Source organism: Staurois parvus, unplaced genomic scaffold (assembly GCF_062004578.1).
Source record: "Staurois parvus isolate SC_StPar_1 unplaced genomic scaffold, SC_StPar_1.0 ptg000179l, whole genome shotgun sequence".
Classification (NCBI taxonomy): domain Eukaryota; kingdom Metazoa; phylum Chordata; class Amphibia; order Anura; family Ranidae; genus Staurois; species Staurois parvus.
Genome location: NW_028317975.1, coordinates 54,108 through 126,196, shown reverse-complemented (window position 1 = coordinate 126,196; position 72,089 = coordinate 54,108). Strand labels below are relative to the sequence as shown.

General features: G+C 44.6%; 1 long non-coding RNA gene across 1 annotated transcript; it reads right to left on the bottom strand.

Annotated features, from left to right (window-relative positions):
- Positions 1-35,377: 35,377 nt before the first annotated feature.
- LOC149462244 (uncharacterized) lies at positions 35,378-68,961 on the bottom strand. Its single transcript, XR_016312686.1, has 2 exons — positions 68,621-68,961; positions 35,378-37,736 (listed from the first exon to the last, which is right to left on the bottom strand). It is a non-coding gene; the product is annotated as an uncharacterized LOC149462244 (long non-coding RNA).
- Positions 68,962-72,089: the final 3,128 nt, after the last annotated feature.

Genomic DNA, 72,089 nt, shown 5'->3' with positions numbered 1-72,089 from the left:
ATCCTTTATGTTCAAAATCCTCGAGTGGTTACATTTTCATATATATACAAAAGCCAACTTTGTTTGTTTTGGATAGGGTAAGGAAGGGTAAGACCGGCCTCTCCCAACCTTTTTACCCCAGAAGAACCTTTGAAATAATTTTCGTATCTTTGAGAACCACTGCTGAAACCAATTAATTGGTGGTCAGAATGCCCCTCACAGTGGTAGTCAGAATATTCCCCTTACAGACACTTTAGAACATGGGTGTCAAACCCTCCAGCTGTTGCCAAACTACAAGTCCCACAAGGCATTGCAAGATTGACAGTTAGCAGCATGACTCCCAAAGGATTTCAAATCTAGTAGGTGGTGGGGTAGGAGGCACTTATGAAGACCTCATTGCTACATCCCTCAAAAAAAGATTTCAAATCTAGTAGGTGGTGGGGTAGGAGGCACTTATGAAGACCTCATTGCTACATCCCTCCAAAAAAGATTTCAAATCTAGTAGGTGGGGGGGTAGGAGGCGCTTCCTGACGACTTTTTTTAAGCCTTTTATTATGTTTTCTTTATGTTCAAAATCCTCGAGTGGTTACATTTTCAAAATATATGGAAAAGCCAACTTTGTTTGTTTTGGATAGAGTAAGGAAGGGTAAGACAGGCATCTCCCAACCGTTTTACCCCAGAGGAACCCTTGAAATAATTTTCGTATCTTTGTGAACCACTGCTGAAACCAATAAATTGGTGGTCAGAATGCCCCTCACAGTGGTGGTCAGAATATTCCCCTTACAGACACTCCAAAAACAGATTTCAAATCTAGTAGGTGGTGGGGTAGGAGGCACTTATGAAGACCTCATTGCTACATCCCTCCGAAAAAGATTTCAAATCTAGTAGGTGGTGGGGTAGGAGGCACTTCCTAAAGACCTTTTTTAAGCCTTTTATGATGTATCCTTTATGTTCAAAATCCTCGAGTGGTTACATTTTCATATATATGCAAAAGCCAACTTTGTTTGTTTTGGATAGAGTAAGGAAGGGTAAGACCGGCCTCTCCCAACCTTTTTACCCCAGAGGAACCCTTGAAATAATTTTCGTATCTTTGTGAACCACTGCTGAAACCAATTAATTGGTGGTCAGAATGCCCCTCACAGTGGCGGTCAGCATGTCCCCCTTACAGACACTCCAACAACAGATTTCAAATCTAGTAGGTGGTGGGGTAGGAGACACTTCCTAAAGACTTTTGTTAAGCTTTTTATGACGTATCCTTTATGTTCAAAATCCTCGAGTGGTTACATTTTCATATATATGCAAAAGCAAACTGTTTGTTTTGGATAGAGTAAGGAAGGGTAAGATCGGCCTCTTCCAACCTTTTTACCCCAGAGGAACCCTTGAAATAATTTTCGTATCTTTGAGATCCACTGCTGAAACCAATTAATTGGTGGTCAGAATGCCCCTCACAGTGGTGGTCAGAATGTCCCCCTTACAGACACTTTAGAACATGGGTGTCAAACTGACGGCCCTCCAGCTGTTGCCAAACTACAAGTCCCACAAGGCATTGCAAGATTGACAGTTAGCAGCATGACTCCCAAAGGAAGAGGGACTTGTAGTTTTGACAGCTGGAGGGCCACCAGTTTGACACCCCTGCTTTAGAAGATCATTGTGTCAGGACCTGGGTTTGGACCTGCGACCTCTACGGTGACTGGTTGCGGATCTTCCCACTGTGCCACCAGTGATGCTGGGCAGCTCCCTGGCTGAATCCTCGGACAACTTTACCCTGTCTCTTATTTGTCTTGAAACTTGAACCCTTTGCTCCTCCCATTAACTCCCTGATTTAAGCCACATCTCTGCATTTCCTGTTTGCCAGATTATTGTGCTCTCTGCAGCCAATATATTGCTACATGCATACTGTGACGGACAGCTTTGCACCCTGACTGGGTGCTTTCATCAGAGATCTGCTTGCTTGCCGCTGGGCCAAAGGACTAAGGTATTATAGCTGGGTATTGCACCCAAGAACTAGACGAAACTAGCTTAGGTGCAAACTGGGACTTTTTATTGAACAGAAATACAGGTTTTTATACACCAAAAATAGGGGCAGTCCCCACATGAACAATAAAAAGAAACATTACACATTGTGATAAACATCCCACACTGATTAGGTAATGAGGTCAAGTTGACACAAGACTAAACCCATCATGTGGGAACCTCCAGGAGGACTAGCTAACAGACAGAAACATTAGGTGACTCAGTTAACTCAAATAACAATGGGACAAAGACACAATGGTAAACATATTACACCTTAATAAACAGATTACAGCAAGAGACCTCAGCATCGGGTTGTTTTGAGCTGATTATCTGCTTAGAGTCTCTGAATCTAGGAGGATGGTTGAAGCAGTCAATGCTGGTTTGGGCACAGGCACCCCAAATCTATATCTTGGTCCTCCAGTTCCCAGAGTCTGTGTGTGTTTTGGGGAGACATGGACTTGAATCTGAGGTAAAACTACTCCAAAAGGTCCCCCCAGGCACACACCTGCCATAGAATAGAGCCCCGTCAAACGCCAGGGCCCAAAGTAGGCAAGAGGGAAGCCTGCAGTCTCCTCCAAAAGACCTTGTCCCAGTTGGGTCTGTCGTACATATTTGCTGCTGTCCTTATCTTCGCTACCTTGTTACCGACCCTTGGCTTGTTCATCGACTGCGCTTTCATCTGATCCCATCCAGGGTCACAATCAGGGCTCAGGCTCGAACACCAGTTCATGATAAATTAGAGGCTCATCATTAATATGGATGCTCAATCCACCTCATCACCAAGATGCTAAGCCGCTGTGGAATATAGGAGAGTAGGACAGTGAGGAGCGGTTAGGGTGGAGGAGACCACCAGGATGTACTCCGCTGTGGTGGCCCGCTGTAGGATTCCGAGCGGTGGTGTCGGCCTCTGACATCATCCAAATGCAACGCGTTTCTGAGCATTCGCAAGGTCTGATGTAGACCAGTGCGCTCCTTTCTCAAGCATGTAATACAGTATGCATAAGAGCTAAAAAACTGACCACCCGTGAAATTTATAAGATATATGTTGATATGTAGACCACCCACAAGAGAAAACCTGAGAAAGAGGCCATACTCCAGAGTGTGGACACTGTCATCTGACAAACCCCACTAGCCCATTTTCCCTAGCCTGGAATGAGCATGGCAGACAGGGCTGGAACATGAAAATTCATCCAAAGCACAATATGCCCAGCTACGCTTGCAAGACTCCTGGTTCTTCTCTGGATGCAGAGAATTCAGGTGCAGAATAAAGGACTCTAGAAGTCTTTATCTGTTCAGCTTTTGTTATCACAGCATATTACTGCCATGCCAGAAGAGCACTTGGCCAGCATCAACCAACAATGTACTCAAACTGTTCCATCCCCTTCTCCATCATTGGATTCCTACTACTGGATTCATTAAGACTCTCTGTGGACTTTTGGTCTGCAGGTTCCATGCGCCTATGATTTCCTTGCAGTGGACAGGGGTCAGCAGGTCAGTGGAGAGGGGTCAGCAGGGCAGTGGACAGGGGTGAGCAGGGCAGTGGATCGTGGTCAGCAGGACAGAGGAGAGGGGCCAACAGGGCAGTGGAGAGGGGTCAGCAGGTCAGTGGAGAGGGGTCAGCAGGGCAGTGGAGAGGGGTCAGCAGGGCAGTGGACAGGGGTCAGCAAGACAGTGGAGAGGGGTCAGCAGGGCAGTGGAGAGGGGTCAGCAGGGCAGTGGATAGGAGTCAGCAGGACAGTGGAGAGGGGTCAGCAGGGCAGTGGAGAGGGGTCAGCAGGTCAGTGGACAGGGGTCAGCAGGACAGTGGAGAGGGGTCAGCAGGGCAGTGGACAGGGGTCAGCATGGAAGTGTACAAGGGGTCAACAGGGCAGCAGACAAAGGTTAATAGGGCAGTGTAGGGTAGAGTGGTCAAAAGAGAAGTGGATAGGGTCAGTGCTGGCAGGGACCTTCCCAGCACAAATCCCCCCTCCACCCCCCTCCTAATACAAATATCCTCCTCATCCCCCCTCCCAGCATAAATCCCCTCCCCCCAATCCTGCCTCCTAACACATACCCTTTCCCTATTTCCTCCTTCCAGGAAAACCCCTCCACTTACTTCTCAATCAAAGCACAAATTATAATTCACCTCTCATTCCCCCTCCCCCCCAATACAATTCCCAACCCCCCTCCCCCTGAATCTTACAGGTTTCCTGCCTGTACAGGAGAAGTGGCAGTGGTTCAGGCAGAGCTGTGTTCTCTCTCTCCTGTCATAACAGCGATTCTTCATCATACAGTAGATTATACTGGATCACCCTAACATCGGACTCAGCACTGTAGAATTACCCATCTGCATTTCCTTCTGCAGGGAGAACAGCAGTCATTGAGATGGGGGGGGGGGGGTTATTGTGTAATTAACTTCACTGTGCTGGCCATTCTCCCTCTTGTGCGTGGGCGCAATGTCCTTAGGAGGGCCAGCCTGGGGGGGGGGCACGACTGAAATATACTCTAGGGGGGTGCAGCCCAGCCTGCCCCAGCACCCCCCTAGATCCAGCAATACTTTCTTCCTAGTCTGCCACAGTGCTCTGTCCTGCTGCTGCAGAGTGACAGCAGGAGCAGGCCAGAGCAGCCACCCTTTGGCAGGTGTCACCCGGGTGCGGTTTACACCCCCTCACCCCTATAGCGACGCTATGACTAAGGCCGTATTTACCACAAGGCAAGCAAGGCACTTGCCTACGGCGGCATTTTTAATGGGGGCAGCACCTCCTCCAGAAGAGGGGATGAAAGAAGGGACATGCGCACCGTGGGAACCAGGCAGGATCTGAGAGAGGCTGCGGGCTGCTTGATGGTGTATGTAGAGCCTTCCTCTCGTTCCTGGGGATGTCCGGAGCTGTGAAGATGAGTGTCGCTCTATCGCCAGGAGGGGGGGTAGTGGAAGGCTCTCTTGGGTGGGGGGCAGGGGTGTTGTTGGTCAATGTCAGGCTCTTCCTGTGGAAGAGGGAAGGGGGGTTGTGCTGGTTGGTGTCTGTGGGGGCAGACGATTTTTGTGTTGCCTAGGGCAGCACAAAACCTAAATACACCACTGGCCACGACTACAAATGGCAAGACATCATGCCAAAACAAGACTTGCAAATTCATTTCACCCTCTAGGTGCCCCATACTCAGGGGGGGCTGACCATTCATACACTCGGGCACTGCCCGAGGGCCCGGGGTCAGTAGGGGGCCCCATGAAATGCCCCTGTTACCTTTTTATAGGCTTTTTTGGGTGTGCTTTGAGTGTGGGAAAGGACACAGGGGCCCAATGATCCCCTACTGCCCGGTGATCCCATGAGTTGTCAGTCCGCCCCTGCCCACACTAGTAAAATTCACCATTCAGGGCTCATTCAGACTTGTCCGCTCCGGGGTGTCATGCCAAGTGTTAATGTTCATTGCATTAAGGCCGCCATTTTAAGTAAATTAGACTGCCAAGTCAAAGAAGGGGCAAAAATTTAGACCCGCGCCAATTTCCCCGGTGAAGCACACCACAACGCCCAGTAGTGTGTTGTGATGTGGAAGGACGAGGTCACCTGACACTTCCAGTGGAATGGGATGGAATAAAAAAAAGTTAAAAAAAATGTCCATGAATTGCTGGTGTGACTGGAATGAAAAAAATGTCCCTGTGCTAGTGGTGCCACTGAAAGGAAGAATGTCCCTGAGCCAGATCTGGCTTTTTGTTTCTCCACTTTTTTTGCGTCCTACCAACACAAATCAAAGAAATGAACACGAGAATGCCGAAACATTTGTAATTGCGACAATTTTCTGGGTGAAGTGGTGCGTTATCTGCAGGGGGGGCCAATTTTTTGGGCCATGACTGTAATAGTAATGGTGTCACAAATCCCAGAGTTTATTATTACTATTATACAGGATTTATATATTATTATTATACAGGATTTATATATTATTATTATACAGGATTTATGGCGCCAACGGTTTGCTCAGCGCTTTACATTGTAGTGGGAGACAATACAGCAACAATACAGTTCAATACAAGAGGGAGTTGAGGGCCTGATCCTTGGAGCTTACAATCTAGCAGGGAGGGGTGAGTGGTACAATAGGTAAAACTGTGGGGGACGGAGTGGTTGGAAGCGTAGAGGATTCCAGTATTAGCTGAGGGCGGGATAGGCTTCCCTAAAGAGATAGGTTTTCAATGATCGCCTAAAGGTAAGTAGAGTGGGTGACAGTCTGATAGATTGGGGTAGGGAGTTCCAGAGGATGGGTGACGCCCTGGAGAAGTCTTGGAGATGAGCATGGAAGGAGGAGATAAGGGAGCCAAAGAGTAGGAGGTCTTGCGAGGAGCGGAGAGTATGGTTTTGGCGATATTTAGAGACAAGATCGGATATGTAAATTGGGGCAGTGTTGTGGATGGCTTTATATGTCATTGTTAGTGTTTTGAATTTTATCCGTTGGGCAACCGGGAGCCAGTGGAGGGATTGGCAGAGAGGGATGGGGGACACTGAGTGGAGGCCAGTGGAGGGATTGGCAGAGAGGGATGGAGGACACTGAGTGGAGGCCAGTGGAGGGATTGGCAGGGAGGGATGGAGGACACTGAGTGAAGGCCAGCTGGAGGGATTGGCAGAGAGGGATGGAGGACACTGAGTGGAGGCCAGTGGAGGGATTGGCAGAGAGGGATGGAGGACACTGAGTGGAGGCCAGTGGAGGGATTGGCAGAGAGGGATGGAGGACACTGAGTGAAGGCCAGCTGGAGGGATTGGCAGAGAGGGATGGAGGACACTGAGTGGAGGCCAGTGGAGGGATTGGCAGAGAGGGATGGAGGACACTGAGTGGAGGCCAGTGGAGGGATTGGCAGAGAGGGATGGAGGACACTGAGTGGAGGTCAGTGGAGGGATTGGCAGAGAGGGGTGGCAGATACAGTTAGGAAGGTGGATGAGTCTGGCAGCAGCATTCATGATAGACTGAAGAGGGGATAGCCTGCGATGCGGTCGGCCAATGAGGAGGGAGTTACAATAGTCAAGGCGAGATATAACAAGGGAGGGAATACGTTGCTTAGTGGTTTCCAAGGTTAGGAACGGGCGTATCTTGGAGATGTTGCGGAGGTGAAGTCTACAGGATTTTGTCACCGATTGGATCTGGGGCTGGAATGACAGATGGGAGTCTAGGATTACACCTAGTACCCTGGCATGAGGGGATGGACTGATGATTGTGTTACTGATATTTATGGTGAGGTCAGGGGAGGGGGCACGGGCTGGGGGGAATACTAGGAGCTCAGTTTTGGAAAGATTGAGTTTGAGGAAGTGGAGTGACATCCATGCCGATATGTCACTTAGTAGGCTAGTGATGCAAGTGGAGACTGAAGGGGTGAGGTGAGGAGGAGACTGAAGGGGTGAGGTGAGGAGGAGACTGAAGGGGTGAGGTGAGGAGGAGACTGAAGGGGTGAGGTGAGGGGTAGACAGATAGATTTGTGTGTCATCAGCATAGAGATGGTACTTCAAGCCGTGGGAGTTTATCAAGTGACCAAGGGAGGAGGTGTAGATGGAGAAGAGAAGGGGTCCAAGTTTATGGAGGAGAAAACCAAACTTTCTAAGAAGAAAAAAGTTCTCTGCACTGCGAATGCATTATCCAATGTCACGTCTACTTTTGAAACCAATTCCTTTCTATCAACTAAAATGAACAGAACAGTTCTCTATAAAAGTCTGACGGAGGAAGAGGCATCTGAAGGGTTCAGCGCAAGTGGTGGCGGAGCCCTTTGGCGGCGATTTGCATAGCTTTTCCGGAGACTTCCCGGAGAAGGAGATGAAGTTTCATCCTCTAATGCAGAGAGCGACTTTAAAAAGGATGCAAATGAGCCGGCGGAGCTCGGGCCGCTTTCTCTGTGTAGTCTTCTCCGGTGAGAAGCCCAGCCTGCTCGTCGTAATTAGCCGGACCCCGCTACAAACCGCCTGTTCTGTTTTTTGAAGGGAAAAAAAATGGCAGATTCAGGTCACAGAGAAGAATTCCTGCTGGAGCTCGCTTCTTCCGAAGACATTTTCACATTACTTGTAACCAGCAGGGGTTTGGTCTGCCTACAGCGAAAGAAATCCATTAGCATCCCTTAGAATGATAACCAAATCTGGAGGCGTCGGGGGTCATGGGTAAAAAAAAAAAAAAAGACGCGGAGGCAAAGTGTGATTAGAAAATGGAGTTTATTCAACTTCTATTGATAAAGAGCAAAGAAAGGAGAGCGGGGGAGGGGAGAAGGAGCTCCTGATGAACAAAGCTGCTAAATTACACATTCTTCCAAGGGCAGCCCAACTTTGTCAACGCCGGTCAGCCCGACTCGATGAAACTTTTTTTTTTAGAGATGTAGCAACAATCAAGACCATTTTTACTTCCTTTATAGTCGATTGATAGATCTCCCCTTTCTACCCTCAAATGTAAAAATATGTTAACAGTCAAGAAGGCTACAGTCTCCAGATTTGGGATTTAAAGGGTCACCAACCTGTTGATGTATCCAATCCATTTGAACCATTCAGATCTTCGTGTACCAGTGACGTGTTTTCTCAGACGTTGATACAAGATACGTTTACACATGAACCGCTCTGCCATGCATCTTGCATCTTGGAAAATGAACCGCCCTGCCATTCATTTTGAATGGCCCCTAATGCATTTTTACAGTAGAGCTGGGGTTTCCAAACTACACCCTGAGGGCCACATCTGGCCCTCAGCTAAAGTTAGTGGCATATCCTCAATGTCTGCAGATTGAAGATTCAGGTCCATGGAGGCTGTCTATGGTCAACCCCCCCCCCCCCCACCACCACCACCACCACCACCGCCACCACACACACACAGTCTTCAGCGCATGTTCCTCCCCTCTGGGCTGTCATTGTTGTTGGTTACTAGGACTACACGAGGCCTTGGCACCACTCGCTTGTCATGCCTCATGGGCTAGACCAGGGGTAGGCAACCTGTGGCTCTCTAGCTGTTGAGGAACTACATTTCCCATGAGGCATTGCAAAGATTACAAAACTGACACTTATAGCTGTGACTTGCAGAGGCATGATGGAACTTGTAGTCCTGCGGCTCTCAGGTTGCCTACCCCTGAGTAGACCTTTTGGCTGAGACCCAGGCAATTTTGGTTACCAATCCTCACAGTGGTCTCCAAACTGCTGCCCATGGGCCAAAAGCTGTCCTTTGCTCACCTGCATGCAGCTCTTAGGGCAATGTTCTTCACACTGATAAGAGGCAACTATTCCTCCCACAGACACCATTGATGGGGCTCATTCCTTCCACTGACACCAATGATGGGGCATCATTCCTTCCACTGACACCAACAATGGGGGATTATTCCTCCCACAGACACCATTGATGGGGCTCATTCCTTCCACTGACACCAATGATGGGGCACCATTCCTCCCACTGACACCAACAATGGGGGATTATTCCTTCCACTGACACCAATGATGGGGCACCATTCCTCCCACTGACACCAACAATGGGAGATTATTCCTCCCACAGACGCCAATGATGGGGCACCATTCCTCCCACTGACACCAACATGGGGGATTATTCCTCCCACAGACACCATTGATGGGGCTCATTCCTTCCACTGACACCAATGATGGGGCACCTTTCCTCCCACTGACACCAACAATGGGGGATTATTCCTCCCACAGACACCATTGATGGGGCTCATTCCTTCCACTGACCCCAATGATGGGGCACCATTCCTCCCACTGACACCAACAAAGGGGGATTATTCCTCCCACAGACACCATTGATGGGGCTCATTCCTTCCACTGACACCAATGATGGGGCACCATTCCTCCCACTGACACCAACAATGGGGGATTATTCCTTCCACTGACACCAATGATGGGGCACCATTCCTCCCACTGACACCAACAATAGGGGATTATTCCTCCTCCCGCTGACCACAGGCGCTATGTAATTTTTATACTACCACTTATCACCAAGCCTGAGACATTGTTACTCCCACTGATACTGGGGCATTTTCTACTCCAACCAGGGGTGGACTTACAACTCATGGGGCCCCCGGGCAATAGCAAATCATGGGGCCCCTGTGTCCTCACCCACACTCAAACCACACCCAAAAAAATTCCTATGAAAGGTACCAGGGGCATCTCATGGGGCCCTCTACTGACCCCGGTCCCGAGTGCCTAAATGGTCAGTCCCCCCCTGACTCCAACTGGTCACAGTCCGACCCTGCTAAAATCTGAAGGACTGAAAACTGGCCCTTTGTTTAGAAAGTTTGGAGACCCCTGGTCTAGCACATTGGCACCTTATTTATTTTCTTCACTTGTGAGTCACTGCACTTTTTTTCTGTGTCTTTTTGGATGGAATGGTAGGCTGTGGGCCTTCAGGCCTACCCTGAAGTCTAGGGGGGAGATGTGTAGCCCTTAGGTTCCTTCCTTCCCTGCCTGTCTGAGGAAGCTGGTGCTGGTTCTGGTGCTGGTGCTGGTGTATGTAAGTTTCTCTCTAATTTGGAAGAGCCCCTAACCTAGTACTTGGTGGTTGGCTTCAGCCCAACCATGAGGAGAGGGATCTGCAAGGCCTTTTGGCTAGGAGGACCAGAATGCCTTGACTCCATCATGAGTCTTGAACCCTATGGTTCCTCTTCAGGAGGGGACCAATGACCCTGTGCATTCTTTTGGTCTTTAGTATTTTGCGGCTCCAAAAAAAAATAAACATGCCTAAAACCTAAAGGCCGGCAGCAAACTCAATCTCCGAATATAAACACATGAAAATGGTTAAACACATAAAAGGGTTAGTTGAGCATTTAAGCCCTCGTAAAACCCTAATTTCCATAATATCTCCCAGAATGCTCGGCTCTTCAGCTCCTTTCCTGTTTAATACAAATTTTAAAAGTCTAATAATTGCTGCAAAAAGAGAGAGGATTTTTTTTTTTAGCTTTTTTTATTTTTTTTTTATTATTATTCTGAAGCCGTCTGCCGGGCAAAGCTACTCCTGTATTAAATTAATGTACCATTTGAACACACATTTTATGGACCTTGTCAGGACCCATCTGCCGCTGCGCGGTTGCGAAAAATCGCTACGAAAATGTCAAGCAGGAAATAAGAAAGGTCTAATGGCTGAAAAGGCACTTCCTTCGTAATTCATTGACACTTTTCTTCTTCATTTCTTTTTTTCTTGCAGCATGATGTCTTCTTTTTCAGCGCAGAGGCCGTATTGAAATTTTTACACTTCATATATAAATGGTGACCTCCCAGAGCAAAAGCCCCTCGCACTGGGGGGTCCAAAGAAGAATTCCAATTAGGAACCTGTAGGCACAGTGTATATGGCATTACTAGCATAAACAGAAGACAAAGACAAGAAAAACCTTTTCTTCAACAATCAGTAAAGGTGCTGATTGCACTACCTGGTGTATAGGTAGGTGATAAAGCAAAAAAACTGAAAAATAAATAGGAAAAATAGTCTTTTATAACCTGCTTTAATGAAAACTTTTGAATGATAATAATTATTTATTGTACGCCCCCTGAGGGTTAGGGACTGATGTGAATGTACAATATATATGCATGTAAATTGATGGCGCTATATAAGTATCTGTAATAATAATCATTTTAGAATAGATAGATATGATTTATCTTTCCTCCGTGTTTTTGTGAGTGTCTCTATAACTTTTTGGTTTTGTATGGATATCTCTTAGATTGTAAGCTCCCAGGATCAGGGCCCTCCTAACCCTCTTATATTGATCTGTATTGTTGCTGTATTGTCTCCCTTTATATTGTAAAGCACTGAGCAAACTGTTGGCGCCATAAATCCTGTATAATAATAATAATATATAAATCCTGTATAATAATAATAACATATAAATCCTGTATAATAATAATATATAAATCCTATATAATAATAATATATAAATCCTGTATAATAATAATAATATATAAATCCTGTATAATAATAATATATAAATCTTGTATAATAATAATAATATATAAATCCTGTATAATAATAATATATAAATCTTGTATAATAATAATAATAATATAAATCCTGTATAATAATAATATTATATAAATCCTGTATAATAATAATAATATATAAATCCTGTATAATAATAATAATAATATAAATCCTGTATAATGATAATATATAAATCCTGTATAATAATAATAATATATAAATCCTGTATAATAATAATATATAAATCCTGTATAATAATAATAATATATAAATCCTGTATAATAATAATATATAAATATTGTATAATAATAATAATATATAAATCCTGTATAATAATAATATATAAATCTTGTATAATAATAATAATAATATAAATCCTGTATAATAATAATATTATATAAATCCTGTATAATAATAATATTATATAAATCCTGTATAATAATAATAATAATATAAATCCTGTATAATGATAATAATAATAATAATAATTTATAGTATAGTAATATTAATAATAGAAATTATACTCTTTAACCACTTCCAGTCCGGACACTTTAACCCCCTTCCTGTCCAGGCCAATTATCAGCTTTCAGTGCTATCACAGTTTGAATGTCAATTGCGCGGTCATGCAACACTGTACCCATATGAATTTTTTAGCATTTTTTTGAGACAGATAAAACTTTATTTTGGTGGTATTTATTCACCACTGGGATTTTTTTTTTGCTATATAAATGAAAAAGTCCAAAAATTTTGAAAAAAGGTGTTTTTCTTCTAAAATTTGCAAATAAATAATCTTTCTTCATAAATCTTGGCCAAAATGTATTCCGTTATGTTTTTAGTAAAAAAAATAACCCAAATTTGTTTATAACCAAAAATTATAATTTACAAAAAAAAATTTTTACATTTTTATTTTATTTTTTTATATTATTATTTATGGGGTTTTTTAGCATACTGTCACACTGTCACACTGATTGCTTTTACACCCATAAAGGCTGTAAAAAAATTTTTTCTCTTTCTCTCTGGCTACATTCTTGCAGCCACTGAGAAATACTGTGCGAGCTGTGATTGGTCACAGCTTGTCACATGGTACAAGGCTGTTGTGATTGGCCCTGTACCATGTAATCTCTGTGATCATTCACAGATTTCACACGTGGTAAGCAATGATGTCAGAAGTAAAAAAAATAACCCAAATTAGTTTATAACCAAAAATTATAATTTCCCCAAAAATGTTTTTACATTTTTATTTTATTTTTTTATATTATTATTTTTGTTGTTTTTTTGGCATACTGTCACACTGTCACACTAGTGACACTGTACTACTTGTGGCATACTGTCACACTGTCACACTGATTGCTTTTACACCCATAAAGGCTGTAAAAAAAATAATTTATCTTTCTCTATGGCTGCATTCTTGCAGCCATTTAGAAATACTGTGCGAGCTGTGATTGGTCACAGCTTGTCACATGGTACAAGGCTGTTGTGATTAGCCCTGTACCATGTAATCTCTGTGATCATTCACAGATTTCACACGTGGTAAGCAATGATGTCAGAAGTAAAAAAAATAACCCAAATTAGTTTATAACCAAAAATTATAATTTACAAAAAAAAAATTTTTACGTTTTTATTTTATTTTTTTATATTATTATTTTTGTTGTTTTTTTTGGTATACTGTCACACTGTCACACTAGTGACACTGTACTACTTGTAGGGAGTGATGAAGATTTTTTTTTTTTTTTTTACACTGATTGCTTTTACACCCATAAAGGCTGTAAAAAAAATAATTTCTCTTTCTCTCTGGCTGCATTCTTGCAGCCATTGAGAAATACTGTGCAAGCTGTGATTGGTCACAGCTTGTCACATGGTACAAGGCTGTTGTGAATAGCCCTATACCATGTAACCTCTGTGATCATTCACAGATTTCACACGTGGTAAGCAATGATGTCAGAGGTGACATCTTGCTTACTACTCTTCGTGTGATCACTGATTTGGCCAATCCTTTGTTTCAAGGAGCACAATACAACGATACGTAACAAAAATGAGATGCATGGTCAAGTTGCCAGAAAGAAGCCTTTACTGTGCCAGTGCCACCGGGCTTTTTTGAATTAAGGCCTAAACCTAGTCTTTTTGTATGTGAACTCTGAAGTGACTACCGCTCTACCCCTTCATTATTCCTGCTGCTTATCTTCTAGAAGGTGATGTGTATAATTTTGTGCATCTGCTGGGCGTTCCCAGAAAAGGTATTCTGGTGGTGTCAGCAAGGGTGAGGTCTCACATAGGGCTAGATAACAGCAAAGGACCCCAAACTACCAGTGGCTCCTGTGGGGGTAGTGCTACACTTATCAAGACTGATATACCTAAGAATAATATTTGATTGGGTCCCTAAAAACGTCATATTTCAACAAGCAATCCCCCTATCCGTGTAAGCAAGCCAAGTGTAGCGCTACCTTCTTGAGGGCCGCTGAGTTTTTGGGTCCCCTTAAGCTCTGCACAGTCAAGCAACACGCATTTTCCACACTTTCAGCCAAATTCAGTAAATAGCTCATGAGTTTGATTTTTTTTTTGTTTTATTAAGGATTAACAACTTGGATGGGGTCTAGGGGTATATGGGATGCCCAATAGAACTCAACAATTTGGAGGACAACTTCTTAGACAAAAATGGCAAGAATCCAGCAGAAATTTCAAAAGTACAAATGGATCCTAGGCTCCCTACTCCTTCAGGAGTGGCACTTCCCTTCTGACAGATTAGCGCACAGTCTTTGCACGGATCACTTGGTCCCCTTGAATGAACCTCCTCAGACCCCTGATAAAAAGCTCCTCTTCCACCTTGCTTTCTTGAGGGTATCCCAGGGCAAGGGATTCCCAGACACACAAAGAATGTAGTCCCATGAAGAACGTAATGGGTATGGCACCTGACTGCCCTCTCCCTTCTTTGACCCAGGGGGTGAAGAAGTACTCACACTCTCCTGTTCCTGTAGATTTAAAAGTTGAAGCTGCTTGCAGGCCTTACGCTGGCTCCTTCCTTGGTAAACTGTGGAACAGTGGAGGTTCTTCTGTCCAGCTTCAGCCTGTAGGCAGACCCCCCTCCTCTGGGGCCCCCTCCCAGGCTCCACACCAGCAGCAATTTCTCACTCCGTCTGCCACCCCACTCCTCTGCTCACCAAGTTCTCTCATATTTAAGAGCTGACCTAGCCACCATGCCAGGCCTCTTGTCTGGGGATTGGCCAAACTCCTCTAAGTATGCAGATCAGCTCCTCTTCACTCTCTCCCACTGCTTCTAGAAACTTCTCCAAGTTTTTAAAACAGGGGGAGGTGTTACGGATCCGCCAGGTGGCACCTCTGGCAGCCCACTAGGCGGAATCACCCGGAGCGTGGGGTCTAAGTCCCGGTCTGCGTTTTCACCAGGGCCCCTGATGGTGGGGATGGACTTGGAGCAGAACCGGGACCAGGTCACGACCTCCGAGCAATACCACCCGTGGCAGAGGGAGCCTCCGTGGATAGAAGTAGGACAGAGTAGAGTCAGATGTGAGGAGGCCGGCAGGACCTGGCAGGATAAACCGGCGGTTGTCACCGTGGGAAATGGCGTGGTACCGAGACAGTAGGCAGAGAGGGGTCAGGTCGCACGCTGGGTCAGTTACCGGGGTCAGTCCGCAGAATGGTCAAACAAGCCGGGGGTCGGGACAGGAGAAGGCAGCGTAGTCAGGGACAATCCGGGTCAATCACAGGGGAAGGCAGCGTAGTCAGATAATCCGGGTCAGGGCAGGAGCAGGCAGAACGTCAAACAATCCGGGTCACAATCACAGGAAACACAGGTATCAGATCTGACCTTGCGGCGATTTGTGACAGTGCAGGGCATCTTTAAATATCGCGCCCTGCACTGCCATTGGCCGCCCAGGACGCGCCCCCGGGCTGTCATTGGTCGCCCGAGGCGCGCCCAGGGCTCCTACTGCGCATGCGCGGCCTCCTGTCAGCCGCAGCCCGCCGGGATCTGGTGCCTGTGTCCCGGCGTGAGCCGCCGCTATTGCGCATGCGCCGGGGACGGAGCCGCGGCGGACCCTGACAGGAGGTATCAGAGAACTGACCTTCAGAGCCCTTCAGCCTTAACCAGAAGTAACCTCTCACTGACTCACTCCCAGGCTGACCCATACCCAGGCTTTAGGCAAGCCTCTAACTATACAAAAAAAACTCTGTGTACACTAGAGGGCATTACACAAGAGTGGTGAAACGCATCAAGGAAGGTTGGATCTCAGGTGGAGACATGATGGTATGCAGTCTCTCTTGACAATCAATAAATACAGAAAGAGGAGCTGCTTCCGGAGTGCAGCTAATATTTTTTATACCTTTATCAAGAAAAGTGGAGACAGGCTGTGATAGCTGGCACCCGGGTTGTCCATGTGTGATAAAAGAAGCGAAGGCATGGATTTGGGTAGGTTCTTGTAACAAGTGTAGTGCCCCTCTAGATTGCCAGAGGGAGCTAGTTATCTTTTTTTTTAGTTAAAAAGGCTGAGCAGCAGCCTGGAGAAATAGTCAGCAGGGTCATATTTGGGTCTGGGCTGAGAGGCTCTGCAGGTGAGTTCCCTGATATCCCCTCTTCTCTAGAGTCTTGGAGAAGATTCTAGAAGCAGTGGGCAGGGGTAAGGAGGGGCTGGCCTGCACACTTAGAGGACTCTTGCCAATCCCCAAACAGGAGGCTTGGCATGGGGCTAGGGCAGCCTTTAAACTCCCTGGCGGTCTGATTATGTCAATATTTTTGAATGTCCGGCACTGGTGGTTTGGGGTCCTTTGCTGTTATCTAGCCCTATATGAGACCTCACCCTTGCTGACACCACCGGAATACCTTTTCTGGGAACACCCAGCAGATGCACAAAATTATACACATCAACTTCTAGAGAATAAGCAGCAGGAATAATGAAGGGGTAGAGCAGACTATGTCACTTCAGATCTCTCATACAAAAAGACTAGGCTTAGACCTTAATTTAAAAAAGCCCGGTGGCATTGGCACAGTAAAGGCTTCTTTGTGGCAACTTGACCATGCATCTCATTTTTGTTACATGTCATTGTATTGTGCTCCTTGAAACAAAGTAGACTCTTTTTCTCCTGAGGTTACCTGTGGAAGGGGCCTATCTGTAGGCTGGGACTTGGAAAGGATGATCACTCAGCCTCACCAGTCGCCGGAGGGAGGACTACTTGTGGAGCCAGGAAAGGAGCCAGCCCAGCAGAAGGCCTAAAGGCAGCCATCTACCTAAAGCAGCTCACAGGAAAGAGACTGAGTGAGTAATCCCACAACCCCTGGGACAGCTAAAGGGGAAAAGAACTCTCTGGTTGGAAACCTGATAAGCAACTTACCTGGGACTGTTCAGTGGCAGGCACTGGATCCCCTTGACCAGAGATTCCTCCAGACAGCTGAGTAAAGAAGAGGATTTATCTGGGGTCTGGGGTGGTACACCAGGAGAGGTTGGAGAACTCTTCAAGAAGAGAAGTTCTGTCTTTGGACTTGTATATAGTGGCCAGGAAGTTTCCCTCAGTTTGCAGTTCCCTTGGGCATCCCATACACCCCTTACCCTATCCAAATTCAATTCCCTTAATAAAAAAAAAACTTGTGGAGCCAGGAAAGGAGCCAGCCCAGCAGAAGGCCTAAAGGCAGCCATCTACCTAAAGCAGCTCACAGGAAAGAGACTGAGTGAGTAATCCCACAACCCTTGGGACAGCTAAAGAGGAAAAGAACACTCTGGTGGGAAACCTGATAAGCAACTTACATGGGACTGTTCAGTGGCAGGCACCGGATCCCCTTGACCAGAGATTCCTCCAGACAGCTGAGTAAAGAAGAGGATTTATCTGGGATCTGGGGTGGTACACCAAGAGAGGTTGGAGAACTCTTCAAGAAGAGAAGTTCTGTCTTTGGACTTGTATATAGTGGCCAGGAAGTTTCCCTCAGTTTGCAGTTCCCTTGGGCATCCCATACACCCCTTACCCTATCCAAATTCAATTCCCTTAATAAAAAAAAAACTTGTGGAGCCAGGAAAGGAGCCAGCCCAGCAGAAGGCCTAAAGGCAGCCATCTACCTAAAGCAGCTCACAGGAAAGAGACTGAGTGAGTAATCCCACAACCCTTGGGACAGCTAAAGGGGAAAAGAACACTCTGGTGGGAAACCTGATAAGCAACTTACATGGGACTGTTCAGTGGCAGGCACTGGATCCCCTTGACCAGAGATTCCTCCAGACAGCTGAGTAAAGAAGAGGATTTATCTGGGATCTGGGGTGGTACACCAAGAGAGGTTGGAGAACTCTTCAAGAAGAGAAGTTCTGTCTTTGGACTTGTATATAGTGGCCAGGAAGTTTCCCTCAGTTTGCAGTTCCCTTGGGCATCCCATACACCCCTTACCCTATCCAAATTCAATTCCCTTATTAAGAAAAAACTTGTGGAGCCAGGAAAGGAGCCAGCCCAGCAGAAGGCCTAAAGGCAGCCATCTACCTAAAGCAGCTCACAGGAAAGAGACTGAGTGAGTAATCCCACAACCCCTGGGACAGCTAAAGGGGAAAAGAACACTCTGGTGGGAAACCTGATAAGCACCTTACCTGGGACTGTTCAGTGGCAGGCACTGGATCCCCTTGACCAGAGATTCCTCCAGACAGCTGAGTAAAGAAGAGGAGTTATCTGGGGTCTGGGGTGGTACACCAAGAGAGGTTGGAGAACTCTTCAAGAAGAGAAGTTCTGTCTTTGGACTTGTATATAGTAGCCAGGAAGTTTTCCTCAGTTTGCAGTTCCCTTGGGCATCCCATACACCCCTTACCCTATCCAAATTCAATTCCCTTAATAAAAAAAAAAAACTAAACTCAAAGACTGTTCACTGTCTCTGGAGTGCAGATCTGTGGAAACTCTGTGTTGCCTGGCTGTGCAGGATTATGGGGGGGAGGCCCAAAACTTCAGCAATTCCTAAGGGGGTAATGCTAAACAAGCAAAAGAGAATTACAAAATAAAACCAATAATAGTCATTGGTTAACCCTTTTGTGCCCTGGGGGCCATCAATCCTTGAATGACTTGAGCTCAGCAATGGTGTAGGAGTCGGAGGACGGTACCACATTACGGAGAACACATGCATAGGACACTTCCCTAAGTGCCGAAGAGTCTGAAAGCACTAGAACAAAAGGAAGATAGAAGACATGAGAGGACTATAGCGCCTCTTCTAGTGGAAGGGAGTGTCCTTAGGATATTTTTAGGAGACTGGCAGGTCTTTTTATGTTTTTTTTTATCACAGTGGTACAAGAACTGCTATTATTTGTCAGTATTCAGTGTGCTTTATACTCCCCGCAGTTCATCTTTGTCCAACCCCGACCTCTTATAACAAGAAACATTGCTGCATTTACTGGAATAAGGAGTGTCTGAGAGCGGCTACAAAGTGATCTCTATTTGGGATTGTTATTGAGAAATTCAAGCTGCTGACCTCTGAAATGGAAACCAAAACCCGGCTCCTGACTCTCACCGAGATGGACATACAGATGTAAGGAAGACCGGACTTGTAAGTGCCACCATTATCCAGCCCGGGCAGAGGTCAGCAGACTCCGGGATTATGGCCAGTTACAGTTTCCTTTCTCGGAGATGAGGTTGCAATAAAAAAAATGGACGTATCAAGTAGAGATACAGAATGCAGAATTTAAAGCAGAACTCCGACCCTTCCCGTCAGTCTTGCACAGGTGTACCGGCTCCTCTCCTGGACTGAAATAGCTTACTCTGATGTCACTGCACACTGTGAGCTTCTCACAATATGCATCAGAAGTTGCAGAAAGTCAAATAGAGCTCACTTTCCTGGCTGGAGGACGTCCAGCATCTTCGAAGACCTTCCCCCCCCCCCCCAAGCTTACTATCCCTGACCTGCCCGTTTCATTCATTGGGATTATGGCCAGTTACAGTTTCCTTTCTTGGAGATGAGGTTGCAATAAAAAAATGGACGTATCAAGTAGAGATACAGAATGCAGAATTTAAAGCAGAACTCCGACCCTTCCCTTCAGTCTTGCACAGGTGTACCGGCTCCTCTCCTGGACTGAAATAGCTTACTCTGATTTCACTGCACACTGTGAGCTTCTCACAATATGCATCAGAAGTTGCAGAAAGTCAAATAGAGCTCAATGCATTTCCTGGCTGGAGGACGTCCAGCATCTTCGAAGACCTCCCCCCCCCCCCCCCCCAAGGTTACTATCCCTGACCCACACCTTTCATTCATTGGATTTTAGTTCTTTCAATCATAGAGGCTCAGCAACACATGTAGGTTGGTGGTCTGCATGCAAATGCAGCCCGCCTAGGAGCATCCACTGCTCCAGACTGACACCCACCCATCAAGGCATTTTGATAGTTCCATCGCTCCTCCCTTGGATGAGATGGAGAGGCAGTGATGTCACAATCTACATCTCATCCAATCAGAGAACAGCTTGTGTACACTGAAAAAAATAGAAGGCATTCTATGAACAGTGGTGGTGCAGAGCAAGTGCCCCTCTATGGTCAGTCTGCAGTGGGACAGCTGCTTGCATAGAACCTGAGCAGGACCCAGAAGATTCCAGTTCAGGGGCAGACTGACCATTTGGGAACTCGGGCAAGGGCCCAGGGTCAGAAGGGGGCCCCCTGAGATGCCCCTGGTACCTTTCATAGGCTTTTTTGAGTGTGGTTTGAGTGTGATCCCCTATTTCCCGGGGGGCCCCATGAGTTGTCAGTCCGCCGCTGTTCCAGTTATTGCTGTAGTATCACCAACTACTACAGTGACAGTCAGCTTTCCCAGCGCCCCTCAGGTATTAGTTATATCTATTTATATTGTGCCAAGCTGGACCATTGTAAGTATGCCAGCCAAATAATTCCTGGAGTTCAGATCTCACTTGGTCCCAGGTATTAGACACCAATCTGAGTTTCTCATCTCAGATGAAGGTAGAAGAAATTGGAGTCTCGTTTCTATACTTGTTATTTTCCTCAGAATTATGGCCCTCGGTGTTCTGTTTGTGTATTCTAATTCCGGAGATGTAATTACATTTTGATCGGTATCTTTATTTTCTCAGACATATCATTGCTGGAGAAGGCACCACTGCTGGTCTGCCTGCACTATGCCAATATATGTGGATTTTGTGCAGCTGATGAGCAAATGTGATACAATCACAGGAGATTTCCTGACCCGAGTCTGTGGGATTTATAGTCTACATCATTATCCACCGAGTGACACCAAATTCACCCAATCTTCTCCTCTCCCATTTTCTGTGCATAATCTATGACTGGGCTCTATTTAGTTTGCGTGAAAAATTCTGCAAAACTGCCACCCGCAGTCTGATCTGTGCCAAGAGGCATCCTTGCTAGCCTAGAAGGGTTGGACTGGTCCATGGGTGAACAGGAGGATCGTCTGGTAGACCTAGATCAACCATAGTCAAAGATACGGGTAACCCATTAACACCAATGTGGGGCAGTCCCAGTGAGGACAATGGAAGGGGGAAATTCTTCAGTGACCACCGATGAAAGAAGGCAGGTGCTCTTACTTACTGATAGTGTAAAGGGGTGAATCCCCACTATCCACCATTGTAAGGGGGCTCTTCTCCACTGATCACCATTGTAAGGGGGCTCTTCTCCACTATCCACCGTTATAACAAGGCTCTTCTCCACTATCCAACAATTGTAAGGGGGCTCTTCTCCACTATCCACCATTGTAAGGGGGCTCTTCTCCACTGATCACCATTGTAAGGGGGCTCTTCTCCACTATCCACCGTTATAACAAGGCTCTTCTCCACTATCCAACAATTGTAAGGGGGCTCTTCTCCACTATCCACCATTATAACAAGGCTCTTCTCCACTATCCACCATTGTAAGGGGGCTCTTCTCCACTGATCATCATTGTAAGGGGGTTCTTCTCAACTATCTACCATTGTAAGAGGGCTCTTCTCCACAGATCATCATTGTAAGGGGGTTCTTCTCAACTATCCACCATTGTAAGAGGGCTCTTCTCCACAGATCACCATTGTAAGGGGGCTCTTCTCAACTATCCACCATTGTAAGAGGGCTCTTCTCCACAGATCACCATTGTAAGGGGGCTCTTCTCCACTATCCACCGTTATAACAAGGCTCTTCTCCACTATCCAACAATTGTAAGGGGGCTCTTCTCCACTATCCACCATTATAACAAGGCTCTTCTCCACTATCCACCATTGTAAGGGGGCTCTTCTCCACAGATCATCATTGTAAGGGGGTTCTTCTCAACTATCCACCATCGTAAGAGGGTTCTTCTCCACAGATCACCATTGTAAGGGGGCTCTTCTCAACTATCTACTATTGTAAGAGGGCTCTTCTCCACAGATCACCATTGTAAGGGGGCTCTTCTCCACTAGCCACCATTATAACAAGGCTCTTCTCCACTATCCTCCATTGCAAAGGGGTTCTTCTCAACTATCCACTGTTGTAAGGGGGCTCTTCTCCACTGATCAACATTGTAACAGGGTTCTTCTCCACTGATCACAATTGTAAGGGGGCTCTTCTCCATTATCCACCATTGTAAGGGGGCCCTTCACTATCCACCAATGTAAGAGGCTCTTCTCCACTATCCACCATTGTAAAGGAGCTCTTCTCTGCTATCCACCATTTTAACGGGACTCTTCTCCACTGTCATCCAATGTAAGGGGGTTTTTCTCCACTTTCCACCATTGTAAGGGGGCTCTTCTCTGCTATCCACCACCATAGGAGGGCTCTTCTAAACTGATCACAATTGTAAAGGGGCTCATCTCCATTATCCACCTTTGTAAGAGGGCTCTTCTCCACAGATCACCATTGTAAGGGGGCTCTTCTCCACTATCCACCGTTATAACAAGGCTCTTCTCCACTATCCAACAATTGTAAGGGGGCTCTTCTCCACTATCCACCATTATAACAAGGCTCTTCTCCACTATCCACCATTGTAAGGGGGCTCTTCTCCACTGATCATCATTGTAAGGGGGTTCTTCTCAACTATCCACCATTGTAAGAGGGCTCTTCTCCACAGATCATCATTGTAAGGGGGTTCTTCTCAACTATCCACCATCGTAAGAGGGTTCTTCTCCACAGATCACCATTGTAAGGGGGCTCTTCTCAACTATCCACCATTGTAAGAGGGCTCTTCTCCACAGATCACCATTGTAAGGGGGCTCTTCTCCACTATCCACCGTTATAACAAGGCTCTTCTCCACTATCCAACAATTGTAAGGGGGCTCTTCTCCACTATCCACCATTATAACAAGGCTCTTCTCCACTATCCACCATTGTAAGGGGGCTCTTCTCCACTGATCATCATTGTAAGGGGGTTCTTCTCAACTATCCACCATTGTAAGAGGGCTCTTCTCCACAGATCATCATTGTAAGGGGGTTCTTCTCAACTATCCACCATCGTAAGAGGGTTCTTCTCCACAGATCACCATTGTAAGGGGGCTCTTCTCAACTATCTACTATTGTAAGAGGGCTCTTCTCCACAGATCACCATTGTAAGGGGGCTCTTCTCCACTAGCCACCATTATAACAAGGCTCTTCTCCACTATCCTCCATTGCAAAGGGGTTCTTCTCAACTATCCACTGTTGTAAGGGGGCTCTTCTCCACTGATCAACATTGTAACAGGGTTCTTCTCCACTGATCACAATTGTAAGGGGGCTCTTCTCCATTATCCACCATTGTAAGGGGGCTCTTCACTATCCACCAATGTAAGAGGCTCTTCTCCACTATCCACCATTGTAAAGGAGCTCTTCTCTGCTATCCACCATTTTAACGGGACTCTTCTCCACTGTCATCCAATGTAAGGGGGTTTTTCTCCACTTTCCACCATTGTAAGGGGGCTCTTCTCTGCTATCCACCACCATAGGAGGGCTCTTCTAAACTGATCACAATTGTAAGGGGGCTCATCTCCATTATCCACCTTTGTAAGAGGGCTCTTCTCCACAGATCACCATTTTAAGGGGGCTCTTCTCCACTATCCACCGTTATAACAAGGCTCTTCTCCACTATCCAACAATTGTAAGGGGGCTCTTCTCCACTATCCACCATTATAACAAGGCTCTTCTCCACTATCCACCATTGTAAGGGGGCTCTTCTCCACTGATCATCATTGTAAGGGGGTTCTTCTCAACTATCCACCATTGTAAGAGGGCTCTTCTCCACAGATCATCATTGTAAGGGGGTTCTTCTCAACTATCCACCATCGTAAGAGGGTTCTTCTCCACAGATCACCATTGTAAGGGGGCTCTTCTCAACTATCTACTATTGTAAGAGGGCTCTTCTCCACAGATCACCATTGTAAGGGGGCTCTTCTCCACTAGCCACCATTATAACAAGGCTCTTCTCCACTATCCTCCATTGCAAAGGGGTTCTTCTCAACTATCCACTGTTGTAAGGGGGCTCTTCTCCACTGATCAACATTGTAACAGGGTTCTTCTCCACTGATCACAATTGTAAGGGGGCTCTTCTCCATTATCCACCATTGTAAGGGGGCTCTTCACTATCCACCAATGTAAGAGGCTCTTCTCCACTATCCACCATTGTAAAGGAGCTCTTCTCTGCTATCCACCATTTTAACGGGACTCTTCTCCACTGTCATCCAATGTAAGGGGGTTTTTCTCCACTTTCCACCATTGTAAGGGGGCTCTTCTCTGCTATCCACCACCATAGGAGGGCTCTTCTAAACAGATCACCATTGTAAGGGGGCTCTTCTCCACTAGCCACCATTATAACAAGGCTCTTCTCCACTATCCTCCATTGCAAAGGGGTTCTTCTCAACTATCCACTGTTGTAAGGGGGCTCTTCTCCACTGATCAACATTGTAACAGGGTTCTTCTCCACTGATCACAATTGTAAGGGGGCTCTTCTCCATTATCCACCATTGTAAGGGGGCTCTTCACTATCCACCAATGTAAGAGGCTCTTCTCCACTATCCACCATTGTAAAGGAGCTCTTCTCTGCTATCCACCATTTTAACGGGACTCTTCTCCACTGTCATCCAATGTAAGGGGGTTTTTCTCCACTTTCCACCATTGTAAGGGGGCTCTTCTCTGCTATCCACCACCATAGGAGGGCTCTTCTAAACTGATCACAATTGTAAGGGGGCTCATCTCCATTATCCACCTTTGTAAGGGGGCTCTTCACTATCCACCAATGTAAGAGGATCTTCTCCACTATCCACCATTGCAAAGGGGTTCTTCTCAACTATCCACCATTGTAAGGGGGCTCTTCTCCACTGATCACCATTGTAACAGGGTTCTTCTCCACTGATCACAATTGTAAGGGCCTCTTCTCCATTATCCACTATTGTAAGGGGGCTCTTCACTATCCACCAATGTAAGAGGCTCTTCTCCACTATCCACCATTGTAAAGGGGCTCTTCTCTGCTATCCACCATTTTAACGGGACTCTTCTCCACTGTCATCCAATGTAAGGGGGCTTTTCTCCACTATCCACCATTGTAAGGGGGCTGTTCTCTGCTATCCACCACCATAGGAGGGCTCTTATCCACTATGCACCTTTGTAAGGGGGCTCCTTTCCATCATCCACTTTTGTAAGGGGGCTCCTTTCCATCATCCACCATTGTAAGGGGGATCTTCTCCAATAACCACCATCATAAAGGGGCTCTTCTCTACTATCCACCATTGTAAGGGGGCTCCTCTCCATCATCCACCATTGTGAGGGGGCTCTTCACTGACCACCACTGTAAGGGGGCTCTTCTCCACTGACCACCACTGTAAGGGGGCAGGTGCTGCTACTTAATTCCAGTGTAAGAGTTCGCTTCTCCACTAACCGCCAATGCAAGGGGAAGATGCTGCCACTTACAGCCAATGTAAAGGAGCAGATTCTGCTACTTATCGTCAGTGTATAATGGTGCTTCTCTCACTATCCACCAATGTAAGGGGGCAGATGCTGTCTGTGACGGGAGTCACTTTGGGTGGGGGACCCATGGAACACAGCTCACTTTGGAGAGGTGGGGAGACCCCTGTCTCAGCTCCCCAAATCCCTCTTATGTGTAAGTCACCCTGTGCCTGTTAGGGGTGCAGGGTGGAATGTCCTGATATTGTGTAGACATGTATAGGTGGGGTGGGGGGTTGTTCATTGTTCAATGCCATGTGGTTGTATTCCATTGTTCTATTGTGTGTCTTGCTTGGGAGCAAACTATTATAGGATGTATGTGTTTGTGTATTGGCTTGGTGGGGGGTGTCTGCTGATATATCTCTTGTTGCTAGATGTGGTTTGCCCCGCCCTGTGTCCTTATGCAGGGAAGGGGGAATTGTTCCCTTAAATGTATATATCTTGTATCTGTGTTAAAATAAAGTAGTCTATTTCCTGGTTTTACTTCAAGAGTGGTGTCCGTGGTCTGTGTTCGGACAGGGAAGCGGGAGTCTAACGGAAATACCCTAGTGCAGTCGGGGGCCGGTTCCATTACACTGTCTGCTTACGGCGAATGTGAAGGAGCATTTCTCCAATGATCACCAATGTAAGGGGGCAGATGCTGCTACTTACCACCTGTGTAAAGAGGGGTACTTCTCCACTGACCACCAATGTAAGGGAGAACATGCTGCTACTTATTGTCAAAGTAAAGGGGTGCTTCTCCACTTTTAACCAGTATAAGGGGGCAGATGCTGCTACTTACCACCTGTGTAAAGAGGGGTACTTCTCCACTGACCACCAATGTAAGGGAGAACATGCTGCTACTTATCGTCAAAGTAAAGGGTTGCTTCTCCACTTTTAACCAGTATAAGGGGGCAGATGCTGCTACTTACCACCCAAGTAAAGGGGTGATTCTTTGCTGAACACAAATGTAAGAGGACAAATGCTGATACTTAGCTCCAGTGTAAGAGGTTGCTTCTCCACTGACCACCAATGTAAAGGACAGATACTGGCTGCTTACAGTCAATGTAAGGGAGTATTTCTCCACTGACCACCAATGTAAGGGGGAAGATGCTGCTACGTATAACCATGTACAGGGCGATACTTCTCCAACATCCACCAATGCAAGGGGCTGATGATGCTATTGACCACCAATGTACAGGGGCACTTCTCCATTGACCACCAATGTAAGGGGGAAGATGCTGCTACGTATACCCTTGTACAGGGGAATACTTCTCAACCATCCACCAATACAAGGGGCTGATGATGCTACTGACCACCAATGTACAGGGGCACTTCTCCATTGACCACCAATGTAAGGGGGAAGATGCTGCTACGTATACCCTTGTACAGGGGAATACTTCTCCACCATCCACCAATACAAGGGGCTGATGATGCTACTGACCACCAATGTACAGGGGCACTTCTCCATTGACCACCAATGTAAGGGGGAAGATGCTGCTACGTATACCCTTGTACAGGGGAATACTTCTCCACCATTCACCAATGTAAGGGGCTGATGCTGCTACTGTTCACCAAAGTAAAGGGGCACTTCTCCATTGACCACCAATGTAAGGGGACAGACGCTACTACTTACAGCCAAAATAAATGGGTGTTTCTCCACTATCCACCAGTGTAAGGGGCAGGATGCTGCTACTTATCACCCATTTAAAGGGGTACGTCTCCACTGACCACCAATGTAAATGGCCACGTCTCCACTATCCACCAGAGTAAGGGGGAGGATGTTGCTACTTACCACCCATTTAAAGGGATACTTCTCCACTGACCACCAATGAAAATGGGCGCTTCTCCAATATCCACCAGTGCTTTAATAAAGAAAGCATGCCTTCCATACAGTGGTGTACAGCAAGAGGAGCTCCCTGTAAAATGGCCATGGGCTCTTCATGAGTTGGTCGTTGCGCCATCTAATGGCCAGCTAAAGAAGTGCACACAGCAGGCTGACAACACTGGTGCTAATTCAGAGGAAGGGGCTTGGCAAGGACCCCAAGTAAGATATATAACAAATTAATTCATATTAATAATACAAATTATTGATTAGATTAATAGAGAGAATATTACATCCAGCTGTGAGGTAATGTCATCTGTCCCAAACCCATGCAGGTTGGTGGGCTGATGTATTTCGGGGGAGATACCTCTTCCTAAGAGCCCAGAGGAAGGGGTACATTCCCTGAAACGCATCAACCTACCAACCTACATGTGTTTGGGTCAGATGATATCGCCCATGGCTGTTTGTGATTTCTATCATGGTTACTTTTATTTTTAAGTTTTTTTTTGGTTTATGCTTGTTATTAATCCCCTTCGCACTGACGTCACACAAATATGCGACGTCACAGAACTGGGCTTTTTTCCATGGTGCCGCATATTTGCGTACCTGTCTTTGTGCTTGGAGCACGCTGTGCGGCGCGCTCCCAGCACAAAGACCGGGGTGTCACTGAGAGCCCCGGATTCTGTTCTAGCGATCGGGACCCAGGACTCCCGATTCCGGGTCACATGATCGCAGTGATTGCCTCTGATTGGCTATCACAGTGATCAGTCACTGTATAGGCCGGCCCCCTTGAGTTTTTTTTTCTCTCAATGAATGGAGGAAAGAGATACATTGCATCTCTCTAACTTCTGGCATAGAGGGGAAAAAAAATGTTTGCAAAAAAAAAAAGAAAAGAGAAAAAACATATCCATCTATCCAGTCGTATCCCACCCTTGGCGATTGCACGGACCGTCACTTGTAAGCAACTTTTTCCATGAATTCTCTTAGTAATTATTCTTACAGGATAGGTTGCCAGGTCTTTCCCCAACCCCCACCATGCAGGAGATCCCACATGGCCAGGGATGAAACTAGGACAATTTTAGACAGGAGCCAATTAACCTACCAGCATATCTTTGGGAGGAAAGGAGTACCCGGAAACCCACGCGAACACAGGGAGAACATGCAAACTCCATGCAGAAGGCACCATGGTCGGGAATCGAACCCATGACCCAATTACTGCAAGGCAGAAGTGCTAACCACTAAGCCACTGTGCTGCCCATCAAAAAAAATATAAATAAATAAATAAATATTAAAAAATAACATTAAAAAAAATCAAGAAAAAATACCTAGATCGAGGTTTGATCTAGTTCAGTGTCAGGATAAGTGTTTGGGTCAAAGGTCAAGATCAAAAGGTCAGGGTCAAAGGTCAGGATTTTTTTTTTTTTTTAATTGCTATCAGTGTCAGTGAGTGTCAGTGTGTTTTAGGTAAAAAAAAATAACAAAAAACAAAATGCGCACTATTGTTTCTACGGGTACAAACAACAAATGACACACATATGGTATCGCTGCGATCGTCAAGAGCTGGAAAATTAATTTTGGGTTGTTCTTTGGTGGTAGGTTATGGTAGTAACAAGAAACACACAGCTAAATTTTAAAAAACAATTTTTTTTTTGTTTACTATTTTGGGCTAGTTTTCCTTTGATAATAAAAAAAAAATCAGATATCCATTACCATTTACCACCCAATGAAAGCCCAATTTGTCCTGAAAAAAATGCAGTATAATCCACCCGGATGTACAAAGTAGTTGTGATGATGTGGACGGTTTTACTAACACGGGTCAACGTTGCAAAATTGTGCTTAGGCATTTACATTTGTTTTACCTTTTAGGCGTGAAGGGGTGACAGTGGTTTTGGCGATGCACTGGGCGTTTTTGCCCGCCTGTTGTGTTTGTACAGTATTTAATTATACAATTGTTTTAAATAATATTGTGTCGGCTGATATTTTGTTGTTGTGTTTGGTTTGTTCTCTGCGGTTAGTTTTTTGGATGGAGCGATCCATAAAAACTGCAAACAATCTGCGTTCCCGTATTATCCGGTTGGATTGGGTCGGATTGGGTGTGTTTGGTGCGGGGCGCATCAGACATTCTGCTCTTCCTTATCCCTAGAATATTCATCTGGTTGCCTTCTAACAGAGGACTTGGTCTAATGGCTAATTAATTAGAGTTTAATTACGGTTATTAATATTGCGTTGTATAATATAATCACCTTGTAAAAATTGTAATTAGTTGTTCCGTCACTGACCTGTAATCAGAAGATTTTTATTTATTGAGATAATGTTTTAATACCCCGAAGGAAGCCATTAACTGCGGCAACAAGAACATACGTTTCTAAAATAATCTGCTTGCCTGAACGTGGACAAGAACCGGAATAGCAATAGGCTGTATGTTAAGGCACAACTCCAGGCTTTTTTTCTTCAAGTCCCCTCCTGGATGAAAAAAAATGTAAAAAAATACAAAATATTCTGGCGTTGCCATGCAAGTCCTCCTGCATTGAACCTTTTTTGGATTGAATTTTCTTCAAACCTCCTCTTGGATGAAAAAAAAAAAAAAATACGAAATATTCTGGCATTGCCACACAAGTCCTCCTGCATTGAACATTTGTTGAATTGAATTTTCTTCACATCTCCTCCTGGATGAAAAAAAAAAATATACAAAATATTCTGGTGTTGCCATGCAAGTCCTCCTGCGTTGAACCTTTGTTGGATTGAATTTTCTTCAAACCTCCTGCATGAAAAAAAAAATAATACAAAATATTCTGGCATTGCCATGGAAGTCCTCCTGCATTGAACCTTTGTTGGATTGAATTTTCTTCAAACCTCCTCCTGGATGAAAAAAAAAAAATTCAAAATATTCTGGCATTGCAACGCAAGTCCTCCTGCATTGAACCTTTTTTGGATTTAATTTTCTTTAAACCTCCTCTTGGATGAAAAAAAAAAAAAAAATACGAAATATTCTGGCATTGCCACACAAGTCCTCCTGCATTGAACCTTTGTTGGATTGAATTTTCTTCACATCTCCTCCTGGATGAAAAAAAAATATATACAAAATATTCCTGCGTTGCCACGCAAGTCCTCCTGCCTTGAACATTTGTTGGATTGAATTTTCTTCAAACCTTCTCCTGGATGAAAAAAAAAATACAAAATATTCCGGTGTTGCCATGCAAGTCCTCCTGCATTGAACCTTTGTTGGATTGAATTTTATTCAAACCTCCTGCATGAAAAAAAAAATAATACAAAATATTCTGGCATTGCCATGCAAGTCCTCCTGCATTGAACCTTTGTTGGATTGAATTTTCTTCAAACCTCCTCCTGGATGAAAAAAAAAAAATTAAAAATATTCTGGCATTGCAACGCAAGTCCTCCTGCATTGAACCTTTGTTGGATTCAATTTTCTTCAAACCTCCTGGATGAAAAAAAAACAAAACAAAATATTCTGGCATTGCCATGCAATTCCTCCTGCATTGAACCTTTGTTGGACTGAATTTTCTTCAAACCTTCTCCTGGATGAAAAAAAAAATACAAAATATTCTGGCGTTGCCACGCAAGTCCTCCTGCATTGAACCTTTGTTGGATTGAATGACACTTCCTGTGAGCCCAGGGTGTCAAGGATTACATAGTTAGTCTGGCTGAAAAAGGACAAAAGTCCATCCAGTTCAACCATTAACCACATGCCGCCCAGCCACTGTAGAAATACGGCGGCAGGGCAGCACAGCTGGGCAAAACCACGTTTTAAAACGTGTGTTTTCAAAACAGGTAGGGGGCGCGCGCGAGGCGCACCACCGCCCTACCTGTCCCGCTGATCACGGCCACAGATGTCAGTCGCCGGGTCACAGCCGGACGTTACCGGCTGTGTCCCGCCGATTAGCAGCAATCACTGACAGAGAGCACAGCTGCAGTAGCTCTGCTTTCTGTCAGTTTCCTGACAACTCCTGACATGCTGAGCCAGAGAGAAGAGTTTATCTCTCCCGATCAGCTTGTCCCCCATGCAGTACACACCCCGCCCCCTAGTAAAACACTCCCCTCACACAGTTAACCCTTTCACTGCATAATAAAGTTAACCCCTTCCTCCCCAGTGCCATTAGTACAGTGTCAGTGTTTTTTTTTTGCATTGATCACTGTATTGGTGTCACTGGGGATGTCAGTGACCCCAAGTCAGTTCCCCCCAGTGTCAGAATGTCCGCCGCAGTCCCGCAGTCCCCCATAAGTCGCTGATCGCCGCCATAAGTCGCTGATCGCCGCCATTACTAGTATAAAAAAAAAATTTAAATCCCAGTATCTTTCCCGCCATTTGTAAAAGCTATAACTTTCATGTAAACCAATTAATTTACACATATTGGGTTTTTTTTAGCAAAGACATGTCGCAGAATGCATTTTGGCAGAAATTTATGACTAAATTTGATTTTTACATTTTTTTTTACTGGACATGTTTTATAGCAAAAAGTCCAAAATATTGTTTTTTTTCCTCAAAATTGTCAGACTTTTTTTTTTATAGCGCAAAAAATAAAAAACGCACAGGGGATTAAAAAACCACCGAAAGAAAGCTCAATTTGTGGGAAAAAAGGATGTAAATTTCATTTATGTACCGTATTGCATGACCGCGCAATTGTCCGTTAAACTAGCGCAGCGCTGTATAGCAAACAAATGGCGTAAATTGCAGTATCGATACCATAGTTTGTAGACGCTATAACTTCACACAAAGCAATCAATATACACTTATTGGGATTTTTTTTACCAAAAACATGGAGCAGAATACATTTTGGCCTAAATTTATAACCAACTTTGAGTTTACTATATATTTTTTATAGCTGAAAGCAAAAAATATTGTTTTTCTTCAAAATTTTTGGTCTTTTTTGTTTATAGCGTGAAAAATAAAAAGCGCACAGGTGATCAAATACCACCGAAAGAAAGCTCTATTTGTGTGAAAAAAAGGACGTAAATTTCGTTTGGGTGCAGCATTGCATGACCGCGCAATTATCAGTTGAATTAGTGCAGCGCCGAGTAGCAAAAAGAGGCGTGGTCATTAAGGGGGGTAAATCCTCAGGAGGGCAAGTGGTTAAAAAAAAAAAAAAGTTATAATCCTACACCCACAGCTGATCCAGAGGAAGGCAAAAAAAACAGCAAAGAATGATCCAATTTGCTCCTGCAGGGAAAAAAATTCCTTCCTGATCCCCCGAGAGGCAATCAGATATTCCCTGGATCAACTTTCCCTATAAATGTTATATCCAGTTATATTCTGTGTATCCAAGAAACAATCCAGGACTTTCCTACAGCAATCCACTGAGCTGGCCACAACCAACTCTTCAGGGAGTCTATAAAGATGGAAGAAACACAAGACTCCAGCCTAAGCTACAAATGTAGCAACTAAAATATCATTTTTATTAGACATGTGTGATTAGTTTCATTACAGATCAAAATTCGGATGACATGATGCGATCATTTGGGCCTTTTGGTAATGTTTGAAGCATCCAAAATAACGTAACGTCATAAAGAACGATCCAAATTGATTTGTATCCTTTTTTGGTATTTGATGAGAGCGGCGTGGTAGTCTTTGGCTTTCGGATAATCAGCTGATTCTTTTTGCATTAACATTTCTCATTATTATAAAAAATGCTCTACATATAAAATGGAATCATATTGCAATAAGTACCCCATATGGGAGAAAAATATATTTGAAAATCTGAAGAATATATTAAAAAAATATATATATATATTTTAAAAAATATATATTTTTAATTATATTCTTCAGATTTATTTTAACATATAAAAAAAGTAATTTTAACATATATTTTTACATATATTTGTAAATGCATTCCAAAAACGAAGATTTGTAGTTTCGAAGACATACATTATAATTGAAATTGTATTTTTGTAAAATGTATTTTTTTTAAATATTTTTCATATACTTTGTAATAAAAAATGCATTTCAACATGATATATATATATATGTATATATATATATATATATATACCCTGTTCCAAATTATTATGCAAATTCTATTTAAGTGTCACAAAGATGAAATATTTAGTTTTTCAGTGTAACTCATGGATGGCATTGTGTGTCAGGGCTCTTTTGATCACTGAAAACAATCTGGGACACCTGTGATAATTAGATTGGCCGGTGAGCCCAATTTAAGGAAAAACTACTAAAGGACGGCGTTCCACATTATTAAGCAGAGCGCCATTTTCAAGCAATATGGGGAAGAAAAAGGATCTCTCTGCTGCCGAAAAGAGTGAAATAGTTCGATGCCTTGGACGAGGGATGAAAACATTCGATATTTCATGAAAACTTCAGCGTGATCATCGCACTATGAAGAGATTTGTGGCTGATTCAGAGCACAGACGGGTTGGTGCAGATAAAGGCACATTGAGGAAGATTTCTGCCAGATCCATGCATCGGATCAAGAGAGCAGCTGCTAAAATACCATTACATAGCAGCAAACAGATATTTGAAGCTGCTGGTGCCTCTGGAGTCCCACGGACATCAAGGTGTAGAGTCCTCCAGAGTCTTGCAACTGTGCATAAACCTTCTATTCAGCCACCAATAACCAATGCTCACAAGCAGAAACGGCTGCATTGGGCAGAAAAATACATGAAGACTAATTTTCAAACAGTCCTGTTCACTGATGAGTGCCGTGCAACCCTGGATGGTCCAGATGGATGGAGTAGTGGATGGTTGGTGGACGGCCACCCTGTTCCAACAAGGCTGCGACGTCAGCAAGGCGGTGGTGGAGTCATGTTTTGGACCGGAATTATGGGAATAGAGCTGGTCGGCCCCCTTAGGGTCCCAGAAGGTGTAAAGATGACCTCTGCAAAGTATGTGGAGTTTATGACTGACCACTTTCTTCCCTGGTACAGAAGGAAGAACTATGCTTTCTGTAATAAAATCATCTTCATTCATGACAATGCACCATCTCATGCTGCAAAGAATACCTCTGCATCAATGGCTGCTATGGGGATAAAAGGAGAGAAAGTCATGGTGTGGCCTCCATCCTCTCCTGACCTCAATCCTATTGAGAACCTTTGGAGCATCCTCAAGCAAAAGATCTATGAGGGTGGGAGGCAGTTTACATCCAAACAGCAGCTCTGGGAGGCTATTCTGACATCTTGCAAACAAATTCCAGCAGAAACTGTCCAAAAACTCCCAAGTTCAATGGATGCAAGACTTGTGATCTGCTATCAGATAAGGAGTCCTATGTTACAATGTAACGTGACCGCTTCAAATGTTTACAAAGTTACAATGTTGTTAAAAGTTTGATTGAAATAGCTTTTGATTTCAGTAAATATGCTGCAAACACAACAAATGACAATTTTCAGTTCTTTACGACCTATAAAGTGTTTTGAAACTTCCTGTGTGGAATAATTTGGAACAAAAATCCTGTTATCATTAGGAGGTTTGTTCAATAAAATGTGAATTGTACTCTTCTAGTTGTAACCTGAGAATTCTGCCGACTGTTATTTACATCAATTATTTAGGGAAATGAGAAAAATATCATTTGCAGAATAATTTGGAACACGGTGTGTATATATATATATATATATATATATATATATATTTATTTATTTATTGAAATATATTGAATATGGCCCTAATTGTACCATTTCCGATTTTTTTTAACATATAAAAAAGTCATTTTAACATATATTATTACATATATTTGTAAATGCATACCAAAAATGTAGATTTTTATTTTTAAAGACAGTTTAATTGAAATTGTATTGTATTATTGTAAAATGTATTTTTTTTAATATTTTTAATATGTTTTGTAATAAAAACGCATTTCAAAATGCAATATATATATATATATATATATATATATATATATATATATATATTTATTTATTTATTTGAATATATTTTTGAAATATATTGAATATGGCCAAAATTGTACAATTTCAAATATATGGCAATATATTTGGGAAGAATATTTTTAAAATATATTTTTCTTCCATGTGGGACAGAGTAGGGGATAAAAGTGGAATAAGATGATTCCTACTTGTTGTGTTTGGGTTGATGGAGGTGGATCCAACAGAATCTCTGAATTAGAACATAAAGAATGAATGCAAACGTAATTTTGTTTGATTCGTTCGTTTCGGATGCACACGACTCCAGTCAATATCTTCCAGTGAGCTCATTCCATTTCTCTTTGTGGGTGGAGCTAGCAGGGATGACTCCGAGTGCAAATAACGACTTAACACGTTAAAACAGGTATAGCCACTCTTCCAAAATAACTTCTGAAAATACAAATCGATTCAGAACAGCAGATATAAGAAACAAATTCTGAAAAATGAATCATTCAAACATAATGAATATGATGAAACAAAATAATTCACTTAACAAATGAATCCAAAATGAAACAAATGTTTCTGTTCTGCACATCTGTAATTTTTTTTTTTTGTAGTTTTTATTTGTATTTTTTATATATATTTATGTTTAATTTATTATCGCATTTATTATGCTCTCTCTGTGTATATACACTATATTGCCACCAGTATTGGGCCAACGGCCTTTCCACGAACATGAAGTTTAATGACCCCCCCAGTCTTGGTCCGTAGGGTTCAATATTGGGTTGGCCCCGCCCTTTGCAGCTATAACAGCTTCAACTCTTCTGGGAAGGCCGTCCACAAGGTTTTGGAGGGTGTCTATGGGAAGGTTGGACCATTCTTCCAGAAGCACATTTGTCAGGTCAGGCACTGATGTCGGGGGAGGAGGCCTGGCTCGCAGTCTCTGCTCTAATTCATCCCAAAGGTGTTCTATGGGGTTGAGGTCAGGACTCTGTGCAGGACAGTCAAGTTCCTCCACCCCAAACTGGCTCCTCCATGTCTTTTATGGGCCTTTGCTTTGTGCACTGGTGCTCAGTCATGTTGGAACAGGAAGAGGCCATCCCTAAACTCTTCCCACAAAGTTGGGAACATGAAATTGTCCAAAATGTCTTGGTATGCTGACACCTTAAGCGTTCCCTTCACTGGAACTAGGGGGCCAAGCCCAACCCCTGAAAAACAACCCCACACCATAATCCCCCTCCACCAAACTTCACACTTGGCACAATGCAGTCAGGCAAGTACCGTCCTCCTGGCCACCGCCAAACCCAGACACGTCCATCGGATTGCCAAACAGAGAAGTGTGATTGGTCACTCCAGAGAACACGTCTCCACTGCTCTAGAGTCCAGTGGTGGCGTGCTTTACACCACAGCATCCGACGCTTTGCATTGCACTTGGTGATGTAAGGATTGGATGCAGCTGCTCGGCCATGGAAACCCATTCCATGAAGCTCTCTACACACTGTTGTTGGGCTCATCTGAAGGCCACACCACGTTTGGAGGTCTTTAGCTATTGACTCTGCAGACAGTTGGCGACTTCTGTGCACTGTGCGCTTCAGCATGCGCTGACCCCGCTCTGTCATGTGACGTGGCCTACCACTTGGTGGCTGAGTTGCTGTTGTTCCCAGTTGCTTCCACTTTGTTATAATCCCACTAACAGTTGAGCGTGGAATATTTAGTAGCCAGGAAATGTCACGGATGGACTTATTGCACAGGTGACCACCTATCACGGGACCACGCTTGGAGTCACTGAGCTCCTGAGAGCGACCCATTCTTTCACCAATGTTTGTAGAAGCAGTCTGCATGCCTAGGGGCTTGATTGTATACACCTGTGTCCATGGAGGGGATTGGAACACCTGAATCACATGATTTGGAGGGCTACATGCAGAATCCCATCTCTGAACACACAACACATTGATTTTGAACGTGGTATGGTTGTTGACGCCAGATGGGCTGGTCTGAGTATTTAAAAAATTGTTGATCTAATGGAATTTGCACTAAAAAAGTTCGATGTGAGCTTTGTTGGGGACACAATAAACATCAAGAAAGTTCTCCAGTTCTGTTCAGACTCATCCCAGCATGTCCTCAGATATTCTGACTCCACTGCTTCTGTGATGCATCGTCTCAAGTCATTCAGGTTCCGTGGCATGAGTGGAACATACACCTTGGTGCTCCCCCACAGAAAGAAGTCATACGGTGTTGGGTCTGGTGACCAGAGTGACATCGGTGAATCGTTCTTTCTTGCACAGCCGATCCGACATTCTGGTAAAGTGTCATTCAAGTATCAGCGAACATCGAAGTAGAAATGAGAAGCACCATCCTGCTGAAAGACGAGGTTGTAGGTCCTTCCCATGCCATAGGTCCCCTATGTGATGAAAAATAAATTTTAGTGAGAAAAAATTTTTTAAAAAGTGTAAAAAAAAAAATAAAAAAAATTGTAAAAAATTTAACTCAAGCAAAAAAATTATTATTTCTTGCACATTTTATATCGGGTTATTAATTGCACTTTATCTATTCATATCATCAGTTATATCACTAATTGCGCTTGATGCATTTACATGCTTTGCCATTTTTTATTTTAAAAAATAAAATCTTTTTTTTGCACATTTTAGAATGTTTGATGCATTTACATGTGCTTTTTTATTGCACATTTATATTGGATTATACACATTTTAGTTGCACTATACTTTTTCTATTTTTTTCAGGTACTTATATAGTGCTGTCAATTTATGTAGTACTTTACATACAGGTGAAACTCGAAAAATGAGAATATGGTGCAAAAGTTCATTTATTTCAGTAATGCAACTTAAAAGGTGAAACTAATATATGAGACTCATTACATGCAAAGCAAGATAGTTCAAGCCGTGATTTGTCATCATTGTGATGATTATGGCTTACAGCTCATGAAAACCCCAAATCCACAATCTCAGAAAATGAGAATATTCCATGCAATCAATAAAACACGGATTGTACATAGAACAATATCGGACCTCTGAAAAGTAGAAGCTGCATATGTACTCAGGACTTGGTTTGGGCCCCTTTTGCAGCAATTACTGCCTCAATGCGGCCTGGCATGGAAGCTATCAGCCTGTGGCACTGCTGAGGTGTTATGGAAGACCAGGATGCTTCAATAGCGGCCTTCAGCTCTTCTGCATTGTTCGGTCTCATGTCTCTCATCTTTCTCTTGGCAATGCCCCATAGATTCTCTATGGGGTTCAGGTCAGGTGAGTTTGCTGGCCAATCAAGCACAGTAATCCCACGGTCATTGAACCAGGTTTTGGTGCTTTTGGCAGTGTGGGAGGTGCCAAGTCCTGCTGGAAAATGAAGTCAGCATCCCCATAAAATCTCCTGGTAGACGGCTGTGTTGACCCTGGACTTAATGAAGCACAGTGGACCAACACCAGCAGATGACATGGCTCCCCAAATCAACACAGACTGTGGAAACTTCACACTGGACTTCAAGCATCTTGCAGTGTGTGCCTCTCCATTCTTCCTCCATACTCGGGGTCCTTGGGCCTCTCCATTCTTCCTCCATACTCTGGGTCCTTGGGCCTCTCCATTCTTCCTCCATACTCGGGGTCCTTGTGCCTCTCCATTCTTCCTCCATACTCGGGGTCCTTGTGCCTCTCCATTCTTCCTCCATACTCGGGGTCCTTGGGCCTCTCCATTCTTCCTCCATACTCGGGGTCCTTGGGCCCTCCATTCTTCCTCCATACTCGGGGTCCTTGTGCCTCTCCATTCTTCCTCCATACTCGGGGTCCTTGATTTCCAAATGAGATGTAAAAGTTGCTCTCATCAGAAAAGAGGACTTTGGACCACTGAGCAACAGACCAGGTCTGTTTTTCTTTAGCCCAGGTAAGACGCTTCCGATGTTGTTTGTTGTTCAGGAGCGGCTTGACAAGAGGAATACGACATTTGAAGCCCATGTCCAGGATCCGTCTGTGTGTGGTGGCTCTTGATGCACTGACTCCAGCCTCAGTCCACTCCTTGTGAAAGTCCCCAACACTTTTGAATGGCCTTTTCCTGACAATCTTCTCCAGGCTGCGGTCATCCCTGCTGCTTGTGCACCTTCTTCTTCCACACTTTTCCCTTCCACATAACTTTCTATTAATGTGCTTTGATACAGCACTTTGGGAACATCCAACTTCTTTTGCAATTACCTTATGGAGGGTGTCAATGATGGTGTCAGGTCAGCAGTCTTTCCCATGATTGTGATTCCTACTGAACCAGACTGAGAGACCATTTAAAGGCTCAGGAACCCTTTGCAAGTGTTATGGCTTAATTATCTGATTAGAGTGGGACACTTTGAGCCGAGAATATTCCACCTTTTCACAATATTCTCATTTTCTGAGATTGTGGATTTGGGGTTTTCATGAGCTGTAAGCCATAATCATCACAATGATGACAAATCACGGCTTGAACTATCTTGCTTTGCATGTAATGAGTCTGTCAGGAATGGACTCACCATTAGTGGTGGGACTCATATGCCGTGTGGGCTGCAGTACCAGGGCTGGCCAGCGGGTGCTCTCAGCAACCAGAAGCTCACTCCTGCAATCAGCCATCAACTGAGGCTGATTGCAGGAGGTGTATTTAAGGAATGGCCAGACCTGCAGTCAGTGCCTTGGTGTATGTTTCCCATGAGCCCTTGTACCTGCATCCTGTCTGCTTCCTGCCTGATCCTGACTCTGAACAAACTCCGCCTGTCCTGACCTCGGCTATTCCTGACCACTCTTCCGCTCGCTCCTGGTACCCTGTTTGCCACCGACCCGGCCTGCCTGACTAAATTTGATTTGTATATATGGTTATCTGTTGGAGGTTGGGTTGTTTGCACTGTGTTATGTTTACCTTGCACTGCGTTTGTGTTGTTTAGTCTTAATAAATTGTCTTATTTACACTATATCTGAAGCCTGCGTTTCCCTGTGTCAGTCCACACACCTCTGGTCATACCCAGAGCCCTGACAGTCTATCTCATATATTAGTTTCACCTTTTAAGTTGCATTACTGAAATAAATGAACTTTTGCACTATATTCTAATTATTTGAGCTTCACCTGTATATATTGTACATTCACATCAGTCCCTAACCCTCAAGGGGTGTACAATCTAAGGTCCCTAACTCACATTCATACATACACATACTAGGGACAATTTAGACAGGAGCCAATTCACCTACCAGCATGTCTTTGGAGAGTGGGAGGAAACCCACACACTCACAGGGAGAACATGCAAACTCCAGGCAGGTGGTGCCATGGTATTTGAACCAGTGATGCGAATATTGTCAGGTGGAAGTGCTAACCATTAAGCCACTATACTGCCCATTGAGTTTCATTGATGTCCAAACACACAACAGTGAGGAGCTGCAACATTATATATACATATTTGGGTTTCCATCTGTTTAGCAGGTTCACACTACTGTGTGTCGGGAACGTGCGCAAAAACGCATGCTTTCCTGACAGATGTAGTAACGCACTGCCCTTTAGCTGACGTGCGACGCGTTTTTGGAAAAGGGTCGGTGTCTTCTTTCAAGTGTTTCCAGCGCAGCGACTGCCCTACATGTGACACATGGGAACGCATGGATAAACTGGCCTGAAACATGTTCTGTGTGGATCCGAGGTGAACAATTTGCACATAAACCATGAGGAGTAGGTGGGGATTAGGTGAAGCAAAGGATTTCATAAAATGACCCCCGATTAGCGCATATTGTGCCTTTTTACGGCTAATCAGGTACGAGCGATTGAGACTTCACACAAACACCTCCCAATACATGGGCAGCACAGTGGCTAAATGGTTAGCACTCCCGCCTGGCAGTACTCGGGTCATTAGTTCAAATCCCAACCATGCCACCACCTACTTGGAGTTTGTATTCTCTCCCAGTGCCTGTGCAGGTTTCCTCTAGGTACTGCAGTTTCCTTCAACACTCCAAAGACATGCTGGTAGGCTAATTGTCCCTAGTATGTCCCAAGCCGCTTGCTATGGGGGCATTTGTGCATGCTGGTGCTGTGATGTGATTTTGCATTTCTGGGTAGGGGCCGCGCATGCGCTCTACCCACGCCACCATTGGCAGCTTCAGCTGTCAATCGCCAGGTCCTGGCCAGTGATTCCCCTGCTGGCACCCGGTGATTGCCAAGTATCACTGATGGGGGAGAGGTCTGTATGTAAACAATACAGATCTCTCCTCTGTCAGCTCCTGCACACTGCTTTGTATGGTTCTGCATAGCACAGCCTTACAAAGCAGCATGTTTACATAGTAAAACAGCACACAGTTAACCCTTTGATCTCCCCAGATGTTAACCCCTTCCTGCCCAGTGCCATTAGTACAGTGTCAGTGCTTTTTATTAGCACAGATCACTGTATTGGTGTCACTGGGGATGTCAGTGACACCAAGTCAGTTCCCCCCCCAGTGTCACAATGCCCACCACAGTCCCGCTATAAGTCACTGATCATTACTAGTATTAAAAAAAAAATTTAAATCCCAGTATATATACCGCCATTTGTAAACGCTATAACTTTCAGGTAAACCAATTAATTTAGACGTATTGGGATTTTATTTTTAGCAAAGACATGGAGCAGAATACATTTTGGCCTAAATTTATGATGAAATTTGATTTTTAAAATTTTTTTACTGGACAAGTTTTATAGCAAAAAGTCCAAAATATATATATTTTTTCCAAAATTGTTGGGGTTTTTTTTGTATAGTGCAAAAAAAATAAAAACCAGCACAGGCGATCAAATACCACAGAAAGAAAGCTCTATTCGTGGGATAAGAAGGGCGTAAATTTAATTTGAGTGCAGCGTTGCATGAGTGCGCAATTGTCAGAGTAACAAGTCCGTATCACAAAAAATGGCCTGGTCAGGAGGAGGGGGAATCTCCTCAGGAGGGCGAGGGGTTAAAAAAAAAGGTGAGACAAATAAAATGAATCAAATTCCATCATTTCAGAACACCAAACGCGATCGTCACGGTTATCCATCAGTGGATTATATATTATATTAGTCGGCCTCAGGGGCGGACTGACCATTTGGAAATTCAGGCACTGCCCGAAGGCCCGGGGTCAGTAGGGGGCCCCATGAGATGCCCCTGGTACCTTTTTCATAGGCTTTTTTGAGTTTGGGCAAGGACACAGGGGTCCCATGAACCCCTATTGCCCGGGGGCCCCATGAGTTCTCAGTCCGCCCCTGGTCGGCCTGCCTCCACCACAGAATCTCCCAAAAAGAGCATTTTCTCTCTGCGTGGTCCCGGTGTTGATATGAGAAGTGATCAGTGTGCACAGATGGAGGGTGGCTGACTGTCAAGGCGGAGTATCCGGCAAAATACTCATCTATTGCAGCTGTCTGCGCCTGTCACTGCATGGAGCTCTGCTGCCATCTTGTGACCAATATTTAAAATGACATGGGCCAGTTTATTTTCCACTTTCCTGTGTACATTTTGTGTGTATAGTATATACTGTATTCATAGGGGTCTCCTAGTGTCTCAGTACAAGGGCCACATTGTATAGCTAACAAATATCTGCAGGACAAAGAAGTCAGTTACTTAATTGAAAGAGTTTCTTGTTTATCAGGGATCCCATCAGAGTCCCCATTAGAGTGCTCCCTTACATCAGGGTCTCTATCGGCGTCTCCCTTATATCAGGTTCCCTATAAGAATCTCCCCTTACTTCAGGGTCCCTATCAAAGTCCCCCCTTACATCAGGATCCCTATAAGAATCTCCCCGTACTTCAGGGTCCCTATCAAAGTCCCCCTTTTACTTCAGGGTCCCTATCAAAGTCCCCCCTTACAATAGGGTCCCTGTCAGAGTAGCCCCTTAGATCAGGGTCCCCATTAGAGTGCGCCCTTACATCTGGGTCTCTATTGGAGTCCCCGTTTACATCAGGGTCCCTCTCAGAGTCCACCCTTACATCAGGGTCCCTGTAAGAATCCCCCCTTACATCAGGGTCTATATCAAAGTCCCCCTTTTATTTCAGGGTCCCTATCAGAGTGTCCCCTAACATCAGGATCCCTATCAGAGTAGCCCCTTACATCAGGGTCCCTATCAGAGTCTCCCTTACATCAGGGTCCTTACCAGAGCCCCCCTTACATCAGGGTCCCCATCAGAGTCCCCTTTACATCAGGGTCCCTATCAAAGTCCCCCCTTACATCAGGTTCCCTATATTAATCCCTCCTTACATCAGGGTCTATATCAAAGTCTCCCTTTTACTTCAGGGGCCCTATCAGAGTCCCCCTTACATCAGAGTTCCCATTAGAGTGCTCCCCTATATCAGGGTCTCTATCAGAGTCCCCCCTTACATCAGGGTCCCTATCAGAGTCCCCCTTACATCTGGGTCCCTATCAAAGTCCTCCCTTTCATCAGGGTCCCTATCAAAGTCTTTCTTTACTCCAGGGTCCTTATCAGAGTCTTCCCTTGCTTCTGGGTCCCTATCAGAGTCCCCCTTTACATCATGGTCCCTATCAGAGTACCCCCTTACATCAGGGTCCCTATCAAAGTCCCCCCTTTCATCAGGGTCCCTATCAAAGTCTCCCTTTACTCCAGGGTCCCTATCAGAGTCCTCCCTTACTTCTGGGTCCCTATCAGAGTACCCCTTACTTCAGGGTCCCTATCAGAGTCTCCCTCACATCAGGGTCCTTCTCAGGGCCCTCCTTACATCAGGGTCCCTATCAAAGTCCCCCTTACATTAGCATCCCTATCAAAGTCCCCCTTTACTCCAGGGTCCCTATCAGAGTCCTACCTTTCTTCTGGGTCCCTATCAGAGTCCCCCCTTACATCAGGGTCCTTCCTACCTAAAGTTTCCCATCAGGGTGCCCTGTAAATCAGAGCCCTCCTGAGATACCCGACTGACTTAGGGCACCCAGTTGCCACCATCACACATATTTAGTGGCCCTTTCTCCAGCCATTTTCCTGGATACTGGTAGTGGTCATTGGTGGTCCATCCTACTAATTATTGTGGTCTGGTGATCATCTTGATATGCCCAACTATCCTAGGGGCTGCACCCAGTTGGCAACATGACACATATTTGGTTGACTTTGCCCCAACCATTTTGCTGAATGCTGATAGTGGTCATTGATGGTCCATTCTACCTCATGGTGTGGTTTGGTGGTCATCTAGAGATGCCCGGCTGATTTAGGGGCTGCACCCAGTAAGGCACCATGAGATATTTGGTAAACTTCCCCCCAGCCATTTTTCTGAATGCTGGAAGTGGTGGTCCATCCTACCTATGGGTGTGGTCAGGTGATCATCTTGAGATGCCCAGCTGATTTAAGGGTTGCACCCAGTTAGGCATCATTACACATATTCGGTGGACCTTCCTTCAGCCTATTTGCTAGATGCAGGTAGATGTGGTTGGCGGTCCATCCTATCTTGTTCAAACATTTTATTGAATTTCCAAAGCCAAGAAGCAAGCATAGGACAATTCAAATACATGTACAGAAAAAAAGGATAAAGGGGTACAAGTTTCCTTATGGCCAAAGGGGAAATATCGTACAGAAACATGTAATGAAGAACCATGGAGAGACATGAGGGAATATTGCAAAACAAAGGGTGGCAAGACATGGTTAGGCTCTAGACAGGGAGCACTACTCCCAAAAACTACATTAAAAAAATCCATGTAAGGCAATGAGAGAAGGACAGCAGTAAGAAGGAAAGAGGGGGTAAGATTAGGAGAGAGCAAGGGAGAGAACAGAGGAGGGGCTGGAGGGTGTGTGACTTCCAGGAAAGAAGGGGCAATCTTGGGAAGTGGTCCATCCTATCTATTGGTGTGGTCTGGTGATCATCCTAAGATGTCCAACTGACTTAGAGGCTACACCCAGTTGGCATCATGACACATATTTAGTGGACCTTCCCTTAGTCATTTTGTTGGATGCTGGCAGTGGATGTTGGTGGTCCGTTCTACCTATTGGTGTGATCTGGTTATCATCTTGAGATGCCCAGCTGATTTAGGGGCTGCACCCAGTCAGGCACTATAAGAGATATTTGGCAAACTTTCCCCTCAGACATTTTTCTGAATGCTGGTAGTGGTGGTCCATCCTACCTATGGGTGTGGTCAGGTGATCATCTTGAGATGTCCAGCTGACTTAAGGGTTGCTCCCAGTTAGGCATCATTACACATATTTGGTGGACCTTTCTTCAGCCATTTTACTAGATGCTGGTAGATGTCGTTGACGGTCCATTCTATCTATTGGTGTGGTCTGGTGATCATCCTGAGATGTCCAACTGACTTATAGGCTACACCCAGTTGGCATCATGACACATATTTGGTGGACCTTTCTTCAGCCATTTTGCTAGATGCTGGCAGATGTCGTTGATGGTCCATCCTATCTATTGGTGTGGTCTGGTGATCATCCTGAGATGTCCAACTGACTTATAGCCTACACCCAGTTGGCATCATGACACATATTTGGTGGACCTTTCTTCAGCCATTTTGCTAGATGCTGGTAGATGTCGTTGACGGTCCATCCTATCTATTGGTGTGGTCTGGTGATCATCCTGAGATGTCCAACTGACTTATAGGCTACACCCAGTTGGCATCATGACACATATTTGGTAGACCTTTCTTCAGCCATTTTGCTAGATGCTGGTAGATGTTGTTGACGGTCCATTCTATCTATTGGTGTGGTCTGGTGATCATCCTGAGATGTCCAACTGACTTATAGGCTACACCCAGTTGGCATCATGACACATATTGGTGGACCTTTCTTCAGCCATTTTGCTAGATGCTGGTAGATGTCGTTGACGGTCCATCCTATCTATTTGTGTGGTCTGGTGATCATCCTGAGATGTCCAACTGACTTATAGGATACACCCAGTTGGCATCATGACACATATTAAGTGGACCTTCCCTTAGCCATTTTGTTGGATGCTGGAAGTGGATGTTGGTGGTCCGTCCTATCTATTGGTGTGGTCTGTTGATCATCTTGAGATTCCCAAATTGGCTGAGGGGTGGAACACAGTTAGACACCATGACACAATAAAAACCAATATGTAAACTGTGCTTAGCTGAAAATACAGTGATCAAATAAAGAGAGAAAAAGCAGCAATGAGATATTGACATAGTTTAAAAATGCATCAAAAAAGTGTTGCGCTAATTTAAAGATAATCAAGTGCAAAGTAAACAAATATGTGTACATCCAAAACCAAGGTGCCAACAAAAGGACAAAGCAATAAAGTCCAAAGTAAATATGTGACGGTAAATAAAGAGTCAGTCCGAATGATAGCAGAAAAAGTGGAAATATCCCTCAGAAGACCGAATAGGAGTCCTCCACCAGGTAGTAATATGCAAGGCTAAAGCAGGCCATAGACGGGTCGTTTATCGGCCGAATTGTCGGCCGATAAACGAAAAATCGGCCGTTGCCGCCAAGGATGCTGCCACCAATGCTGATGAAAAAATGGGACAAGAAACCAGTTTGACAGAGACGGGAGCACACCATACAATGTGACAGCAATACAAATACATTATGTTTTTATTTGGATACAAATGGATACATTTGTTGCAACCGCAAGACGTTTTCATATAAAATATAATAGCGGACTGGACTTCCAGTTCGTAGGAAGGATTCAGGTGTCTCCCATTCCTATGATCGATTCACTTTAGCAGAATAAAATTTCCTCTTCTAGATGTGATAGTCTGGAGTATCAGAGAGATTGGGGTAAACCAATCAGCCTGACAACGCTCTAAAACTAGGTCTTTAGAATAAAGAACGGAGCCGCCGTTCAGTGACACCTGTACATTCCAGAGCGCAGTACAGAGTACAGAGAGGGCAGGCAAAGGCCAGGACTGGGAATGGTGCACTGAATTAACTGCTTGTGAGGCAGCAACGTCTTCTTTTTCTTCTTTCTTCTTCTTCTTCTTCTTCTCCTTCTTCCTCTTTCTTATTCTTCTTCTTCTTCTTTCTTCTTCTTCTTCTTCTTCTTTCTTCTTCTTCTTCTTCTTCTTCTCCTTCTTCTTCTTCTCCTTCTTCTTCTTCTTCTTCTTCTTTCTTCTACTTCTTCTTCTTTCTTCTACTTCTTCTTCTTCTTCTTCTTCCTTCTTCTTCTTTCTTCTTCTTCTTCTTTCTTCTTCTTCCTTCTTCTTCTTCTTCCTTCTTCTTCTTTCTTCTTCTTCTTTCTTCTTCTTCTTTCTTCTTCTTATTCTTTCTTCTTCTTCTTCTTTCTTCTTCTTTCTTCTTCTTCTTCTTCTTTCTTCTTCTTCTCCTTTCTTCTCCTTCCTTCTTCTTCTCTCTTCTTCTTTCTTCTTCTTTCTTCTTCCGTCTTCTTCCTTCTACTTCCTCTTCTTTCTTCTCCTTCTTCTTCTTCTTCTTCTTCTTCTTTCTTCTTCCTTCTTCTTCTTCTTCTTTCTTCTTCCGTCTTCCTCTTCTTTCTTCTTCCTTCTTCTTCCCCTTCTTTCTTCTTCCTTCTTCTTCCTTCTTCTTCTTCTTTCTTCTTCTTTCTTCTTCTTCTTTCTTCTTCTTCTTTCTTCTTCCTTCTTCTTCTTTCTTCTTCTTCTTCTTCTCTTTCAGAAACTATATATATACATATATATATATATATATTAATATACACAGGGCAGCACGTTGGCTAAATGGTTAGCACTTCCACCTGGCAGCACTAGGGTCGTTGGTTCGAATCCCAACCACAGCACCACCTGCCTGGAGTTTGCATGTTCTCCCTGTGCCTGTGTGGGTTTCCTCTCACACTCCAAGGACATGCTGAGAGGTGAATTGGTTCCTCTCTAAATTGTCCCTAGTATGTGTATGTATGAATGTGAGTTAGGGACCTTAGATTGTACGCCCCTTGAGGGTTAGGGACTGATGTGAATGTACAATATATATGTAAAGCGCTGCGTAAATTGATGGCGATATATAAGTACCTGAAATAAATAAATATACGTGTGTGTGCATTTACAGTAAAAAGAATGCTGGCAACCTTGCAGGTCACAGCTCATGCACATATTTTTTATCGGTAAAACAATCGGCTGATCTGCCCATCATTGCTGGGAAAATCGGCCGATTGTCCAAATCAGCCGCAAATTTTCCAACATGACTGATAAAAAAACTGTGCTAAAACCCCAAAAAACGGCCGACCAATTAACCCACTAACAGTACTATAATCAGCCGATTTTTTTTTGACCGATCTAATTAAAGAAAGGTCATCATGTGCATTTGGTTCAGATTCTGGCAGTGATCTTTAGCAGACAAGGAACATCACAAAGCATGCTTCTAGAGAGTCATCACTCCTAATCCAATCTCAGAAATAAAATCAAGAACTCCACGTAGTAAAAACTACTCAAATAGAACACAGTGTAAGTGCTTTACAAACAGGATGGCTTCCCGTGAACTTCCGGTTTGCGCGATGACGTCACAGTCTGGCTCCGCCCAATATTTGGTGGACCTTCCCCTGAGTACACAGGCTCTAGATTCAAGTGTATACTTCAGTCTCTCATGCAACCTCTTAAATACCCATTGGAAGCCTTTCAACACAAAGCTTTGGTGCTGGCCCCAGTATTGTGTCAGACATTTCCAGCAATAACTTTTGACAGCTATGTAGGCAAGACCAAGAAAACTTTGGTACAACATTGCATTCTTGGGTGACAAACCTCCTGAATAAATTCATGTTACCAAGGGTCTGCTCCCCCCAAGGGAGCCATAGGAGAATCAGTTCACTTTTACATGTACAGTACCTTACCAGGGGCGGACTGACCATTTGGAAACTTGGGCACTGCCCCAGGGCCCGGGGTCAGTAGGGGGCCCCATGAGATGCCCCTGGTACCTTTTTCATAGGCTTTTTTGAGTTTGGTCAAGGACACAGGGGCCCCATGATCCCCTATTGCCCGGGGGCCCCATGAGTTGTCAGTCCGCCCCTGTACCTTACCATGACACTTCACCCCGATTCTTCCTCAGCTGAGCCAGGTACCAGTTCAGGGTAGGCCACCCACGAAATCAGAGATGAGCCCAGTCAATTTTCAATGTTTTACTTGCAGTAAGAAGGCAAACATCGTCATCTTCTTTTGTCCTTTCCCCATTGTTAGTCCTTCACAGGGCACAGGACCCCCCAGGCATTCCCCAGCCTGGGAGCGCCATTTGCTTGAAGAGCTACATGGATCTCCTTCTTATTCCTGCGTGGATTTCTCAATCCTTTGTACAGGAACATATGTAAACATTGTTGTACATTTCTGTATTCATTGTCACCCTCCATCAGACCCCTTCTACCTGTATCCTCTCTTGTGTACCTTCCATCAATAAAAACTTTGTAAAAGAAAAAAAATAAGGAAAGAATTGTATTTTTGATCACAATAAAATCTATTTTCAGATCAAAGGGATGAAACAGCTATTTGAAAAAAAATTATGATCAAACACAGCAGATGTGTCTGGACTTGACTGTTTCACAAATATTCTCCATGAATACATAAGACATGAACCTGAGGAATTTGCATTTTCTGACACCTCAGTGAATGATCCAGGTGATATTCCAGTCTCTATACCTGTATATACCAGGGGCGGACTGACCATTTGGAAACTCGGGCACTGCCCAAGGGCCCGGGGTCAGTAGGGGGCCCCATGAGATTCCCCTGGTACCCTTTTCATAGGCTTTTTTTAGTTTTGGCAAGGACACAGGGGCCCCATGATCCCCTATTGCCCGGGGGCCCCATGAGTTGTCAGTCTGCCCCTGTATGTACCATGAAATAGTTCATTATATAACATCGAACGTATATGTTTGGTCTGCAGCTCAGCATAAATCATCATCTATTTCAGACCGAGGAAAGGCTGGTCGCAAAGTGCTAACATGAATTATGATGTGCGCTGCAAAACACCTTCCCTCAGGATCAGAACTTTTAAACCTGTTGCATACAGTACATAGCAACTGCCCCAGATTTACCAGGACATTCCCACATCATGGCCCTTTGTCCAGTCCATGCTACACTATATTGCCAAAAGTATTGGCCCTGCCCACCAAATCATGTGATTCCTGTGTTCCAATCCCCTCCATGGCCACAGCTGTATACAATCAAGCCCCTAGGCATGCAGACGGCTTCTACAAACATTGGTGAAAGAATGGGTCGCTCTCAGGAGCTCAGTGACTCCAAGCGTGGTCCCGTGATAGGTGGTCACCTGGGCAATAAGTCCATCCGTGACATTTCCTGGCTACTAACTATTCCACGCTCAACTGTTAGTGGGATTATAACAAAGTGGAAGCAACTGGGAACAACAGCAACTCAGCCACCAAGTGGTAGGCCACGTCACATGACAGAGTGGGGTCAGCGCATGCTGAAGCGCACAGTGCGCAGAAGTCGCCAACTGTCTGCAGAGTCAATAGCTAAAGACCTCCAAACTTGGTGTGGCCTTCAGATGAGCCCAACAACAGTGCGTAGAGAGCTTCATGGAATGGGTTTCCATGGCCGAGCAGCTGCATCCAAGCCTTATATCACCAAGTGCAATGCAAAGCGGCGGATGCAGTGGTGTAAAGCACACCGCCACTGGACTCTAGAGTAGTAGAGATGTGTTCTCTGGAGTGATGAATCACATTTCTCTGTCTGTCAATCTGATGGATGTGTCTGGGTTTGGTACTTGCCTGACTGCATTGTGCCAAGTGTAAAATTTGGTGGAGGGGGATTATGGTGTGGGGTTGTTTTTCAGGGGTTGGGCTTGGCCCCCTAGTTCCAGTGAAGGGAACTCTTAAGGCGTCAGCATACCAAGACATTTTGGACAATTTCATGCTCCCAACTTTGTGGGAAGAGTTTGGGGATGGCCCCTTCCTGTTCCAACATGACTGCGCACCAGTGCACAGAGCAAGGTCCATAAAGACATGGAGGAGCCAGTTTGGGGTGGAGGAACTTGACTGTCCTGCACAGAGTCCTGACCTCAACCCCATAGACCACCTTTGGGATGAATTAGAGCGGAGACTGCGAGCCAGGCCTCCTCCCCCGACATCAGTGCCTGACCTGACAAATGTGCTTCTGGAAGAATGGTCCAACCTTCCCATAGACACCCTCCTAAACCTTGTGGACGGCCTTCCCAGAAGAGTTGAAGCTGTTATAGCTGCAAAGGGCGGGGCCAACTCAATATTGAACCCTACGGACTAAAACTGTGGGGCCATTAAAGTTTGTGTGCGTGGAAAGGCCGGCCAACCAATACCTTTGGGAATATAGTGTATGTCCCGGGCCATGTCCTGGGATCACAGACTCACCTTTATTTGAGTTACTGCACTCAGACATGCATTCATTGCTGGGATAAGGCAGTATTTAGAGTCGGGGTCTGGGCAGGAATGGCCCATAAAATTGGTGTGATGGGTGGTCCCTGCATATTTAGAGATGAGGTCTGGGTGGGCAAGATTGGAGCACACCAACTGGGGAAGTGGGTGGATAAATTCAGGCCGTGGGTGGGATTAAAAGCATCCCAGGATCCGGCACCATAATGTTGGTAAGAATAATGTCACAATCAGGGGCAGACTAACAACTCATAGGGCCCCCGGGCAATAGGGGATAGTTGGACCCCTGTGTCCTCGCTCACACTCAAACCACACCCAAAAAAACTATGAAAGGTACCAGGGGCATCTCATGGGGCCCCTTACTGACTCCGGGCCCTCAGGCAGTGCCCGAATGGTCAGTCCGCCCCTGGTCACAAGACCTTTTATCAAAAAAAATATTCCCATAAGACAATATGAGCATTTATTGTATTTTACGAATGTCATTTACCAGTAGAAGCCTCCCTTGTGTAGACATCCAAAGGCCCCAACACTGCTGCTAGATGCCGCCATCTTGGATTTAATGTCTGCAGACTCAGAGCTGTCAAGTGATACTCTACAGCAGGAGACTACAAATTGTCAGTATGAGGACCACGGCATATAGTTTACAAATATTCAAGGACTGAAAAAAAATCTCCATCAGGGTCCCTATCAGAGTCCCCCATGCATCGCAGTCCCTTTCAGAGTACTGCTTGCATCAAGTTCCCCATTAGAGTCCCCCTTTACTTTAGGTTCTCTATTAGAGTCCCTCCTTACATCAGGGTCCCCATCAGAGCCCCCCTTACATCAGGGTCCCACGAGAGCATCCCCTACATCAGGGTCCCCATTAGAGCCCCCCTTACTTTAGGTTCCCTTTAGAGTCCCTCCTTACATCAGGGTCCCCATCAGAGCCCCCCTTACATCAGGGTCCCACGAGAGCATCCCCTACATCAGGGTCCCCATTAGAGCCCCCCTTACTTTAGGTTCCCTATTAGAGTCCCTCCTTACATCAGGGTCCCCATCAGAGACCCCCTTACATCAGGGTCCCACGAGAGCATCCCCTACATCAGGGTCCTCATTAGAGTCCCCCTTACTTCATGTTCCCTATTAAAGTCCCTCCTTACATCAGGGTCCCCATCAGAGCCCCCCTTACTTCATGTTCCCTATTAAAGTCCCTCCTTACATCAGGGTCCCCATCAGAGCCCCCCTTACATCAGGGTCCCACGAGAGCATCCCCTGCATCAGGGTCCCCATTAAAGTCCCCCCTTACTTTAGGTTCCCTATTACAGTCCCTCCTTACATCAGGGTGGCACGAGAGCATCCCCTACATCATGGTCCCCATCAGAGTCCCTTCTTACATGAGTGCCCCCTTAAATCCCTTGTTTTATTCGTGTCCCATCAGAGTGCCCTTTTAACTCAGAATCCCCCTTACATCACAGTCCCCATCAAAGTTTCCCTTTACAAAAGGTCCCCATTAGAGTCCTCCCTTACATCAGGTTCCACGACAGAGTCTCCCTGAGCTGGGCCAGCACAGACAATAATTAGATAATTCCCAGAAAGGAGACATACAAGGACGGTAGGGAATTGACTCTTTCTGAAGTAACCACATTTTCCAGCAAGTTCAGAGGCCTTGTGACAATTATGCAGGGAAGGGAGGGGTGGAGGAGCTGGGCCAGCACGGACAGTAGGTAGACAATCCCAGACGTGGGAAGATCTGTGCTGGGGATTTGACTCCTCCTGATGTAGTCAGATTTTCCAGCAAGTTCAGAGACACATTAATTAAAAATTGAATTCAAAATTTAAAAAAAAAAAAATTTAACGAGAGGAAAGAAAACTCAAGAAAAATATTTGATGGGATTTGGTGTCAGGGTGTCCTTATCTATTTCCAGCCCCGGAATGTTCTGCACAGAATACTTTGCATTGTTCATTAGACAGCAGCCAGGGAGTGCTGGGAGCTCTGATCACGGATATTAACAAGTGTCATTAAAATTGAATTTACAGCCGGCGCTGACCCCGATTATTCCCAGCCAGCCCCGCCATAACCCGAAACAAGCGACCTTCATTACCGGGTGTCACCGCCTGCCCCGGGGTTAATGAGGATTTTCATGCAGACAGAAAAGCGGACCATTAACTGTGCTGGCGGCAGCCGCAATCATATCCCCGCGACGACTAACGACGGCCATTAATAGGACGCAAACGCACAGGGAGAGCCGGTCCTGACAATGATTGACAGGAGGATGTCGTGAGCGAGTTCTAGGGGGACCACTGTCATCTGTACTGCAGATCTAGTCATTGATAGAGATAAAAATCTCTATAATACATAAGGGGGGTATGACCTCCATGTATAATACATAAGGGGGGATATGATCACCATGTATAATACATAAGGGGGGGATATGATCACCATGTATAATACATAAGGGGGGATATGATCTCCATGTATAATACATAAGGGGGGATATGATCTCCATGTATAATACATAAGGGGGGATATGATCTCCATGTATAATACATAAGGGGGGATATGATCACCATGTATAATACATAAGGGGGGATATGATCTCCATGTATAATACATAAGGGGGGGATATGATCACCATGAATAATACATAAGGGGGATATGATCTCCATGTATAATACATAAGGGGGGATATGATCACCATGTATAATGCATAAGGGGGGATATGATCTCCATGTATAATACATAAGGGGGGGATATGATCACCATGAATAATACATAAGGGGGATATGATCTCCATGTATAATACATAAGGGGGGATATGATCTCCATGTATAATATATAAGGGGGGATATGACCTCCATGTATAATACATAAGGGGGGATATGATCACCATGTATAATACATAAGGGGGGATATGATCTCCATGTATAATACATAAGGGGGGATATGATCTCCATGTATAATACATAAGGGGGGATATGATCTCCATGTATAATACATAAGGGGGGATATGATCTCCATGTATAATACATAAGGGCGGGATATGATCTCCATGTATAATACATAAGGGGGGGTATGACCTCCATGTATAATACATAAGGGGGGATATGATCTCCATGTATAATACATAAGGGGGGATATGATCTCCATGTATAATACATAAGGGGGGATATGATCTCCATGTATAATAGATAAGGGGGGATATGATCCCCATGTATAATACATAAGGGGGGATATGATCTCCATGTATAATACATAAGGGGGGATATGATCACCATGTATAATACATAAGGGGGGATATGATCTCCATGTATAATACATAAGGGGGGATATGATCTCCATGTATAATACATAAGGGGGATATGATCTCCATGTATAATACATAAGAGGGGATATGATCTCCATGTATAATACATAAGGGGGGATATGATCTCCATGTATAATACATAAGGGGGGATATGATCTCCATGTATAATACATAAGGGGGGATATGATCTCCATGTATAATACATAAGGGGGGATATGATCTCCATGTATAATACTTAAGGGGGGGATATGATCTCCATGTATAATACATAAGGGGGATATGATCTCCATGTATAATACATAAGGGGGGATATGATCTCCATGTATAATACATAAGGGGGGATATGATCACCATGTATAATACATAAGGGGGGGATATGATCTCCATGTATAATACATAAGGGGGATATGATCTCCATGTATAATACATAAGGGGGGATATGATCTCCATGTATAATACATAAGGGGGATATGATCTCCATGTATAATTCATAAGGGGGGATATGATCTCCATGTATAATTCATAAGGGGGGATATGATCTCCATGTATAAAACATAAGGGGGGATATGATCTCCATGTATAATACATAAGGAGGATATGATCTCCATGTATAATATATAAGGGGGGATATGATCTCCATGTATAATACATAAGGGGGATATGATCTCCATGTATAATACATAAGGGGGGGTATGATCTCCATGTATAATACATAAGGGGGGATATGATCTCCATGTATAATACATAAGGGGGGATATGATCTCCATATATAATACATAAGGGGGGATATGATCTCCATGTATAATACATAAGGGGGAATATGATCTCCATGTATAATACATAAGGGGGGATATGATCTCCATGTATAATACATAAGGGGGGATATGATCTCCATGTATAATACATAAGGGGGATATGATCCCCATGTATAATACATAAGGGGGGATATGATCTCAATGTATAATACATAAGGGGGGATATGATCTCCATGTATAATACATAAGGGGGGGATATGATCTCCATATATAATACATAAGGGGGGATATGATCTCCATGTATAATACATAAGGGGGGATATGATCTCCATGTATAATACATAAGGGGGGATATGATCTCCATGTATAATACATAAGGGGGGGATATGATCTCCATATATAATACATAAGGGGGGATATGATCTCCATGTATAATACATAAGGGGGAATATGATCTCCATGTATAATACATAAGGGGGGATATGATCTCCATGTATAATACATAAGGGGGGATATGATCTCCATGTATAATACATAAGAGGGATATGATCCCCATGTATAATACATAAGGGGGGATATGATCTCAATGTATAATACATAAGGGGGGATATGATCTCCATGTATAATACATAAGGGGGATATGATCTCCATGTATAATACATAAGGGGGATGTGATCTCTATGTATAATACATAAGGGGGGGTATGATCACCATGTTTAATACATAAGGGGGGAGGGATGTGATCTCCATGTATAATACATAAGGGGGGATGTGATCTCCATGTATAATACATAAGGGGGGATATGATCTCCATGTAAAATACATAAGGGGGGATATGATCTCCATGTATAATACATAAGGGGGGATATGATCTCCATGTATAATACATAAGGGGGATATGATCTCCATGTATAATACATAAGGGGGGATATGATCTCCATGTATAATACATAAGGGGGGATATGATCTCCATGTATAATACATAAGGGGGATATGATCTCCATGTATAATACATAAGGGGGGATATGATCTCCATGTATAATACATAAGGTGGGATATGATCTCCATGTATAATACATAAGGGGGGGGATATGATCTCCATGTATAATACATAAGGGGGGATATGATCTCCATGTACAATACATAAGGGGGGATATAATCTTCATGTATAATACATAAGGGGGGGGGATATGATCTCCATGTATAATACATAAAGGGGATATGATCTCCATGTATAATACATAAGGGGGATTTGATCTCCATGTATAATACATAAGGGGGGATATGATCACCATGTATAATACATAAGGGGGGATATGATCTCCATGTATAATACATAAGGGGGGGATATGATCACCATGAATAATACATAAGGGGGATATGATCTCCATGTATAATACATAAGGGGGGATATGATCTCCATGTATAATATATAAGGGGGGATATGACCTCCATGTATAATACATAAGGGGGGATATGATCACCATGTATAATACATAAGGGGGGATATGATCTCCATGTATAATACATAAGGGGGGATATGATCTCCATGTATAATACATAAGGGGGGATATGATCTCCATGTATAATACATAAGGGGGGATATGATCTCCATGTATAATACATAAGGGCGGGATATGATCTCCATGTATAATACATAAGGGGGGGTATGACCTCCATGTATAATACATAAGGGGGGATATGATCTCCATGTATAATACATAAGAGGGGATATGATCTCCATGTATAATACATAAGGGGGGATATGATCTCCATGTATAATACATAAGGGGGGATATGATCTCCATGTATAATACATAAGGGGGGATATGATCTCCATGTATAATACATAAGGGGGGATATGATCTCCATGTATAATACTTAAGGGGGGGATATGATCTCCATGTATAATACATAAGGGGGATATGATCTCCATGTATAATACATAAGGGGGGATATGATCTCCATGTATAATACATAAGGGGGGATATGATCACCATGTATAATACATAAGGGGGGGATATGATCTCCATGTATAATACATAAGGGGGATATGATCTCCATGTATAATACATAAGGGGGGATATGATCTCCATGTATAATTCATAAGGGGGGATATGATCTCCATGTATAATTCATAAGGGGGGATATGATCTCCATGTATAATACATAAGGGGGGATATGATCTCCATGTATAATACATAAGGAGGATATGATCTCCATGTATAATATATAAGGGGGGATATGATCTCCATGTATAATACATAAGGGGGATATGATCTCCATGTATAATACATAAGGGGGGGTATGATCTCCATGTATAATACATAAGGGGGGATATGATCTCCATGTATAATACATAAGGGGGGATATGATCTCCATATATAATACATAAGGGGGGATATGATCTCCATGTATAATACATAAGGGGGAATATGATCTCCATGTATAATACATAAGGGGGGATATGATCTCCATGTATAATACATAAGGGGGGATATGATCTCCATGTATAATACATAAGGGGGATATGATCCCCATGTATAATACATAAGGGGGGATATGATCTCAATGTATAATACATAAGGGGGGATATGATCTCCATGTATAATACATAAGGGGGGATATGATCTCCATGTATAATACATAAGGGGGGGATATGATCTCCATATATAATACATAAGGGGGGATATGATCTCCATGTATAATACATAAGGGGGAATATGATCTCCATGTATAATACATAAGGGGGGATATGATCTCCATGTATAATACATAAGGGGGGATATGATCTCCATGTATAATACATAAGAGGGATATGATCCCCATGTATAATACATAAGGGGGGATATGATCTCAATGTATAATACATAAGGGGGGATATGATCTCCATGTATAATACATAAGGGGGATATGATCTCCATGTATAATACATAAGGGGGATGTGATCTCTATGTATAATACATAAGGGGGGGTATGATCACCATGTATAATACATAAGGGGGGAGGGATGTGATCTCCATGTATAATACATAAGGGGGGATGTGATCTCCATGTATAATACATAAGGGGGGATATGATCTCCATGTAAAATACATAAGGGGGGATATGATCTCCATGTATAATACATAAGGGGGGATATGATCTCCATGTATAATACATAAGGGGGATATGATCTCCATGTATAATACATAAGGGGGGATATGATCTCCATGTATAATACATAAGGGGGGATATGATCTCCATGTATAATACATAAGGTGGGATATGATCTCCATGTATAATACATAAGGGGGGGGATATGATCACCATGTACAATACATAAGGGGGGATATGATCTCCATGTACAATACATAAGGGGGGATATAATCTTCATGTATAATACATAAGGGGGGGGGATATGATCTCCATGTATAATACATAAAGGGGATATGATCTCCATGTATAATACATAAGGGGGATTTGATCTCCATGTATAATACATAAGGGGGGATATGATCACCATGTATAATACATAAGGGGGGATATGCTCTCCATGTATAATACATCAGTGGTTCATATAGTGAACTCGGTGTAGAGTTATTCCCCCTGAGGTCATCACAGAGGACAAGGGGGCGCTCTTTGCATCTGGAGGAAAAGAATTGTCATCTCCAAACACGGAAAGGTTTCTTCACAGTAAGAGCTGTGAAAATGTGGAACAGACTCCCTCAAGAGTTGGTTGTGACCAGCTCAGTGGATTGCTGTAGGAAAGTCCTGGATTCTTTCTTGGATACACAGAATATAACTGGATATAACATTTATAGGTAAAGTTGATCCAGGGAATATCTGATTGCTTCTCGGGGGATCAGGAAGGAATTTTTTCCCCTGCAGGAGCAAATTGGATCATTCTTTGCTGGATTTTTTGCCTTCCTTTGGATCAACTGGGGGTGGAGGATTATAAGTTTTATTTTTATGGTTGAACTGGATGGCCTTTTTACCTTTTTCAGCCAGACTAACTATGTAATATGTAACTATGATCATCAATGCCCTGATTATCAGTGCAGCCCCATCAATGCAGCATATCAGTGCCAATCATTGCCCATCAGTGCAGCATATCAGTGCCCATCGGTGCATCCTACCAGTGCCCATCAGTGCCGTCTACCAGTGTCCATCAGTGCCACCTATCAGTGCTTATCAGAGAAGCCTTTTTAGTTCCTCCTCATCAGTGCCCTTCAGTACTGCCTCATCAGTACAGCCTCATCAGTGCCCATCAGTGCTGCCTCATCAGTGCCCTTCCATGCAGCCTCATCAGTGCCCATCAGCTCAGCCTCATCAGTGCCCATCCATGCAGCCTCATCAGTGCCCATCAATTCAGCCTTATCAGTGCCCATCAGTACTGCCTCATCAGTACAGCCTCATCAGTGCCCATCAGTGCTGCCTCATCAGTGCCCATCAGTGCTGCCTCGACAGTGCCCTTCCATGCAGCCTCATCAGTGCCCATCCATGCAGCCTCATCAGTGCCCATCCATGCAGCCTCATCAGTGCCCATCCATGCAGCCTCATCAGTGCCCATCAGTGCTACCTCATCGGTGCCCTTCAATGCAGCCTCATCAGTTCCCATCAATTCAGCCTTATCAGTGCCCATCAATGCTGCCTCATTAGTGCCCATCAATGCAGCCTCATCAGTGCCCATCAATCCTGCCTCATCAGTGTCCATCAGCGCAGCCTCATCAGTGCCCATCAGTGCTGCCTTATTAGTGCCCATCAATGCAGCCTCATCAGTGCCCATCAGTGCTGCCTTATTAGTGCCCATCAATGCAGCCTCATCAGTGCCCATCAGCGCAGCCTCATCAGCACACATCAGTGAAGACGAAAAAATAATTATTTGCAAAATTTTAGAACGGAACGGTAGAAAAGGGATTTTATTTCCAAATTTTCAAACTTTTTTTGTTTGTTTTGCAAAAAATTCAAAAAAAGTTGTGATTAAATACTACCAAAAGAAAGCTCCATCTGTCCCCAAAAAAAGTATACAAATTTCATATGGGGTACAGTGTTGCATGACCGCGCATGGTAATTCAAATTGTGAGAGCGCTGAAAGCTGAAAGTTGTCCTGGGCAGGATGGGGGTGAAAGTTCCCGGTACTGAAGCAGGTAATAACATTCAATTACAATATGATTTATGTGTAGCAATTGTATACACTATATTATTTTTTTACTGCTATTTGTTTTTTCACAAAAGTGGAGTTACCCTTTAAAGTGCCACCTATGGACAATTTTAGGTACAATCGTTTGTAACCATTTCAAAGGCATGCACAAGTTCAAATCTATACATGCGTGATATCTATTTACTTGACAAAACATCATCTTTTACTAAAACAAAACAAAAACTGGGTATTATATTGTGTTTGCTTGCATTAAAATGCATTTGAGTGTAACTTTCCATAACATTTGCATTTGATAAACAGCTGCCCAAATATCATGTGACATAGAACATTGGCAACAGCCACCATTTTATTCTCCAGGGCCTCTGCTTTCAGAAAATCTTTAACTCTTGAAGGTTCTCATTAACTTTCTAGCAAAGATAATGCAGATTTTAACATGTATGTCCAGGGTCGGAATGACAACTCATGGGACCCCCGGGCAATAGGGGATCATGGGGCCCCTGTGTCCTTGCCCAAATTCAAAAAAGCCTATGAAAAAGGTACCAGGGGCATCTCATGGGGCCCCCTACTGACCCCAGGTCCTCGGGCAATGCCCGAGTTTCCAAATGGTCAGTCCGCCCCTCTGTATGTTTCAAAATTGCCACGGTAATCAAGCGGTTAAACTAGTAACATTAGCATCACTTTTCCCTTTAGCAGCACATTATGGTGAGTTATTGGGCGTTCCTTTATTCTTATTTTGCCCCACATTTTTTATCCTTCTAGCTCCAAAAGTCCTGGTAATGCCATTGTGAACTTCCAGCCAGGGAGCAGAGGGTGGCTCCAGGAGGTAATCCCTGTAATGCAACAGCCAACACTTAAATAGGATACAATTTCAGGAAAGATTTTAAAGATTTTCTTGCAAGAGAAAAGCAAAAAGATTTACAGACATTTAATGGGGGTTTTTTTCTGCCTTCACATTATCACATAGTAGGAACTAGGGGCGGACTGATAACTCATGGGGACCTCGGGCAATAGGGGATCATGGGGCCCCTGTGTCCTTGCCAAAACTCAAAAAAGCCTATGAAAAGGGTACCAGGGGCATCTCATGGGGCCCTCTACTGACCTCGGGCCCTCGGGCAGTGCCCGAGTTTCCAAATGGTCAGTCCGCCCCTGGTAGGAACAAGTGTTCCAACATTGGGGGCACAGTGTTGGTCAGCACTTCAGAGGAATAGGACTTGGGGGTACTTATGTCAGATGGTTGCAAAATGAGCAAACAGTGTGACCAGACAGTGGGGGAAGTGAATAGGATTCTAGGATGTATCACTAGAGGGGTCACCGACAGGAGGAAGGAGGTCCCCATTCCTCTATATAGATCTTTATATCACTAGAGGGGTCACCGGCAGGAGGAGGGAGGTCCTGATTCCTCTATATAGATCTTTATATCACTAGAGGGGTCACCGGCAAGAGGAAGGAGGTCCTGATCCCTCTATATAGATCTTTATATCACTAGAGGGGTCACCGGCAGGAGGAGGGAGGTCCTGATTCCTCTATATAGATCTTTGGTGGCAGGAAAATGGCAATATAAATCCACGGCATGGATGGAAATATATATTTAGCATGAAGATTACCACCCAGTCCTGATCGGACAAAAGCGTTGTTAGCCACTTTGTTTGGCTAATTAAGAAGGTGAGCGCACACCTATCTATAGAGCATGGGGAGTGTGGCACATCACTGAATTTGTCACTGAAAAGAATAAAAGCACAAAGAGGACTATTTATGAATTTATTTTTTGAGTATTTAAGTAGCAATAATTTGAAAAGCACTATACACTGCACTGATTTGAAGCACGAAGGTTTTTCACACCATTATTTATATGATCACTTGTATATGATTTTATGGTTATAATATGGAGCGCGGCACCTGTATATGTATTTAAAAATATATATATACAAATATTTTTCTTATATTTTATGTTTCACACAGATAATGAGTATTGTGTAAAGTGTTGATGCACCATAATTTGATAAAAAAGTTTGTTAAATAATTTATTGCACAAGGGGAGTATCACATTTTGGCTCACGAGTATTATTAATTTTATTTTCCTGATTCCTCTATATAGATCTTTATATCACTAGAGGGGTCACCGGCAAGAGGAAGGAGGTCCTGATTCCTTTATATAGATCTTTATATCACTAGAGGGGTCACCAGCAGGAGGAAGGAGGTCCTGATTCCTCTATATAGATCTTTATATCACTAGAGGGGTCACCAGCAGGAGGAGGGAGGTCCTGATTCCTCTATATAGATCTTTATATCACTAGAGGGGTCACCAGCAGGAGGAAGGAGGTCCCGATTCCTCTATATAGATCTTTATATCACTAGAGGGGTCACCAGCAGGAGGAAGGAGGTCCTGATTCCTCTATATAGATCTTTATATCACTAGAGGGGTCACCGGCAGAAGGAAGGAGGTCCCGATTCCTCTATATAGATCTTTATATCACTAGAGGGGTCACCGGCAGGAGGAAGGAGGTCCCGATTCCTCTATATAGATCTTTATATCACTAGAGGGGTCACCAGCAGGAGGAAGGAGGGAGAGAGAGAGAGCATGCTGCATGTCATGTTCTGACAGGAGGGAGAGCCCAGTAAACACAACACAGCGCATCTCCTCCCGTCTCTTTCCTCTCAGCCACTTCTCCTCTCCCTGCTCCAGGATTTCCCCTGGTCCCAGCTCTAAGTGCGGGCGGGGGAAGGTGCTCAGTGGCCACTCAGGAACAACAGGGCACCCCCTTGATCCAGCCAGGTGTGTCTCTCCCTCCAGCAGCAGAAATCCACTGCTCACCAGGTCCCTTCTTCCATGGGGGGGGGGGAGGCCGTGCTGCCCCCCTAAAAATTGCTGCCCTAGGCAAATGCCTTGTTTGCCTCATGGTAAATACATCGCTGGGTCCAGACCTGCAATCTTGCTGGATACTTTATTACTATTATGGATAAATGATCACAGGGGTCTCATTTATATTATATTCTTCTTTATAGAAGTCTATCCACCAGAATAAATGAACAGCCCAGGAGGAGGACAGGGGAAATTGGTCCTAGAAGAGGGAGAGTCCTGTTATCTCCAAGTGGTGGACAGTTAGGCGCTATGCCTCTCCATTGGCGCATGTCTCCTACCTCCCCTCTGTTTTGGAGCTGCAGTGTCAGCCGGACTTTCCATCATTCGCCATTTGTAATAAATTTCAATGCAAATAACTGTTTTTTTACGTTTTCCAAGTGGTCACATGACCTCAAAGCTCCATTTATCTAGGGGGAACCGACAACGCTGCTGAATCCTTATCTCAGGGATATCAGCTCATTATCATCCCAGTGGCACCCATGGCTTTATCGGCCACAAAAGAATTCACGCCCAACAGCCACACACACACAGACACACTCACCGGAGCATTGTAGTCAAGCGACCACTTGGAAAAAGTAATAAAACGGGCATTTATTAGAAACAGTATGCAGGAAATATAAGAGCAGTGGGGAGGCAACATTTAAAAGATGGGGGGCGGTATTGCCTTTCCTTCTACTGTAGGATGGTGGAAATGTCGTGAACGTGATCCATTGAAAGTTCCATTTATATCAAATCTGAGACATTTCTCTGCAAAGTCATCCTTCAATAAAACCAGAACACGGTGGAGGATCAGACGGAGAATTTTGCTATAATGTGGATGAAAGACTTCACGCACAGCGCACATCGCATGTCTGGATTCCTTTATTGGCGCATTCAGGGGAGGTGAGCTTCAAAGACCGTACAGCGAAGAGAACGGACCAGAAGAAACGTCCATCAGAGGTACAGAGAAACAGAGGAACAGAGAGAGGCGACAGAGACGTTGAATAGTACAAAAGTAATAAGGAAATGTTACAGATTATTTGTTGATCTGCTGCATAGAGGTGGATATGAGCTCATTTGTACCCCATGTTGTCTCCAGTATCACAGACAGGGGCCCCTATCCACAGGGAGAGAGACAGTCCAAGAGAATCAGGATTATACCCGGGGCTGTGGGGAGATGGGGAGTTACAGAGGCACTCAGGGTGTACTGAAGACATAGGGTGCTCTGGGGTCATTGGATGACAAAGCATGCATTGGAGTCACTGGAAGTCACAGGGTTCTAGGGGTTCATGGGTGATACAGGGTGCTCTGGTGTCACCGGATGTCCTAGGGTGCTCTGGAGTCATGGTTGATGCAGGGTGCTCAAAAGTCACTGGAAGTCATAAGATGCTCTGGGGTCATGGATGATGCAGGGTGCTCTGGAGTCACTGGAAGTCATAGGGTGCTCTAGAGTCATGGGTGATACAGGGTGCACTAGGGTTACTGGAAGTCACAGGGTGCTTTGTGGTCATGGATGATGCAGGGTGCTCTGGGGTCACTGGAAGTCATAAGATGCTCTGGGGTCATGGATGATGCAGGGTGCTCTGGGGTCACTGGAAGTCATAGGATGCTCTGGAGTCACAGGTGATGCGGGGTATTCTTGAGTCATGGATGATGCAGAGTGCTGTGGGGTCACTGGAAGTCATAGGGTGTTCTGGAGTCATGGGTGATACAGGGTGCTCTGGGATTACTGGAAGTCACAGGGTGCTTTGTGGTCATGGGTGATGCAGTGTGCTCTGGGGTCACTGGGAGTCACAGGGGCCCCTATCCACAGGGAGAGAGACAGTCCAGGAGAATCAGGATTATACCCAGGGCTGTGGGGAGATGGGGAGTTACAGAGGCACTCAGGGTGCACTGAAGACATAGGGTGCTCTGGGGTCATTGGATGACAAAGCATGCATTGGAGTCACTGGAAGTCACAGGGAGCTTTGGGTTCATGGGTAATACAGGGTGCTCTGGAGTCACTGGAAGTCCTAGGGTGCTCTGGAGTCACTGGAAGTCCTAGCATACTCTGGAGTCACAGGTGATGCAGGGTGTTCTTGAGTCATAGATGATGCAGGGTACTCTGGGGTCACTGGAAGTCATGGGGTGCTCTGGGGTCAGAGGTGATGCAGGATGCTCTTGAGTCATGGGTGATGCAGGGTGCTGTGGGGTCACTGGAAGTCATAGGGTGCTCTTGGGTCATGGGTGATGCAGGGGGCTCTGGGGTCACTGAGTCTGGAAGTCATTGTGTGCTCTTGGGCCATGAGTGATGCAGGGTGCTGTGGGGTCACTGGAAGTCATAGGGTGTTCTGGAGTCACTGGAGGTGCAGGGCACTCTTGAGTCATGGGTGATGTAGGGTGCTCTGGGGTCACTGGAAGTTATACAATGCTGTTTTGAGGGAGCACAATATGATGACACTTAAACAAAAATGAGCTGCATGGTGGAGGTGCCAGAAAGAAGCTTTTACTGCATCAATGACACAAGAAGGCCCGGTTAGGCATGTCAAGGTGTTGTCAGGCATATTGTAACCGGGCTTTTTGTGGCATTGGTGCAGTAAAAGCTTCTTTCTGGCACCTCCACCAAACAGCTCATTTTTTGTTCAAGTATTACCGTATTGTACTCCTTCAAAACAACCACACCATCTTCTTCCAGAGCAGCCTGTATTTCTTTTGAGGTTGCCTGTGGGGTTTTTCTTTGGGTCCCGGACAATTCTTCTGGCAGTTGTGGCTGCAATCTTTCTTGGTCTACCTGACCCTGGCTTGGTATCAAGAGATCCCCGAACTTTTCACTTCTTAATAAGTGATTTAACAGTACTGACTGGCATATTCAAGGCTTTGGACATCCTTTTACTGTATATCCTTTTCCATCTTTATAAAGTTCCATTACCTTGTTACACAGGACTTGTGACAGTTCTTTTCTGATCCCCATGGCTCAGTATCTAGCCTAGTCAGTGCTTCTACGTAAGAGCTAACAAACTCATTGACTATTTATACACTGACACTAATTGCAATTTAAAAAGCCACAGATGTGGGACATTAAAATCTAATTGGCATTTTAACCTGTGTGTGTCACCTTGTGTGTCTGTACCAAGGCCAAACATTCTGGGGGGTGGAGACTTCTGATCCAGGGGGCGGAGACGTCTGATTCAGGCCATTTGGGTGATTTCTGTTATCATTATGATTTAAAAAGGAGCCAAACAACTATTGGATAATAAATGGCTTCATATGATCATCATCCTTCAATAAAAGAGCATTTTTTGGCATGATCAGTCATATTTTCAATATCAATGCCAATATTTCATAATTTCTGCCAGGGGAGGCAAACATTTGAGCACAACTGTTCAGGGGTCATTGCGATACATGGGTCGCTGGGATACAGGGGTCATTGGGATATAGGGGTCATTGGGATACAGGGGTCACTAGGATACAGGGGTCGATGGGATACAGGGGTCATTGGAATACAGGGGTCACTGGGATATAGAGGTCATTGGGATACAGGGGTCGCTCGGAAAAAAGGGGTCATTGGGATACTGGGATCACTGGGATACAGGGGTCACTATGCTATAGGGGTCATTGGGATGCAGGGATCATTGGGATATAGGGGTCACTGGGATACAGGGGTCACTGGGATACAGGGGTCACTGGGATACAGGGGTCGCTGGGATATAGGGGTCACTGGGATACAGGGGTCACTGGGATACAGGGGTCATTGGGATGCAGGGGTCACTGGGATGCAGGGGTCACTGGGATGCAGGGGTCGCTGGGATACAAGGATCATTGGGACGCAGGGGTCATTGGGATACAGGGGTCGTTGGAATACAGGGGTCGCTGGGATACAGGGGTGATTGGGATACAGGGGTCGCTGGGATACAGGGGTCGCTGGGATACAGGGGTCGCATGGATATAGAGTTCACTGGGATACAGGGGTCGTTGGGATACAGGGGTTGTTGGGATACAGGGGTCATTGGGTTACAGGGGTCACTGGGATACAGGGTTCGCTGGGATACAGGGGTCATTGGGATACAGGGGTCACTGGGATACAGGGGTCACTGGGATAAAGGGGTTGCTGGGATACAGGGGTCACTGGGATACAGGGGTCACTGGGATACAAGGGTCATTGGGATACCGGGGTCACTGGGATACAGGGGTCACTATGCTATAGGGGTCATTGGGATGCAGGGGTCATTGAGATGCAGTGATCATTGGGATATAGGGTTCGTTGGGATACTGGGGTCGCTGGGATACAGGGGTCATTGGGATACAGGGGTGGCTGGGATATAGGGGTCATTGGGATACAGGGGTCACTGGGATACAGGGGTCTCTGGGATATAGGGGTCACTGGAATATAGGGGTCACTGGGATATAGGGGTCATTGGGGTACAGGGGTTGCTGGGATACAGGGGTTGCTGGGATACAAGGATCATTGGGATGCAGGGGTCATTGGGATACATGGGTCGTTGGGATATAGGGGTCGCTGGGATACAGGGGTGATTGTAATACAGGGGTCGCTGGGATACAGGGGTCATTGAGATACAGGGGTCGCTGGGATACAGGGGTCATTGAGATACAGGGGTCGCTGGGATACAGGGGTCATTGAGATACAGGGGTCACTGGGATACAGGGGTCACTGAGATACAGGGGTCACTGAGATACAGGGGTCAATGAGATACAGGGGTCAATGAGATACAGGGGTCGCCGGGATATAGAGTTCACTGAGATACAGGGGTCTTTTGGATACAGGGGTCACTGGGATACAGGGGTCGTTGGGATAAAGGGGTTGCTCGGATACAGGGTCGTTGGGATACAGGGGTCATTGGGTTACAGGGGTCGCTGGAATACAGGGGTTGCTGGGATACAGGGGTCGCTGGGATACAGGGGTCGCTGGGATACTGTCCTGAGCTGCTGTCTTCTAGCACTGTGAAGGTTAACAGTAGCAGCTGCTACAAAGAGAAGTTGCACCCCCCGCCCGCCCCCTCTTCCCCTTACCCCGGGTATCAGAGGACCCTTTCCCAGCTCTGGCCATTGTGCCCCAGGCTCACCTCTGAAGGATTGTTCACTTGTCGCTGTTTAGCCATGATCTGCCCACCAGGTGGCACCGCAGGCCCGGCGCTCCCGGCCATTCTCATGACACATTTTCTTCTCAGCGATGCTTCCAAGAAAAGCTCCATTATTTCACCGAAATTCATCTTCATTTTGTGCTTCGCTCCCGTCATCTGACGCACAACACCATTCATTTCCATTGCTGCAACAGCGCTGCGAATGTGCTGCGCACGGAGGAACGCACAACGCCGACTCATCCATCCAGTCACCCCCTTTTATTATTTATTCCTTTCTATTGGTTTGTTTTTTCTCTTCTTGTCTCAGTGTAACCCGTCTGAGCTTCTCACAGTGTGCATTAGAAGATGCAGTAAGTCAGACAGAGCTCCGCCTCGTTTCCTGGCTGGAGCACGTCCAGCGTCATCTAACTCTTTCCTCCCCAGCCTGACTGTCTCTGGCTCCACCCCTTCGCTCCTAACAGCTTTTTTCTACATATACTGTAAAAACGCTAATACAATGCTCCTAAAGAACCGCTATTAGAAGGTTTTTTCATCCAGCATTTTTTGAGCTTAAAAAAAAAATCGCTCGCGTGCACGGAGCCTTAATATATCGCAGCTTATCAATTCTGAGATGTGATGGTTACATTAGTTTTCTTTTTTAGCCTTTCTTTCTTTAGCCAGCTCCACACCGTCCTATAGCAAAAATACTGCTACAGGGCGGCACGGGTGAGCAAAATCACGTATATATACAGGCGTACCTCGGTTTACGAACGCCTCGGTTAATGTAATTGGTTTACGAATGAAAATCCATTGAAAATAATGCCTCGGTTTATGAATTTTTTTTTTTGCAATATGAAGCATTTATAGCGCCGGACCCGTGTCTTTAACCTCCCTAGTGGTCTGATTATGTTCATATTTCCGTGCTCAAAGCGGTACAGTTTTTTGCATGGAAATATGTCTTTTTTTATTGTAGGCTGTAATTTTTAGGAATAACTCACTGAAATCTGTCCGAACAAGAGTCTAGTAAACATCCCGGGGATGATAAAACTTGAAACAAGAAATCATAAATTATAATTTAATAAATAATCATAAAAAATAATAATATAATAAATTTAATTCAATAATATAATCAAACCAAAAACACTGAAATGTGAAATAGAGCGCCAAGTTCGCACATCGCTGAGCAAAGTCGCAGAATCGTTTTCAGTGTCTGATGAGGAATTTCCCCCACGAATCATTATCACTCAATTCTGCAAGTGGTTCTGATTTACTATCGCTGTTCTCTAGCCGGTCTAAAACCGCGTCTGACCTAAAGGGACGCTTTTTGGACGCCATGGACGTTTCTCAGTTTCCAGGCAGAAAGAACAGTAAAAATGCAGGCAGGGCGCCGGACAAAGCACTCGGGACAAAATGTATGTGAAATGGTTTGATACAGGAATGTTATACTATGTGATTTTAGTGTATTTAGTGAATGTCACTTTTTGTCATTTTCAAATTTCCCGCCAGTTCCATCCCCCGTACGTCCCGACGTCGCAGGGAACGGAATCCGGAAGACTGATGCCGGCATTGACCGGAGGACATTACAGGGGACACTGCAGGAGGGACTTCGCGGGAGCGCAGGACAAGGTAAGTGCAGAAGGGATCCCGGAGCAACGCTGCAGTGTATTCCTGAGTGTAGCTCGGGGGGGGTTACCGCTTGTGGTGCTGAAACTTTACCCCGAGCTACACTCGGGAATACCGCCAGGGGGGTTACAGTGCACTTTATAAAGAGTTTTGAACAGATAAGACTTTTTTTTTACTTTTTTCTGATTTTTTGACCTCCAGAACGGATGAATTGGTTTTCAATGCATTTACGAATTCATTTTTAATCATGTCCCTGTACAGTATTTATGCCTTTAAAGTGCACTTTATAAAGAGTTTTGAACAGCTGAAATACTTTTTTTTTACCTTTTTCTGACCCCCGGAACGGATTAATTGGTTTTCAATGCATTCCTAGGGGAAACCGCGTTTCGGTTTACGAATTTGTCGCAATACGAAAAGTCCCACGGAACGCATTAAATTTGTAAACCGAGGCTCGTCTGTATGTGATTTTGCATTTTCAGGTAGGGGCCGCCATTCGCAGCCTCAGCTGTCAATCATCAGGTCCCGGCCCGGTGATTACTCGCCGGCACCCAGTGATCGCCGAGTATTTCCAACAGGGGATAGACCTGTGTATAAACAACACAGATCTCTCCACTGTCAGCTCCTGCACACTGCTTTGTATGGCTCAGCATAGAGTGCCCACCGCAGTCCCGCTATAAGTCGCTGATCGCCGCCATAACTAGTAACTAAAAAAAAAAAACAGTATCTTTCCCGCCATTTGTAAATGCTATAACTTTCACGAAAACCAATTAATTTACACGTATTGGGATTTTTTTTTTGCAAAGACATGGAGCAGAATACATTTTGGCCGAAATTTATGACAAAATTTGATTTTTTTTCTTTTTAATTTTAGTGGATATGTTTAATGGCAAAAAGTCAAAAATATAGTTTTTTTTCTAAAAATGGTTGATCTTTTTTTTTTTTATAGCGCAAAAAATAAAAACCGCAGAGGTGATCAAATACCACCGAAAAAAAGCCCATTTGTGGACGTAAATTTAATTTGGGTGCAGAATTGCATGACCGCGCAATTGTCAGTTAAAGTAACACAGCACCATATCGAAAAAAATGTACTGGTCAGGAAGGGGGGGGGGGGGGAAATCGTTTGGAGGGCAAGGGGTTAATTTTAACCAGCCAGTAGGTCTGTTGTTTTTCAACAGAACAAGCTCTCCTCCAGCTGTAGCACTTACAGGAATGAGACAAACTATTTACCACTGACAGGGGTGCCTACAATGATCAGCTTTTATTTATTCATGTAAAACCTTTATCCCAAAATGAACAAAACTGTTTGCTGTAACTGCTTATAAAGTGTTGGGGGGGGGGGGGGGGTTGGCTTCATTTTGTTAGGGTATCTAAATCTGCTAGTCCATCTAACACTCCCCTCCCCCCATACTGCTGATCTCCAAAAGTGTCCACTGTGCACCGGATCGCAACAAAACGCAACAAAAAATGCATTGGATAGCACATGTCCCTATTTAAATTGAAGAAAAAGGGGGGGATAAACTGCAACACACCGGAATGCATCAAAAACACATCAAAATGCACCGGAACGCGTCAAAAACGCGCATGCAGAAATGCATCCGGAACACATATGGACTGGTTTCTATAGTGTGAACTGACCCTTAGGGTGATTGCGCTGAGGTTTTTTCACTATTGTAGATCCAAAACCACGGGCGGACTGACCATTTGGAAACTTGGCATTGCCCGAGGGCCCGGGGTCAGTAGGGGGCCCCATGGTACCTTTTTCATAGGCTTTTTTTGGGCAAGGACACAGGGGCCCCCTGATCCCCTATTGCCCGGGGGCCCCATGAGTTGTCAGTCCGCCCCTGTCTAG